This window comes from Ixodes scapularis, unplaced genomic scaffold (genome assembly GCF_016920785.2).
Source record: "Ixodes scapularis isolate PalLabHiFi unplaced genomic scaffold, ASM1692078v2 PGA_scaffold7__128_contigs__length_106722199, whole genome shotgun sequence".
Lineage (NCBI taxonomy): Eukaryota > Metazoa > Arthropoda > Arachnida > Ixodida > Ixodidae > Ixodes > Ixodes scapularis.
In genome coordinates, this window is record NW_024609882.1 from 37,859,361 (window position 1) to 37,931,449 (window position 72,089).

Sequence of the window (72,089 nt, forward strand, 5' to 3'; positions counted from 1 at the left end):
TATCCCCCTTTTCTTCGCCATGTTAAATCGATCGGAGCGCCCCCTATATTCGCTGAAACTGCTCAATAATGAGATGCAGTCGACGGAGGAACTTTTGCTCCCCTGCTTAAGGGACGAAAGTTTCTCCCTTTCTGAAGGAACGTATGTATCAAGAGCGTTCCTCCCTTTAGGGAGGACTATACTGACCCTTTTTTCTAAGAGTGTGTCTGATTGGTATCACTAGATCGTAGCGCTGGCTGCGTCTGGACTTACGTGGTCCAAACCGAAGGGCTGCTCGTGTCGAAAATTAGCGTGAGCACACGCTCGGAAGAAAAGGACAGATATGGTCACCATTGAATGCCGTACGTTTTTCGAGATAACATAACAACACCCGAGAGTGGTACAATGTCAGCGTTATTTGTTCAAACACTAACTGGGCGATTAAGCATGCGGCATCAACGCCGTGACTCAGGGATTACGTCAGCTCACTGCCAACACAAATCAGTTTTGACATTTTTAAAGTGGGCTCCTCCTTTTATTGGACAATGTTCATCGAGCAATCACTCGGGAACACGACAAGCTTTGTCGTCCAGAATCACCGATAATAGGAAATTTTAGTATATCGTTTTTGCCGTCCCGCTACGATACCCGAAACTCTACAGTCAAGGCCATCGGCGCGCAGGCGCAGTAGCGACCTCTTCGTTTCGGAGGGCTCAGCGGAGGGGGAAAAGCGGTCTACGAAAACTCTTAAATGAAATAGGTGAACAGGCTCATAAGGCGGAATTTGTTCTTTACAAGCAAATCGTATGGGGTGTCTTAAATGTGCTCTCCTCTCAGGCATGACTCACAAATACGGGCGCGCGTCCGAAGATGTAATATGATTATCCGTTTCTCTATATTTAAATCTAGTTCTAAATTTTTTTGATTTGACTTAAAAACAAGCCAGGTTCCTATGTTCGCATATACACTCTGTAAGGTAGCGCAAAATAAGCGCTAACCAGTCCGGTGGGACCAGGGGGGCTATGTTGCACGTTTTGGACTCCTAGGAGACTAGGGAGAAGGAAGTGACGTCAACAACGCAGCAAATGCAGATTGAATGTTGATTTTGTTTTCTTCTGTCAACATCCAATATGCGTTTGCTCTAGTCGTTGACGTCACTTCCTTCTCCCAAGTCTCCTGGGAGTCCAAAAAGCGCAACAAAGGCCCCATGGTTTGATCAAGGGCAATGCGTTGCTTGCCCTTGCTTGCATTGCCTGCATAGCTTGCACGTGATGCCGTTCCGCAGTGCTACTGGCTATGCATTCTTATTAGGGAGTTTTAGAATAACGTACGCAATTTTAGCGCACGCTAGCGCTAAATTTAGCGCTTGTATTAGCGCACGCGACGCAAGAGAGTTTTAGAATAGCGTTTCTCCGTCGCGACGCAAAAGCCCAAGCATCTCGCGCTTGCGACGCCACCAAGATACAGTAACAATTTTTATTTCACACACGAAATGCTCTAACTTCAGAAAAACAAAGTTTCCTGGTCCAGAGTAGCATTTTAGATTTGTTTAAACATGAGAATGCGACGCGAGCGGTTGACCGATCGTGTCCGCTTGCGTCGCCTCGGCAAGAGAGGTCTCGTGTACTGACCTTCGCACCAACGTTGCTTCGCACATCGTACCTTCGCCGAGAAATGTTCGCGCGTCGCAAGCATCAAGTTGCCGGTGATCGTTGCCAAACCGAGTACAATGTCATCCCGTATTGAAAACCGCAGTCGCGAGGATGCCGCCGACCCTGCACTCACGACGCCGCCAAAGCAGCCGCCAGCATAATCCTGCAAGCCGCCATTTTTTTAACCCTGCTCGTCTTGGCTTTAGCCAACTTGTCATCACGAATCCTCCTTGGAGAAGCGCAAAGACTCTTTGCGTACGCACGCTATTTCCGAGAAATAGCGCACGCTAAAATTGCGCACGCAAAGCGCAAAACCTGGTTTGCGTTCGGAGCATGCGCAGTGTCGACGACGCTATTCTTTGCGTGCGCAAAGCTTTAGCGTGCGCTATTCTAAAACTCCCTATTGCTTTCTTCGAAGTATCACTTATACGATGCAAAAGTAGCACAGTTGCAGGAACATTCGAGGGAGTAAACCATCAACAATGGAGACGAAGTCACGTCAGGGTATGTTATCCTACAGAGTTTTCAACGGAGACTAACGAAAGCTGAACACGCTCTCAAGATTCGATAACGATAGGGGCCTGAAAGTATAGCTGCGGGGCGGCCCGCTCCTCAACCTGCGAGATCATAAAGTTGGGGGGAATGAGGAAGCTAAAAGAAATGCCGTAAGAATGAAGTAGAAAATGCCTACGTTTTGAGATGACTTCTGAGAGCTGGAGATCGAACGGTGGTTCCGGTCCTTCTTCTCTTTTGTTTCTTCTTCGTCAACGCGCATGCTGTTAGAGCGATACAAAGCTGCGCGCGCAGAATTGTGGCTCTGCATACGCTCTGCAGTGAATGCTCAGTTTCTAGCTCGAGCTTTCTGCAAATGATAACAGTGAGGATTCATCGCACGCGCAGCTAAAGCCCACCGTAAAGCAACGAGTGCTTGCTGTTAATGGAACGTCTACTGCACTACCCGTCTCTGACTTTGTAGGACATTTTCTATGATAAAAGGAGTGCGCGTGCACAGCTTTAATCGGTGTTCGTGCAAGCGTCCCCGTACCTTTGATTGCATAGCTCTTACAAGTATAGCTCTGCATAGATACGAGTATAGCTCTGACAATGGCTACGAATGCGCACCCTTCACTACTTCCAGAAAGCCACAGAAGAAATTGCGACCTCCACAGCCCAGCACATCTGTGTTCATGGCTTGAGGGATCGGTGGCCGAGTGGGATAGCGTAGTGACACTAAATAAGCTACGCTCATTTAGTGGCTATAGGCCAGAGCGCGCGCTTCTCTAGGATAGCGCACACTAAGCGCACACCAGCTCGGAGCACGTGGAATGATAGCTCGCGTTGCAGAATCAAGGGATTCTGGGTTCAGTCCCCATCGCTGCCCGCGTGCGGTCGTGTATCACTACTGCGTGGTGAACTTTAAAGAACCCAGTCTAGCAGTTGTACACCACTGGCTAAATTGCTCAGCTATAACTGAGACACCAGACACCCACTGAGGCAGACACTTTTACGTGTATAAACATACAAACACCTTTTTTTTTTTTTTTCACGCGAGCGGATAATTTGTGCCCGACCAGGGCGCACAAAGCGGCAAACAGATCATTTTTGATCGGTACGTTATATTTAGCAGCTGCACTCAGATTACGTTCGCTCAAGTTTTGCGTCGCGAAAAAAACTTGCGTAATATGTAAGAACCTTAAATCCCGTCGTAATAAAGACGAACACACCAGGCCCGCGCCATTCGTCACATTTTCTTCTTTAGGATTAGGCGGCCACAACCGCTAGGTGGCAGCGAACAATAAGAAGGTCTAGGGTGCCTACATGTCTGTCTGTCTCAGGGTGAAGACATCCACTGTTGCCCTGAATGTGCCAGCGCGTGACGCTCTCGCGCACTCAGTGCGTAACTTGGGTGGTAAAATGGCGTCTGTACATTAGCCAACATTACGCGCTCGAGCTGTGTGACACCGGATTGCCCGCACTTCAAAATGCATAAAAAAGCGATTGGGCAGAAAAATGGCTGAGATGTCACCACTCAAGCAAAAGCGCGCGTGTGTATGAAGGCACTCTAAGAAGGTCTATAGTCGGTTGCAAGCTAAGAAAAAACCGGAAATACCTCTCAGAGGAAAATGTAATCCTACGCCGAGAAACGCCAGCCAATCGTTTTCATGACGTCACGATTCCGTGGACCAATCGCGATCCTTTAGAAAAAAAAAAAAAGCTCAACATGGCTGCTGGCCTTAGCAACGCGACGCTAGTTTCTCGTGACAATTATTCAGCTTTTTTGCACCGTGTTTTACGTGCCCGAGGTTACGCCACGAAATCTTAATGGTATCGGCTTGCGTTTGCAGCAGTTTTTGCGCGACAACGTGAGAATCCAGCGACGCTATCGCCAACGAAAATTTCGAAGCGGGCGCGAGGCTTAGCACTGCTCAGAGGTATGTTAGACGGTATGTTAGACAGTATCTTGGACAGAAAATGAATTGGAAAGACGGTACATTGGACATGACTTTCTTTCTTTACTAAACAGTTATTTCGTTGACAAAAACGTATTCTAACTTATTTAAATGTCCTGAATGAATTAAATAATTATTGTAGTAGTTTAAGACACGTTTCCTGGAGGAAGAAAAAGCAACGTTGCTAGCGAACTACTTTCTCGACGGCGGAGGCACTTCAGATGGGCGCAATGCGCTTGTGGGTGGAGCTAAAAGATTGTTCTTAGGTTGCATCCGACTATAGAGTTCCTGCATAGGCTCCCTACGGGAGCCATAGTTGTGCGATCACGTGAGGAGCCGGATCAAGTGCCGTGCAAGAAAGTAGACGTTACACGTGCCCCGGTGTACGTTCCCCTGGTTTTGAGCGCGCCGCGCGCCTCGAACGCGCGGCTATTCGCCGAATTCAGTCACGTGACGAGCGGGATCAACATGCCGTGCAGGAAAGACGGCGCTACGGAGATCAACGCGCAAATCTGGCTCCTGTAGAGAGCCTATACAGGAACTCTAAGAAGGTCTAGAGTTCTTCGATATGCTCCCCCGAAGGGAGAGCAGAGTTGCGTATTTGTTTTCCCTGCGCCGCCACGCTGAGATCGATCACGCGAGGAGCAAAGCATCCAGCGCCGTGCAGGAAAGCCACCGGTACGGTCGCTCCGCCGACGTTGCACGCGCCCCGGCGTACGTGCGCCTGCTTTCGCCTTCTTTTCAGTTTTCCATGCGCGCAGGGGCGTGCGGCGTGGTTTTTGGGCCACGTTTCCGATACGAGCTACAGGTGACGAACGCGTTCGGCGTCCGCGAGCGTCTCCGCCTTTCTGCCTGCTTTCCTCCTAGTCACGCCATAACGCAGCGCGTGAGCACTTGCGACCAATCCTCGATGGAGGCGTCCGCCATTGAACTGCAAAAACTCCCCATGGTTTGAGTTAAACCTTCTTCACAATCTAGGCGCTCTACGAACAATAGGCGATAGCGTAACAATGCGCGCGTTGCATTATGGGACCTCTTTGGCCAATGGTTTCGATTTGAATTGTCCCGTTGACGAAGTAGTGCATCTCAGCATTGCATGAAGTCAGCGCTCGCTTGCATGCACCCGTTCATCTTCGTGAGAGCCCCCGTTTGAAACACAGACCGACAGTGGCCGTAAGGACATGTCTGGACCTAGTTGGGAGTAGAAGTATACGGCCGGCCGCGCTTCATACCTTTCTGGCGGCCAGGCTACAACTCAAAGAGTGCGGCATGACCCTCCCCGGTCACGGATCATTTAAGAAGCCTAGGACACTGAGACGGTGAAGCAGGCTAATTGGCCAAGCACATTTCTTTTAGAACGCAGATTTTAGACGCCCGTTTCCGTGTTTCGCGGCGTCGCCGTAATCGCGCTCAATTTAGCGGGAAAATTGACGTCACATGACCTCAGCACCTATTCAATTCCCCGCTGAATTTAGCGGAGAGACTGAATTTGCTCATAGGTGATGTGACACCAAGTCATGGGACTTCATTTTCCAATCTAAATTTAGCCGGGAAACTGACTTAGTGTTGAGGTCACGTGACGTCTATTCTCCCGCTAAATTTAACGGGGAAACTGTGGGAGAAGGGGAGAGTAGGGAGGACGACGATGGGAGGCTCCGCAGGAGGGAAGGTTACGGAAAAGAGGGAAGGGAGGGTACGCAGGAGGAAGGGAGAGGAGGAGGAAAGGAGGGGAGGAGGGGGAGGGGAGCAGGAGAGGGTACGCAGAATGTGCGCCTGCAACGAGAAGTAATAGCTAATTCGGGTGGTCAGTCACCGGCGAGAACGAGCCGGCGGAACCGGCAACCAGAAGCGCGCCGGCAGCACACCACGTGACCCTCACCACCCGACCACGAAACGCCAGACGGTGGCAGTTTGCCTCTTGCCCGCGCGACACCGCTAGCGAGAGCCTGTCGCGGCCGTCACTCATGTCCCAACGACTTGGATTTACTTTCGTAGCGGCTGCTAAAGTTACTTCAGATCAGTTTCGTTCTTTCGTTCATTTTTTTTCTCACTGACCTTCTCTCTCATTCCGGAAGTGACGACACCGGATACAGTCTGGCGCCTACTCGCCCGGCCGTTCGGAGCTCGGGCGGAGAAAGCGCCGGAAAGTTGCCGGTGCTTGCCGGAGAACCACCACCCGAACGGTGCGCGCCGGCCCGAAACTGACCACGCGAACACTATTGCCGGTTCCCGGCAAAATACGTTGTCTACGATTGACCACCCGAATTCGCCATAAGAAAACAAAAGGTTGCTCGCCTTTCACCCTGAAGGCAAGCTGTTTATTAGAACATAATCAAAGCATGTATATATGACTTGTTAGTGTAAAAAAAGCGCCGCATGTTGCAAATATCCAGCTAATCGAAATCGAACCTCGCGAGGCTGGGTTCACTATCGTCAAACGTGAAAACAGCGCAAAAAATTGAACAAAGGACAAGTGAAAGGAGTGCACGGACAAAGCGCTGACTGTCAACTAAAGTTTAATTTTCAGGCGAACCAGAAAAATAAAAGAACCAATAAAGACACAAAAAATTTTTACAACCCAACCGACAAGATTTCTACCAGGTCATCACCCTCACACATGCCTGCCATTCTCCCTGATAAAAAGGACCTCATCCTCCCCCAAGTGCACCGACGGTGCGCTCACACATTGCCCTTCCCCTTTAGATAAAATGAAAAATGCCTCGTCAATCTCCCTGGCGGTCTTACTTTTATTGCGCGCCAAGATCGTCAAGTCATGAAAAACAGGTACGCAGCCGCACCTACTGCAATGTACCGCTGAATGGCCAGCGGGGGAGGAACGGAGAGAAAGGGAATGTTCCCTCGCCCTCTCGTTCACGCACCTCCCCGTTTGTCCAATGTACACCCTACCACATGTGAAGGGGATCTGATACACAACCCCCACTGCGCATGGTACAAAAGGAGTGCGGTGGTTTACATCACATTGCAAATCACTGTTCCTCCCTCGGTTGACAGCAGTGCACAGGCGTGACAGCTTCTGGGGTGCCGAAAACACCACTGGCACGTTAAACTTACGCGCCACTCACTTGACCTGATGAGAGAGGGCGTGGAGAAAAGGCACCACCACCGGTCTTGTTGTCGGTTTTTGTCTAATCTTAGGACTGGGGCGGCCCCTGAACACCTTTATGAGGGACTCAGCCACGCCCAGAATCAACGTAAGAGGGTATGCGGCCGATCTCAGCCTAGATACCTGAAACAAAAGACTGTTCTCACACCTATGATGGCATGACTTCGGCAGAGAAGCCCTCATACACCCCGTAGTAACCGCCCTCTTCACAAGCTTAGAGTGCGCTGAACCGAATGGAAGAACACCCTTCTTTGAACGTGGCTCATAGGACCAACATATATGCGACGGCTGCTTAGTTAGCCTCAGGTCCAAAAACTGTAGTGCTCCTGCTGATGGTGTCTCGAACTTAAAGGATAAACCGGGGGAGCACTTCGTAAAGCAGGCCAAGAAATCCAAACACGCGCCTTGAGGGCTCAGGCTCTGGTTTTCATTGTACAGCACTAGGTAGTCGTCCACATACCGAAATACTCTCAAAACCCGACACCCCAAAGACATTGCAATAGACCTGTCACACCTCGCCAGATATATATCACTGAGGACCGGTGCCAAACTCGATCCGATACAGATCCCACTCTTTTGCAAGTAAATTCCACTTTCAAATGTGACATATGTGGAGCTCAAGTAAAAACTCAATAATTCCAAAAAGGAATCCACCGCAACACCCGTCGAGTTCATGAAGGCAACCGAACCACTTGCTGCTATGCAGTCTCCCACAGCTAGCATCAATTCATCATGAGGGATCGAATAAAACATGTCCTCAACATTGTAGGACACGAACTCACAGCCTCCCGGATTGTCTTTTTTTAGGAAATCCACAAGGGCATCAGAATTGCGAATGAGAAAAGGGTCGTCCAACTTAAGCGGAGACAGGTGACGCTGAAGAAACGACGATACATGGAGCTGCCAAGAATCTTTCTGGGTAACAATCGCCCTGAACGGATTGAGCTCCTTGTGGGTCTTTACTGTGAAGAAGACCTCGAGATTGAGGCCTTTAGCGCCCGACACAGACTTCTTAAGGTTGTCCAACCCAAGCTGGCCGCAAAGCCTCACGGCCCGCGCCTTAACCTTCTTCAGCTCCACCCCCGGCACACCTCTGAAATTCTTCAGCACTGCCTGTCTCGCTCTTTCTTGAAACAAGCCCTCAGGCACTACAACAAAACCTCCCTCTTTGTCCGACTGCAACAGTTTCAACTTCGACTCATTGAACAACTGGACCACGGGTCCAAGCTTCACCCTAGGTAAAGGCCTTCGGTCTTTCCTCTTTATCAACCCTTCCACACATTCATGAACACACCGGTCCCTGAGGGCTTGTTTCAAGAAAGAGCGAGACAGGCAGTGCTGAAGAATTTCAGAGGTGTGCCGGGGGTGGAGCTGAAGAAGGTTAAGGCGCGGGCCGTGAGGCTTTGCGGCCAGCTTGGGTTGGACAACCTTAAGAAGTCTGTGTCGGGCGCTAAAGGCCTCAATCTCGAGGTCTTCTTCACAGTAAAGACCCACAAGGAGCTCGATCCGTTCAGGGGGATTGTTACCCAGAAAGATTCTTGGCAGCTCCATGTATCGTCGTTTCTTCAGCGTCACCTGTCTCTGCTTAAGTTGGACGACCCTTTTCTCATTCGCAATTCTGATGCCCTTGTGGATTTCCTAAAAAAAGACAATCCGGGAGGCTGTGAGTTCGTGTCCTACAATGTTGAGGACATGTTTTATTCGATCCCTCATGATGAATTGATGCTAGCTGTGGGAGACAGCATAGAGGCAAGTGGTTCGGTTGCCTTCATGAACTCGACGGGTGTTGCGGTGGACTCCTTTTTGGAATTATTGAGTTTTTACTTGAGCTCCACATATGTCACATTTGAAAGTGGAATTTACTTGCAAAAGAGTGGGATCTGTATCGGATCGAGTTTGGCACCGGTCCTCAGTGATATATATCTGGCGAGGTGTGACAGGTCTATTGCAATATCTTTGGGGTGTCGGGTTTTGAGAGTATTTCGGTATGTGGACGACTACCTAGTGCTGTGCAATGACAACCAGAGCCTGAGCCCTCAAGGCGCGTGTTTGGATTTCTTGGCCTGCTTTACGAAGTGCTCCCCCGGTTTATCCTTTAAGTTCGAGACACCATCAGCAGGAGCAATACAGTTTTTGGACCTGAGGCTAACTAAGCAGCCGTCGCATATATGTTGGTCCTATGAGCCACGTTCAAAGAAGGGTGTTCTTCCATTCGGTTCAGCGCACTCTAAGCTTGTGAAGAGGGCGGTTACTACGGGGTGTATGAGGGCTTCTCTGCTGAAGTCATGCCATCATAGGTGTGAGAACAGTCTTTTGTTTCAGGTATCTAGGCTGAGATCGGCGGGATACCCTCTTACGTTGATTGTGGGCGTGGCTGAGTCCCTCATAAAGGTGTTCAGGGGCCGCCCCAGTCCTAAGATAAGACAAAAACCGACAACAAGACCGGTGGTGGTGCCTTATCTCCACGCCCTCTCTCATCAGGTCAAGCGAGTGGCGCGTAAGTTTAACGTGCCAGTAGTGTTTTCGGCACCCCAGAAGCTGTCACGCCTGTGCACTGCTGTCAACCGAGGGAGGAACAGTGATTTGCAATGTGATGTAAACCACCGCACTCCTTTTGTACCATGCGCAGTGGGGGTTGTGTATCAGATCCCCTTTACATGTGGTAGGGTGTACATTGGACAAACGGGGAGGTGCGTGAACGAGAGGGCGAGGGAACATTCCCTTCCTCTCCGTTCCTCCCCCGCTGGCCACTTAGCGGTACATTGCAGTAGGTGCGGCTGCGTACCTGTTTTTCATGACTTGACGATCTTGGAGCGCAATAAAAGTAAGACCGCCAGGGAGATTGACTAGGCATTTTTCATTTTATCTAAAGGGGAAGGGCAATGTGTGAGCGCACGTCGGTGCACTTGGGGGATGATGAGGTCCTTTTTATCAGGGAGAATGGCAGGCATGTGTGAGGGTGATGACGTGGTAGAAATCTTGTCGGTTGGGTTGTAAATTTTTTGTGTCTTTATTGGTTCTTTCCTATGCTCTGTGTTTATTTTTCTGGTTCGCCTGAAAATTAAACTTTAGTTGACAGTCAGCGCTTTGTCCGTGCACTCCTTTAACTTGTCCTTTGTTCAATTTTTTGCGCTGTTTTCACGTTTGACGATGTTAAACCAACTAGCCCAACTTACCGCCTGGGTTCACTAGTGCCGTTCACGACGCCTTTTTATTGAAACTAAACAATTGAAATGATAGCGTCTACTATGTTACGGAGTTGGTCTCTGTTGATCGCTTCAAACCACCTTGCTGGCTCAAGTGGGTGAAAGGGCATTTGATGGTGCGATACGGTGTTATTAGGAGAGGGCCAGCATTTGCTTGCTGCTCAAAATGGTCCGCAGCAACTCATGGCTAAAATATAACCTCAGTATTAGGACCTATATATAAATAAATCGCAGCGTTTTTATTTTTAACATTCGGCCACTCTATTTCAATACAGCCAACAGACCGAGGATCACTGTTTGTCAATTTATAACTCGCGCGACACCATGGTGTCACGTGACGTTACAAAGTCACGCGACGTCACAGTTTCACGTAACGTCTAAAATCACGTGACATCCTGATGTTACGCGACACCATGGCATATGACATCTCTGTGGGCTTATTAATAATAAGCCATAGGGCCCATATGTGTTTAACGCTGGAACGTGTCTAACATACTAGCCTGTCGGTTTTCTCACGACCTTCACATATTTACACCTGATTGCTCACCTTCATTATTATGTAACGAATAAATGCACCGCTCGTGGTAATACAGTGATGAGCAATATGCCAGATAAACGATGAATGGACGTGCTGCAAACATATCACAACATAAAAAGTGCTAACTTGTGTTTAAGGGGATACAGCCAGCGCTAAAAATGCAGACACAATTCTTCTAGACAAAATAAAAGCTAAAAGTTTAGCATCGGCAATTCTGTCGTAGCGTCCAGTCGCTCTTCTGGCAATATTGCCGGTGTTTTGATGTCTTCGGGACGTGGAGCCCTGGTAAGTTCCCAACCGTCGAGACACCGCTGGATACGTTAGGCCCAGATGAGCGAGAACCGAACGTTTGCGCGAGTTGTCGAGGGTTGCATCATGCCCAAATCATTTTGTAGCCACGGCAGCCGCAGGATGTCTCTTCCGAAACAGCTGTGCGGAGAAGCATCGGTGGTCGTGCAGTTGATAGAGCTCACGATTTTGTTTATTAATTCGATTCCCACGAGCCACCACGATCCTCGTGTGTGCTCACACAACATGATACTTCCACTGCCGACGAGGCTGGGATTTGACTAACAGTTGCTTCTACCACACCAGCGAGTATTGCAACGCACGCGCTCGGTCTGCGTGCCTTTTGCGCTTGTGTATTTGGACAGGAAAATAAGGTTCCGCTTAATTGGTCTAGAATATATGTAGAATTGTCTGCACTGTCAGCTGCATAATATACAAACCATTAATCGCAAACCACATTAAACGCTATGACAGACATATAACACCAATTGTATTTCGCCCATTTAGTATACTTTCCGTTCACGCGCGCCGAAACAAAACAGGCGTATCTGTCGTACGTCCCCGCTGCACACAAAACAAGCGTGACGTGGAGTGGCGTGGCGTGACGTGACGTGGCGTGGTGTTGCGTGGCGAGAAGGTAGGGCTTGAAACTTACTCCAGGTGCTGAGTATGGGAAGCTTCGAAGCACAACCGCTGTCGCCGTCATCTTTCCAGTCTTGTTCGCACTTGATCGACAGCGAGGGCTTCCAGCAATACGCGAACAGACAATCAGCCTCGGAAGTACTAAAACATCTAGAATATATATATATATTAACTCGCATTGTACAAGTACCATGCACAAGAATCCTGAGGAAACGAACTAACCATACACGCTAATGCGAATCCCTGTATCCAGTATATCAAATTGTACTGCCAATTGGCACCATGTACCAAGACCCTGGGGTAACGATCTCACCAAACACGCTAATGCACAGCTTCTTTCTATTGTCTGCGAGAAACACAGTACGCCGAAAGTAACGCTAAGTAACATATAAAAAAAAAACAGTTGGAGCCGCTAGCGTAGCGCAATACTGAACAGGGTCGCAGCAGACGGCGTCTCTTTTAAATACGACTAAAAACAAATGGCGCAAGCTGCGAAAACTGACACTTTCGGCGCCTTTTGTTCTGAAGAAAAGGGGACCACAAAACTGGGCTTGATTTGCCCGAGTATTTTAAAGAACTTGCTTTGGTCTGTTGTAGTTAAAGAATAGCAATGCGAGCCCCTCGAAGAAAGCCCTCTGCTCGCCATGAATGGTGCAAATTTGACTGGAGGATTTTTCCTCTCCACTCGCCTCCTTTCCAGCGTTCGCTTTCCTAAAGTAGAAACGGTGGAGGGCTTTGTGTGAGGAGCTCATCCTAGTATTCTAAACCTGCAACAGACTATACGTTGCTAACGAAATATCTTTATCATGTCCGTCAGTAGGGTTGGCCGAGCGTTGTAGTACAGCTGGGCTGGACCGCAACGGTGAAAGGACATCAGTAAAGAGACACCGAGGACGCGTGGTAGACCCCCATCTTGTGGAGGGACTGGACGCTGTGGGTGGCGTTTACCGAACTTGTCTCGCCGTCCGGCGAGTCCTCCCCGTGGCTGTGCCTTTCAGAGTCGCCGGTCTTGAGACAGATGAGCGCGTTGAGGAAGAGGAGCACGGACACGGTCTTGAGTACCAGCACGACCGTGAAGAGGTTGCGCGACATCACCCCGTTGTCGTGCACCGCGCACGCGCCGATCTGGTCGCACACGCTGTTCCACAGCACGCAGCTGTTGTCGATGAAGAAGCCGACCACGGTGGCGGCGGGAATGGCGCCTAACGCCCCCCCAAAAAAGAAAACAAAAAAGGAAACGTCATTACTCGGCCGTAGTATGTGGAGAACAAGTCGTCTACTTCTTGCGCAGGATTTGCGGTGACGTCAGAAACATGCCGAGCTCTGACTGGCTTTGATTAAGAAGATAGTAGGTAGACCTAAATGCTAAATGCCTTGATCTCTACCCACCATTTTTCTTTTCAAGCAGCTAGTAAATAATTGGGGCTGTGTGGATATTTATACAGCGTGTAGTTGGTCAGCCATTTCAAAGTTGCGACGAGTCACTTGCTGTAGATGAGCAATTTAGCCAGTGCAATACAACCGCTAGCCTGGGGTCTTTAACGTGCACCACGCAGTAGTGATTCAGAGGCGCGCGCCGGTACGATGCTCATCGAGATCGAAAAGGGCAGGAGTGGGGATTGAACCCAGGACCCCTGGGTTCTGCAGCGCGAGCTTCCGCTCCACGTTCTCCGAGCTGATGTATGCTTGCTAGCCCACTCGGCCACCGATCCCCCAAGCAGCCAATTAAAGCTCTGCGTTCTGACATCGTCGCAACCCCTGTTCAAGAAGCAGGCTAAAGGCCGGTTCACTCATACAGCGGAGCGCCCAGTTAGCGCTTCATGAGCGCTGGAAATATGTGGCACCGACTTGCGCGTGACGTGGCCCTCGTTTAGCGCTTCAGAAGCGCTCCAGTAGGCGCTCAGTAAGCGCTTCAGAAGCGCTTCAGTAAGCGCTCGGTTAGCGCTTCAGCAGCGCAGTGTAAGCTCACGCTCTTTGTGCCGTGCTTGCTGCTGCGGAACAGCGCGTGCACGGCGATTCCGTCGTTCTTTTTCCTTTGGCATTGAAAGAAGAGGAAGTAAAAGAGCCGCCCTCCGAGCAAAGGGTCGGGCAGACGATCCAGAGTCATGAACTCTGAGCGACTAATTGATTGGGTACGACCTCATCGCTTTCTATTCGGAAGGCGTGAACCTGGTTTCAAGAACACGCAGTTAAGAAATGATCACCTTCGAAAGAGCTCTTTGCCTCGGTCCCTCAGCCTGGGAACAAGGTTCGCCGGATACCCGTCGGTATCTCGGTGACGAAAACTTTTGTGCGACGCCAGATGGCTCTTCTGGGCGTTAAGTCGTCCACACACATATGATTGCGTATATAAGAGCATTCGTCGCGTTTTTATTTCAGCGTCCCACATGTCCGCCATGGTACTGTTGATGCATGCCCAACCACAGGAACCGGAACCGCAGTGCACGCGCTAATCCGCAGCAATATCCGCCGTACAAGAAGCGCTAACAAGGCGCTACAAAGACGCTAATCGCGCGCTATATTAGAACTAAGTCACGCGCTAGGAAGTGCACATGAGCGTTCTTTCGAACACTAGCTTAGCGCTAACTTAGTGCTCTGCTGTATGTGTGAACAGGCCTTTACTTGCACTCTGTATAGAGCGACTCAACTTTCTGACGTCACGCCACCGGGGTGGCGCTGTCGGCACTGCGGATGCGCAGAAGCTTCACTTGGCGTGAATAGGTGTGGGCAAACGAGTACTTGTTTCTTTGTTGGTGTTTAGACAGCGGTACCTAGACTTCGTTTCACGCTAGTTGTTGCATACCACGGATAGTCCTACGCGCTGTTTACAAAAATAACACGCATAGACCTTCGCGCAGGAACGAGATCCGCGACAAGTGATACATCTCCGCATGGGCCGCGTCGACAGCAGCGCCACCGCATCTGCGTGACGTCGGAGCTGGGTGCGCGTCTGCTGAGCACGTGCTGACGGCGAGCTTCCATGGTTCCTTTGCAACGCGCATACCGCATCGTCAAGGTTGTTGGTCTTAGCAGTCCATTAAAGGGGCGATGCAACAATTTTTCTACTTTCAATCAATATAGATTAGAATTATCCGTGGTAATTTATGACCTATGAGACAGACGTAGCTTTTTCTTTTCTATACGCAGTGGAGGTTGCAGGAAAAAGTCGAGAAAAACGAACAGCATTTACCTACTCAACTAACAGCCAGAAAAAACGTCCACGTGATCTGAAGCCGAATATATGCCACCAATGTTCTTAACCTAGCCACGCGCTGCGGGTTTGGCAGAGAACAGGACGCATGCTGAGTTCCACACCTATTCCCGTCATCCCAGAGATTGGGCATGAGCCTTTACCCGAATGCACGTCGAGGCATTGATTGTAACGAGCCAAATTCGAATGCCTACGCAGACTTCGTTTCCACTGGAGGAGCAACGATTAAATATCCTCACGGCGGGGATCGCAAAGCTTGATGACGCACTCCTGGGGATCGCACTGTTGGCGTTGTCCCCGCAGCTCCCTCATCAAAATTTGTGAAGGAGAGACTGAACGAAAGATTTTACTTCTATCCTTGGGATTCCACCGCGACAAAGAGGCTTCGTCGTAAGTGGCGGCGCGTTAGAGTATTCTTGGGTCACACTAGTGCCAGTAAGCTGATGTAAAGTGAGAAACGTTCCTACCCACTCTTCAGTGTCGCCGGAGATGTATTCTCAATGAAGCAGGAAAACATAACTGATGCAAACTTCGAGAGACAGAGACTGCTTAAATGCAACGATTACTTAAAAGAAAACAATAAACCATGAAACCAAAACAGTCGTGTATTTGATCCTCGAAGCACCGAGAAAAGTAACTCGCTACGTTTGAGGTAAAGTAACTCATTCCTTTTGAATATCGGTAACGAGTAACGGTGTTTAGTTTCTTTGGGTAGCGTGTACATACATGTCTGCTTGCAGGTGACTGCCACCGTTGATAGAGCTTAAGATTCTGTTTATTAATTCGATTCCCAAGACCCGTCACGAACCTTGCTCACACAGTTGCACAGCCCCTTTATTGTGACCTCGTTCTGAGCATGCGCTTTAAACAGCGCCCTCATATATTGCGTCCTGCGAACACCCACTTTTGCTTGGGCTTTAGAAGAATAGCCTCACCGAGCCGTATAATGCTGTTGATCCCCTATTTCAGAAATTTTGGTTCCAGAGATTTTTACATATGAGAGAGCATGCTCGCGCTAAACGAATACACAAGCGACCATGACGGACTTTTAAATGAAACGCTCGACCCGCGGCGCGTGGGGTATAAACGGCTCCATCAATTGCCTTCTTCGTGCCATTTTTGTCTACTGAGCCGTGAAACGCGTTTTGAGCTTGCGATGTAGCCATCTTCTGCGGAAAATTAGACGCCACGGGTGCATCCACAGCTCACTGACTTGATAATTTCTGCCTGGGTGATAAGCGTCTGAAAGATGAATACCCGTACGTTCACCACCAAAGTCTAACGTGTGATTCCTGAAAGTGGTTGATTAAAGTGCAAAATGTCAACTAAAATACACGAACCGATGTTTTTTCTTCTTTTTTGCAGTATCAAAAGTGTTACGCATTGTCGACAATGTCGAATGTAGCTCTGGTGGTGTAAATAAGATGAAAAAGTGTTCTGATCCCAAGGTAAATTATTTACCTGACTAAAACTTGTGAGGTGATTAAAACAAAATCAATGAGTCACTTTTTGAATACGTGGAGACGAATAGTATGCTGCCAAGATGGATCCGCCATGTTGTATTCCTGAAATTTCTAAACATCGCTTCTATCTTTTGAACCATGCTGCGGCTGAGTTTGAAACTTGGAAATATTTTCATTCAACTCCTAACTTTACATTCTGGCGTAGTCCGAGTTTTTCGAAACCTGCGGTTTATTTTTGCGGCGTTAAACAGACGGTTCAACGCCATATCGCCTGACACCATGCATTTCAATCATCACCACCATCTATGGGCGTCCGGCTTTTAACCAGGCGGCGCCTCCATCTTTGCAATACAGTGACACCTCTCGCCACCTTTCCGCACACTTGGAATAAATGCAGTAACGCGGTGTGTCCCGAATTCTCAAAATCAATAATGTCAGGCATGGCGCTAAGTTTCGAATAGCACAAACGGTGATATGTTCCAAAAAGCATCATGTACGCACCTAACAGTGTCACTGCCATCCATTGTAATCCTAGAGATAGTGCTTTCAGATCTTCGTGAACACATCTGTAAGGGAATCATTGCGAGCCCAGTTCATTATACACCATTTATCTTGGACACATTAAAATATATAACAGAAAATCAAATTTTGTAAAGTATTTGCGCTTTACCACAGCATTGTTTTGATATAAAACTATGACGTACTTCTTCAAATGGGACGACTAAATGCTGGTCCATACATTTGTGCCTGTTTACAGTTGGAGAGGGTTAAACCGGGTTTAAGCCTCTCTGGTCGTAGGCAGTCGCAAGTATGTGAACCAGACTTAAATCAAATAAAACAAAGTCGTTATTATAATTATTTTTTTCCATAGTATTAAACAACCGTAATTGGGACGTTGCCTGTTTGTGCCATACCTCGACAAAACCCACCCTGAGCCCACTCACTCACCCTCACCGATCAGGCGTGAGGTGAGAGTGAGTGAGTTCATGAGCCGGGAAAACTCATGAGTTTGAGGTTGAGTGAAGGGCGTGAGTTCGGTAAATGCATGAGTTCAGTGAGTTTATGAGTTCGGTGAGCTGAGTTTGGTGAGTTTATGAGTTCAGTGAGTTCATGAGTTCGGTGAGTTCATGAGTTCGGTGAGAGGCATGAGTTTATGAGGTCGGTGAGCGCATGAGTTCGGTGAGGAACGTGAGTTTGTGAGTTCGGTGAGTTCAAGAGTTCGGTGAAGGGCGCGAGTTCATTAGGTCGGTAAGTTCGTGAGTTTGGCGAGGCGTAATGTTCATGAGGGGCAATGATTTTGATGAGGGTTTGCTGGGTGACGTCGAGGAAGGGCGGGTCATGCGGCTTTTACGTACATTTCTGGGGACGTTGAGTCGACGCACGCTTCGCAATGGCGCTGTTAGCTCGTACGGCTGGTTCTCTACGAGTGATGGGAAAGGAGGAAAGGTGCCTATTGATATATCTGCGCTCTTCGGTTCCGGCTCGCTTCGCGCCGGCTTAGCGTGGTCTCTTGCCACTGGTCGCTGCTTCGTGGCGGGGTGACGAGAGAAGGGACAGGGCTCTCTCCCTCTCGTGTAGCTTGCGAGGCACCGATAGACGCGCGGCGTTTTGTTATTTCGGGAAGGGGGCAAACAGACGCTACGCCGGTACGCCTGAAGGCAGACGTTGCTATTTTGAGTGTGCTCGTCTTATGCACGGTCGCTAATTCTGAAACCAATGTTCAAACGACAGACAGCTGGGGACTGTCGCGACTCGCCTGTTTGTTCAAGTTGTAAAAAAACAAACAAAAAAAAGCATAGACGTTTTTGTGTTTGAGTACGCCCAAAACGCCAGACTTGTTCGGAATTTGGTTTAAGGACTGCAACATCTATTTGGCAGGATATAAAAGTTGGTTCGATTGTGCGATTGTGGATTGTCATGAAAAATTGCAAACAAGTTTTTAGATTGCATTCAAAGAATAATGAAACGACCTTTTTTTTAATTTCACTTAATATTGGTGATAACAAATCGACGTTTTATCCTGCTATCTGGCACCATTAGTCACTCAAGAGGGGGCCATTGAGCATAGTCAGTTTCGGCATAGGCTGCGCCCGAAAACGTTTTCGCGTGCCGGAGAAAGGGTCTTCTTACTAGAACCAAAAGTATTTAGATATTAGTTATGATTCCTATAATATATTATTTATCAACCGGTACAGCTCACGCCGATACATTTCCCACTCGTTTACGAAGAACCCTATTTGTTTTTGTTTGCAAATATTTATACTTGTACGAGTAAATAACAGGTGGGACGGAGTAAGATCCAAACCCAAGTCATTAAATATATTTGATATGTGTGCAGGCGCGTGCGTGCATGGAGGCAACCTTCCCCGCGCGAAGAAATTAAGCGCACCAATTTTTTTGTATCTAGCAAAACAAATCTTGAAGAATTGTAGACCGTATAATTAAGTTGTATAACACGCCCTTCCCCTCCTCAAATATAGCTTGGATATCCTGATTAGGCCATTAGTTAGAGGTCAAGTCATCCATCCATCAAAAATTAATAAATGATTTTAGTAGAAAACACAACTTTGTTCATGTAGTTTAAATATTTGTATTCAACACATCGACAAGTCGGAACACAAACACACATTGTCTGAGCAACAAGAATACCGAATGCATCTATCTGACACCGATCACGATTTTATGTCAGGATCTATGAAGTAAACATTTTACGAGGCGCAAAATCTGTAGGTAGGAACGTTTCAACTTTAATTGGCACGTGCGGTGCAACAGAACTCGAGAGACGCAATATCAAATAATATACAATATTATGGTACGCATAAAGTTCTTCAATCTTTCATTCTTTCAGGAAAAATATTCACCAGGCAGTTATTTTAGATGAAATAATTTGTGTGAAATACGATAAATATAAAGACAGACCGTTCCGAAATAGTTCTACTCGACAACGGATTTCCGATCAAACCGTCCTACCATTAAGAAGTTCCCAGTATTCTATTCAGAAACAAAACACCCACCCACGGTAGTGCGTGTTGGAATAATAACAATTCACGCCTGCATAAACAGCGATGCAGACGCTCAGTCTGTACTTGCGCGAAGTTGTGGCGAATGCTTGAAACAAACTGCACACCGTAAAGAATACTTGTTTACAAGACTCGCGATGATGCGCCCTTATATCCCAACAAAGAGTGCCTTCCTCAAGCGCTCGGCCGGCGCGCCGGAGTCGAAGCGAACCCAGCAAAAAGACAAAACATTTCTTCACTTGGCGACGTGACGGCTGGTGCTGGAGCGGCGGAAGGCGGCAGCGACCGTGGCGGAGTTGTAAAAGCAGCGCAACCCGCGCGCAACACGAGCCAGCGCCGCGATTATGGTGAGGGCGAGAACTTCTTCTGAGTGAGTGAGGTCGCTGAGTGAGTGAGTTCATGAATCCGATGAGGGGTTTGAGTTTGTGAGTTCAGTGAGGGGCGTAAGTTCATTGAGTTCATGAGTTCGGTGAGCTCATAAGTTCGGCGAGCTCATGAGTTCGGTGAGATGGGTTTAATGAGTCAGGAGTTAAGTAAGTTCATGAGTTCGGTGAGGGGCGTGAGTTCGGGGAGATCATGAATTCGGTGAGTTCGTGAGTTTGGTAAGTTCATGAGTTCAGTGAGCTCACGAGTTCGTGAGTGAGAACCTGAAGGTGAATGTGCCCGTGAGGGTGAGGGTGTGAGTTTTCAACTCTTTGTTTTGAGCTAGCTGCGAGTGAATGAGTTCAACCGAAGATGCCAACCTCTGGTTTGTACAGGAAAAGCACACTCAACCCAATGCGCAGAAAAAATACGAACCAAATATGATGATATGGTTAAAAAATGAGCGCTAAAAGGACACATACAATTTGAGGCCGGGCATGACAGCGGCACTGTGCCATGGCCGACCCTGGCCACTCGACCAGTTCACCAGGACAGAAAGGACAGCGTTGAGATATACACCAAATACATGTCTGTAGTCAGAACTGACCAGTGAACTGCTCCTCTCCCTGGGACTTGCTACGTTGCCCCTCTGTACAAGCGATGCACTTGACTACTCGTGACGGACAGCAGAACCTGTCATCCATGACAAGCAGTGTGCGACGGCGTATACTAGGCCCGTAAGAATAGTTGAACGGTGACAGTCACCGCTACCATATGACCGAAAATCAATCGTAACCTTGGGATTTGAAAGAGTATAATTTCGTCTTATCTTCGGGTTCACTGAACAGAACTAGAAAAACGAGGACAAATATTTCCATTGCAATCAATGTATGGATGGTGATGTGGGGCCGTAATCCGGACACTTGGCGAAAAAGTCGGCGAGAAATCTGGCGGCGTTGATTGGCCGGCCCCAAGGTCAAGCGCGGCACCGGCCAATCACGGCAACGCTTTTCCCGTTTCGTAATTAGTCCGATTTCCTTATCGGCAACTGCTGCAGTCTCTGTGGCTGCAGAGTGATTATGAGATGCTCGACTCGCGCCACACCCCGCGTTTGTTAAACTGTCAGCGACTATGATAATTTCGGTATGATTAGTAATCCTCCATACACGCGCGCAGTTGATAACTCTGCGAGAGAAGACACTAGGCAAATAAGAGGAATGAAGAGACCGGCGGGAAAGCAGCCCATCTTATCTGGTTGAAAGATTCGAAGTAAAGGATCAAAATTAGGCGTTGTCAAACGCACGTGCAAAAGAACCATTTTTTTCGGTTTTTTATTTTTTTAGAACATTTACTTTGGCAAACGCCAGCATGTGCAGAGTGTGAGAGTATATACACTCGCGGATTTTTTTTTTGGTGCTGGGATAATAAATCGATCTCAGCCCGTTTCTTCACGCCACCACTGCCGCCACGAATCAAGGGAACGGTAGTCGTTCTCCACGAGCGATAACCCCGCTCAGTGTCTGCGCGAGTACAGCAAGCGAGGCGGCACAAGCTGGCTCGTAAACTGACGCCTGCCGTAGAATTATGGCGACGTCACTCGTGCTTGGAACTTTTAGCGAGATCGCTCTACTGGATCCTGAAAAAGTATCGCTAAGCTCCCCGTAGGGTCGCTATTTTGTTCCATGGGATGAGCATTTTCTCTTTGACCTCGTCGGTCCTCGTGAACCCATCAAAATTTGCGGTGACAGGTTGCTTTATAAATACATTTCTGGCATGCGGAGATGTTTGCACACACCGGCGAAACAAGTGCTCATTTTCGCATGGCCACCACTTGTGGCGCCTGTGCTTGGCAGGATTGAAAAATAGAATTTCTGTCTTGAATTACGCAAGAAAAAATGAAACACGTTCACGATTCTCTGCAATGCCGGGTTAGGGCGCAGCTCTTGAGGAGGAGGAGGGGAGGGTCACGTGTGACGTTACGAGGGTGAAGTTTTCCCGCTAAATTTGGCGGGAAAGTTTTTCGCTAAATTTAGTGGAAAAATTTTCCCGGGTCGAGTGGCGTCACGTGTGACGTCACGTGACGTGACACGTGACGTCATTACGGGAACTTCCCATAATGCAACGCGCGGTTACGGCGACGGCGATGCCGCTCAAGCCGGGAACGGGCGCCTAAGAGCTGCGCTCTAAAACAATATAGTTTTATTAGATATTTGGATATAAGCATGATGGATAAGTTAATCCACACGCTTCCTCGGATGTGGCGCGTCACTTACTGGCAGACATTGGAACCCGATTGTGACTGGGTTCGACGGTTTCTTAGGTGGAAAACAAGGTCGACATTAGGCTTGACCTCTGCACGTCGCTAGGTTTGTTTTTCGGTACGTCGTTTGTTTGTCTAGCTTTTGTGGCTCCGCTACTCTTCCGTGACAACTGAAGATTGCGGAGGAGATTCCGCTTTTGCCCGACGTTTGGGTTCAGAAGCCACTGCACTTCGCGGGCCTATCGTAAGACAATGCGTGGCAATACGGACTGGCTGTGACAGGTCCATCCAGGATGGGCTTTTAAGGAAGAGGGCTACGTCCGCAACGTTGGATGGAACACCTCAGATGGCTCTGGGATACACCTCGTCCGGGGCGCCCGCCTTCCGTCAATGAAGAAGGCGCCGCATACAGTATCGGCGCGGTTCTCGAGAGACACTGAGAGCCTCATGGGCGGCACAGGTAAGCTGTGACTCCCTAACTATCGGTGGGCGCGCCATCTTTCCATCGCTGGTAGCGAACGCGATTGTTGTGGTTGCGTGTCAGTGAACACAGTCGGCATAAGGTCTGGGTGATATTGGTACAGCGATGGTTTTCTCTGTGTTATAAAGCGGCAATGTAACAACCACTCAACTTTCTAGCGTGCTTTTCCGAAGTACGATTAAAGTGAGTGACCTGTGTCGAAGTAAGCTCCGAATAATGTAAACGACTATATATTTGCTGGCTCGATATTTTGCAAATTTCAGGACTATTTTGCGGGCAGAAGATTTCACGTTTAGGAGTGGTTTGCCATGTATTCTTTACTATATTGTAATATATTCGCGAGATCTATTTTTCGCGGTGACCGAAATTCGCGAAATTAAGATTCTCATGAAAATTAAGTCGTTAGTCGGGTATGCATTTGCCTCCCAAGTCTTTGTGGGGCCTGACGGGTCAACCCCCGTTTACCGCGCGAACCCACGCCACTCTTACATCAAAATAAATTCCCCACCCCCTTCCCCTTCAAAAACAAACAAAACAAACAAAGAAACTCCTTTCTTTTCTTGGTTGGTGCCGTTTGCGACACCCGACCGCAACACAGCGCTTTGGCATGTTCCAAGTACACCGGAAATCAGACAGTGCCACTCGCGTCAAGCAAAACGGTAGCCCTGTTTTCCCCCAGCCTAATCCTGCCTGGCAACACATGCACTTTATACTCTCGAACCGGAAAAGGAGGAAAAGGGTGGATTGCATGCACAGCTCCAAAGACGCTTATACTGTCGAGGAACGCTTTCAGCATGATGGCGCTCAAGCCATGGCCATCTTAGAGCAACTGGTTCAGAACTACCCTTTCAAGGCTTTAAATATCTGGAGCGACAGAAATGGCGATCGCTAAAGCAATTGAGACCGATCAGACGATTCCCTTGCGAAATTTAGTTCGCCTGTGCTTTAGTGTCTCTTTGTGTCCTGCTGGCAGGCAAGAAAGACAATGGCGCTGCCTTCCCAATATACCGTGTCTTTAGGATAACCTAGCAAAAGGTCTAGTGCTTCCAATGTGTTCCCATTAAAGACTGAAGCGCACGTGGCGTGTTGTCCATACCTTATGGTAGCCGACACGCCAGGCGTGTAGAGCAGAAAAGTGAAGAACATGTAGAGGGAGATGCCGGTCAAGTAAAGCCCCAGGGCGTTGCACTCCAGGGCGCACTTTTTCCGGTCCGCCTGAGCCGTCACCGGGGCGCCCATCCCCACCTCGAAGGGCTCGCCCTCGTGCATGATGCACGAACAATCCGTGTACGCCTGAGAATTAAATTTAAAAAAAAATCTGAATTTTATAATCCACATAGATAACTCTATATTCGCGCTCACATAAGAAAAAAACGCAGTAAAAAAAAATATATATATATATCTTGGAGGTTGTTTAAAAGGGCGGTGCAACAATTTTCAGACTTTGGCCAATTAATTGCGGAAATTGATCTGTCACCCATGGAACGAAGAAGAGAAAACCGCATTTTCACGCGAACTCTTATTTTTATGTAAAAAAATGAAACAAATCGAAGGTCAAAGTGCCTCTTAACTCTCCACTTCGCCTTTTGAGTGACGTACTCCGGGGGATCACGTAGTTTTCTCTGGAGCCTAAATTTTTTTTTTTAATTTCTTTTAAAGCGAGTGAATTATTTTCAAGAAGTCAAATCATTTGAGGCATGAGGCGGCCTTTAATTCACATTACATGTCATGACGAAAACAATCCCTGGAGAAGGGGAACAAGAGGGACAAAGGACAGACACAAATCTCCAAATAGATTGAAGATTTGTGTTTGTCTTTTGTCCCTCTTGGTCCCCTTCTCGAGGGATTATTTTCATTATTCTTGTTTAGCTCACTTGCGCCTTTGCATTTATTTGCATTATAATACATGTAATGTTTTTTTAATTACTTTCATTCCACACGTGACGTGTGGGTTGTTTGATATTCTCGCGCTAAGTCATGTGGCTGTGACGTCATGACCTAGACCAATCAGGATTTTCCCGTCACGTCGGTGACGCAGGCCTTTCTTTGACACGAGCTCCTTAACGCTGCGTGCTGAAAAGGTCCGGCTCCTCGCAGAACGTTAACAATTTCTCTCTTCCTGTGATAAGTTAATGTATATATCATCTTAGATTAGCTTTATGTTATTTTGTCAAAACGTACACGTTTGAAAATTTGAAAAAAAAAAAGAAAACAGCCTGAATTTAGCGAAGAAACGTGGAGAGAAAACAGGAGAGACGAGACGAGACGGCTGAGTATCAACAAGTTTTAGGAAAAATGATGTAACATTTTACCATCGAGTTTTAATGAAAATTATGTAACATTGTTTAGTGAAAGGGATGTAACACTTTCCTGCGGAAAGTGTTACATCCCTTACATCCGATGTAACACTTTCCTTCGGAAAGTGTTACATCGGGCAAACTGGCCGACGCATAAACGTTTGAGCTCGAAAACATGCAGCATCTTTGAGGAGAACGGGAGCAGGTAACTTGGCTTTCCAGAGCAGAAATTGGCAGTGCAGTGCAGCTTTCGAGGACATCACCACCCTAGATAGACACCGGAACCCTCAGTCCCGCGAGGTGCTCGTGGCGCTTGCCATCGAGGACCACGCCGAAGATTGTGTCAGCGCACCGTCTATTTGTTTATATTATTCAAAAACTTCGGTGTGCCCCACCCAACGTATGGACAGCATGAGCTGGAGTGGGGCAGTGTACTTTCTGAAAAAAATTCTTTGTAGATTATTTGTTAAAAATGCCTCTGCTGAAGGACGCCACAGCATGAGGAAGAAGTTTTCACTGAAACCCGTTGGTAGTCAGCAGTCTCGTCTCATCTCTCCTGTTTTCTTTGTACGTTTCTTCCCTAAGTTCAGGCTGTTTTTCCAAGTGTTTTATAACACACTGAACTCATCACCGTTACTTTTGAAAAGCCAAAATGATTGCTTCAGCTAAATCTTGTGAGAACTACTTTGCGCAGCGCAATAATGATGCGCAAGACGTCCTTCTTTTCTTGACATGACAACGAGTGGAGTATGTTGTGACATAAGACGGTGAAGAAAAGCTCCTTCTGCAAATCCCTCCGCTCGCCATGACTGGTGGTTTTGCCCCCCCCAGTACTTACTCTGCAGAAGTAGAAAGAATCGAGGTGGGAGGAACTTGTGCTTCTATTCGTAGCCCGCAACACACTATAGTCGACTAAAAGTTAGACACGTTCACAATGTAGCGTTGAACTAGGTTTGACTGGGTTGCCGGGCTTACGTCAACACACGTCAATGATTGAACCTGACAACTAAGCGTTCCGCTGTTAGTTGCCGTGGCAACCCGGAATTGTATATGGACGTAATTCACCGCATCGTCAAACGTAATCAAACACTACTGTGTGAATTGAGATATGGAGTCTAGCGGAACACGGGTGTGCGGTCAAGCCCAGATTCTCATAAAACAAATTAAAACTGCGTGTGATAATAAACAAACAAAAAGGAACAAAGGAACAGCCCTGAATAATTTGAGTGTAGGATTCGTTCCATAACGTTTGCGACGGAACGTTTTCGAGGAAAATCCTTCTCGATGAGCAGGAGCAAGGCTTTCTGAACTAGCGCTCAAGCGTCCACTATTAACATTTCCCAAACTTGGGAATTCTGAAAATGATAGCTTAAAGGGGCCCTGCAAGCACTTTTTTTTACTAATTTTCAATTTCCACCAAACCTGAGCGCACTGAACGTAGTAACTTAGTGTAACTTTTATTTTCTTGAAATTCACTTTATTTTAAAAGTTATAGGCAAATCAAAATTACAAAAACAAGCAAAAAATAACCTCCCTCATGACGTTCTTGGTTGCTTGAGCGACCGTGAACTAGAGGAGGGGTAAGTGAGCTCATCGGCGAGCGCTCACGGCTGCCGAATTCCGTGTCGACGGCGCGAGATGGCGCCACTAAAGCATGCTCTGGACAGGCTGTATGCAGCGGGTAGCCAGAGCGGCTCTCATTGCATTTGCTGCGTGATTAAACACTAATTCGGCATGACACTTCATTGGCCGCAAACGACAGCAAACACGGGGTAAAGATCAGTTCAGAGTGGGAGCCACTTCGCGCTGCCATACCGCGAAACGGCAAAACCGCAGGACAAAGCATCTCGCCAAAGGCCTTCGGAAGGCTCGGAGCCGGTCGGATCCTCCTGCCCATACGACTGCAGCACTGCCGCGTACATCCGGGAACTTTCCGTGTCGGCGCCTGATCCCACTACTTCTTTCTAGTATGCGCCGCCTTTTCCACCGCTTGGTGGCGGGTATGTTGACGGGTCAATTCTTGTTTCCGTACTTTATAAACTGCATTTGTTTCTATTCTCATCTAAAATAGTGAACAAAAACTACTTTTATACGTAATTGAAACGGTTCGCGACACTTATATTTTGTATTTCGACTAAAAAGAAGCTTTTAGCGGCTCTGACCAGTAGCAAGCCCAGGACCAAGGACGTCACATTTTGCGCGCTTTCGGTACCGCGGGTCGCCCTCGTCGGTGGAGGAGGTTTCCGCGTCGTCCGGTTAAAATATGACGCACTGATATTTAGTTACTCTCTCCGTGACCGATGGCTTGCCCGAACATCAAGAGACCTGGAAACCGCAAAAAAAGGTAGACGCTTAAATATGATTGCAGGGCCCCTTTAACCACCCGATTTGACCGCACAAGCGCCGATGCCTAGATTAACCCAGCTTTGAGTGAAAATGCGGTGGACTCTGATTATAACCTTCCTGTGATCACTTTTAGAAAAGAGAACCTACTGTGGACGCCTGATGGTGATCGGGTGTTCCCCGGTATTTTACGGTACGCTATTTTGGTGCGTAGTCCCGTGGAGATCAGAGAAACATGAGCACTCAGCGGTAAGAGTCCCTTCCGCACCGCTGTATGCTGACTCGGTCGCTATCATCGAGCGAACGCCTGTTCAAAAACAGACGTGGAAAGTGGCGCCTCTGTCACTTTGTACGTAACGCGGTCACAGCAAGCGCCTTGATGGATTGTCACTGCCCGCAATGCCATCCCTATTTTACTTCACCGTACAATCTGGCGCAAGTTCCAGTGTAACAAAGTACATGGGCAGTGCAAATGAATCGTGCTGCCAGATATAGGGTCATGACAATACGGTTATAAAGCTTTCTTGTTGTACAGATGTGGCCGGATGCAACACATAAACCTGAAGGGCATCGGGGGCGGAGGAGAAGCTCTAATATCGGTTTTTGTATGAAACTTACATTGCACGGCAAAGTTAGAGTAAATACGAGACCGGCGATTTTAGTGTGTTTTTTTTTCTATATAAGTGGTGACGAACACCAAATGTCTGCAACCTCTGCCAATGAGATTCCAATACTACTGAGTTTTTCAGAATAAATGGGAAAAAAGTTAAAATAAAATTGATAGGCTTGCTCGGTCTTACTATGTGACGATGCATACGTCATGGTAGCAGACTCCTTCAATGCTCAAATAAAGCCTTTTTTTGTAATTCGGAAGTTGCACTGGACAGAATCAATCGGATGCTCTTCATAAATATTCTCAACGCTTCTTGTTTCGCCTTGTCCCAACATAAGAACTACACTGTAAGAGTAGGCATGGGACTTTTCGGTTTTGGTTAGCAAATCATGTCGTTTACCACCTGACTAGTGGAGGGAAAAACTAACGAACAAACTTTTAGTTGGAGGAACAGATACAGAAGGGGACGTCTCAAACTTAGCAGACTGGTTTTCAGTCTTTTTACTCATTGGTTAGCAACATAGATACTGAAGGTTCCCTGACTGTCTCACCTGCGGCACTATGAATGATACACGGTGGGACCAAGCGGGACCAAGGGACCGGGAGAACGTCGTCTGCTGCGATTGATTGCAGCGCCAGGCAGCGGACGACGTTCCCCGGTCCATTGGTCCCGCTTGGTCCCGCCTTGTAGCATAGGGCCTCTGGAACAAGACATCTAGGAAACTTGCAGTTGACCAGGGGAACACCCGGTCACCATCAGGCGTCCACATTAGGTTTCCTTTCTCAAGGTGATCACAGAAAGGTTATGATTAGAGTATCTTCGAGTATAGTCATTGACAAGGCGAGAACGGTGGGTGAAGCTTTAGTTACTCCTCCTCCAGCGCGTACTTCCTACTTTTGACAACTCTTCGGCGTCTCACGCAAGTCGAGCGCGCGGGCGCTGCCAAAGCACTGCGGAAGGACTGGAGCGCGTTCCGGAGGCCGAGTGTTCGAAAGGCACGTCCTGGCGTTCTCATTCTGCCAGTGACTATAAACGTTTAAGACTATTGTTGAAATTCCTTGGCATGCCGCGCTATAGACCCGTTGCTCTGGGGCAGGGGGCGCGAGCGCATCCGCAAGACGCGACCATGTTAGGATGGCTGAACCATCCAGGTGGCTCTGTAACGTTCGATTTTGCAAGTGCCACGTTCGAATGCAAGCATCTGAAGATGCGCGATAACAAAGCCTCTAAAGAAATAAAAATTAAAAAAAATAATTATGGACGCAGCGTCCCTTTAAACATTCCTTTCATCTTTGCCTTCTTTCATAGCTTCCGCGAGCACTTAAGTTTCTCTTCACGTGATAGCGAAGCCGAAGCTACTCGCAAAAGCACGTCCTCCTGAAAGATGCTCGCACTGCACGAGCGCGCGTGCTTGACAGGGACGCTGAAAGCTTGCAGCTTGCTCTTGTAGCCTCTGCTACGCTGGAACTTAGAATGGAACGAAGTAGAAAAAAACTCTAGTGGGGAATGCTCGAAACCCGAGCCAAATATTTTATTTTGCTCGCCTGGAGCGCTGCTCAAAACTTGAGAGCTACGGGTCTATATACATATAGAGAGACCTCACCTTCAAGGAATCGTAAACGTAATCCCGCTTGCAACCCGCAAAGCAGGGCGAATAGTAGGTGGCGTTGTCCTTGCCGCACACCGGGTTGTAGAATTCGACGGGGCAAAAGCAGTAGGCGTTGCAATCCTGCTCAAATTGGTTCGTCACGGTGGAGACAAAGAACCTGCACGACACGTCCACATTGCACACTATAAGCAACATTTGACTCGTACAGGTTCAGCGGCTAAAACGTTCCTCGGAAGTGGTGAAAGTGTCCGTTATAACGCGCAATTCGAATTCTGTGAGAAAACCGTCATCATTAACCGCCACAGAGAACTGTGACATCACGTTTCATCGTGACGTCACGCGACGCCATGGCGTTGCGTGATGTCACGAAGTTTCGTTACTTTATGACGTCACGTGATGTCATAGCACGTAACACCATGACGTCACTCGATGCCATGACGTCGTGTGAAGTCACAAAGTCACGCGACATCGTGACCTCACGTGACTTGACACACACACAGATAGAATGCGCCCTGCTTATTCACAACACACTCTGGGCTCCTCATTCTTTGTCAGCATGATTAAGCTATACTTACTTCCTGGGCTGTGCAACAATATTGGGTAGGAACGTTTCTCACTTTACACCAGCTAACTGGCACGAGTAGGACCCAAGAATACTCTAAGACAACGCCACTGACCAAGGAGCTTCTTCGTAGCGGGGAATTCCAAGGCTAAATGAGCACCTTTTCTTTCAGCCTTTCCTTCGCAAAACTCGATGACAGAGCTGTGGGGACAACAAAAACAATGCGATCCCCATGGAGTGCGTCATCAAGTTTTGCGATCCCCGCCATGACGATATTTAAATGTTGCTCATACAGAGGACACGAAGGCTTCGTAATCTTCTATTTTGGCTCGTGACAATCACTGCCTCGACATGCATTCGGGTAATGGCTCATGCGTAATTGCTGGGTTGTTGGGAATATCCGAACCTTAACAATGCATGTAACTCAGCGCGTGCCCCGTACTCTGCCAACACCAACGCGTGACTATGATAAAAAAAAAAAAAAAAAAAAAAAACATTGCCGGCAAATAATGGCCTTCAGATTACGTAGCCACTTTTTCTGGCTGCGAGTTGAGGGGGTAAACAGTGTTCGTTTTTCTCGAACCTTTTCTACTACTGTATTACGTAGAGAAGAAAACCAGCGTGTGTTTCATAGGCCATAAATGTCAATGATTAATTCTAAGCTGTATGTATTTAAATAGAAACAAACGTTGCATTGACCCTTTAAGTCCAGACGCTGCCGATGCTACAAGGTAATGGGACCGATCAAGCAGCATTAAAAGCGCACGTCACTAGGACTTTTCGGTTTGATTGGTTCAGCGATGATAGAACACATACAGAAACATGATAAACACCATGACCGTTAGTGGATTCGGCACAGCGCACAAGAAACGAAGACAGAGTAGAAGGGTGTACACAGGACAAGCTCTTGTTCTGTCCACAACCTCCTACTTCGTCTTCGTTTCTTGTGCGCTGTGTCGAATCCACTAAGCATGAACCAACTAGCCCGCATCGCCACCATGATGATGCGATTTCGAGACTGTCGGACTACTCTCATCAGCTCGTAGCATCGACTGCGTCTAGACTCAAGGTGAAACGAAACATAGTGCATTTTGTTTTCACTATTTGCACCCGCAAACGTGATGAGGCAAGGATATTGCCTACAACAAACTCTTCCCCAAGTATAAAATATGTTTACTAAGAGATTGTGGTTGAACATTTTTTCATGCCCCGATAAACTTTACTTAGTCCCAGAATCTTTAGCTTTACTTACGTCTGGTCGCTGACTGGGTAAGAACGTTACGGAGGTTATTCAGTTTTAGCGATGTAGCGATGTCTACCGATCGGCAGAGATAACACTACCGATCGGCAGAGATAACACTACCAGATAAGTGCTCCATGGAGCACTTATCTGGGCCGCGATAAGTGTCCACTCTTTACGTTTACTATATTACTCTCTGCTGTGGGACTCTAAACCCACTGCATCCTAGGATTCAGTGATATCATTTGACGCCAGACGGGACACGCTGCGCTCGTGCTCACCTGCTGGAAGTGTGGTTGAGACCGAAGAATTTCGGGTTGGGGCAGCTGTAGAGGAGGATGAAGCTGGTGAACCAGGGCACGATCGAGCACAGGAGACACATGCGCAGGATGCCATCGATGCCCAGGTTCAGCTTGTACACGCAGTAACCTCCCAGAAGAATCCCGCCGCATGCGCTAGGCATCGCCACACATCCTGCGAGAGCCAATCAGTGAAGTCCCAAACTGTATATATGGGCAAATCAAATCTCTGCGTCCCCGCCATTGATCAGATTGTTCCGTTTATCTTTCTTTTATAAGTTACGTTATGTCTGTTTTGATGGAAAAGATGTGGTTTCTAAAAAGTAATAGAATTCAGCAAACGCTTCTTCGAACTTACAAATCACACCAAGTGAAATTTTATGCATGGCTAGCCTGCTTGCCTGTGACGGCATCGCATGGTGCTGGTGGTCATTTGTACTAGTTTTTGCCGTCGAAAACAAATTCGGTTGCTTGAAACGTATGCTGCAGATGCTGCGTGCTCAAAGGCAAGGCCATCACAATGACCGCTGATATAAAGCCAGTGCAAGTCATGCATAACCTCAGAATAAGGAAGATTGCTATTTTGTTCTAAAATATTTAATTACAACTTTCTGAAAATATTGAAGGCTCACTTAAGAAACAATACGTTAACAGATATGAATCATAAAAAAAAGAAAAATAGAACCCTTATTTTTATGTATTAAGCTGAAAAAGAAAAAACGCGACTCGACTTGAAAATGTTTTTGTAAAAACCCAATGTACCTCGAGAGCTGGACATATATTGTTGGCGTCTGGAGGGTTAGGACATAGCACAAAATATACACCAAGTATTTCTCCTTACAGTTGTAAATGGTATAATATGTTGTTGAATGTGGGAAAGGTCTGGAAAACAGCACTTGCGTGTTTTGATTTCAGAACTTTACTGCCATCAAACTTTCGTTTAACTCTGGGGTGAAATCTTCAACAGCAACGAGGTGATCCTCTCGGGAAACAACACTCCTCTTTCGGCAAACACGACATACTGTAACTCTACGAAAACAAGAGAGAAATAAAAACTCAGAAAACGTACCCAAAATGTGAGCTATATTGGGAGAGCTCATGCCCAGTTGTGCCTCAAAAAATTTCGTCATGAAGGTGGCCATTCCGGTCATGATCATAGCTGCAGAAAGAAACAAATAAGAATGTCGGTCCTTTGGGTGGGCTGAGTTGTTTTAAGGTGATGTTGACTAAACACTTTCTTAGGCTCGCATCAGACGGCGCGAATTTCCCAGCAATTTCGGCTTTGTTGGTGAGTTGTTTCATATGGCCCCAGGGCAGCGAACAGGTGGCGCCTCGGTCGGCTGCCAGTCGGCGCGACTGGCGGCCAATAGGGGCAACTTTGGGAGGGCCACGACACCGAAGAATTGTACAGGAACGCTGTGTCAGAGTTCGGCAACGGTCCGTCTCAAGGAGGGAAGAATGCCGCATAAAATGGCGCTACCTGTGGAACCAAATTTCATTGCCCCTATGGTATAGATCCAGGGGTCTCCAAACGTTTTGGCTAGAGAGCCGGATGGAGGACTTGTTGCAGTCTCGAGAGCCGGAAATTAGATAAGGCAATAGAAATGAGGAGATACTAAATAAATATTCACTTAAATACAAATATTTAAACTAAAAAATGTTTTTTAAACGAAATCTAACACATATACTTTAATGTTATGTGCAATGTTTTACTATTTATTACATTACAAAATATTTGTGACCCCGAGAACCAACCAGACATAAATCAAAGCGCATAGGAAGTTTGTCATATTCACACAGGGCAGAAGACTAATGCAAATGATAGATCAAATAAGGTTACTATGCACGATACACACGAGAACGCAAATATATGAAGCCAAACGATATGAAGCAGGGAACTACAAATAGTAATTCTGGTGATGACAGTGTACAATAAATAACATGCTGAGAGAACAGGCTCTTCGATACAGTTGTCTAGCCATCTGCGAATAGTGAAATTGGAGTTTTAAGTGAAATCGAAGCGAATAGTTGTTTTGGCCGAATATTTTCGAATCGAATATTCAATAGTATATAGCAGAGCTGGCCAAATTACTCATATTTTGTAATTAAATTACATGACTAATTACTTTGCTGAAAATTGCTGAAATGTAATTAAATTACATTACAAATTACCACAGCCAGAAAGTAATTAATTACCATTACAAATTACTTTTAAAAGTAATGACATTACTTTCGCATTACTTTTGTATACTTTTAAATATGAAGGAGCTATTAATAACTTCCTTTTACAGATAACTTTATTTACATTATTTACACAGTTCATGGCAGACAGCTAGAACTCTCTGTTGCATGTTTACCGATGGACAGAGGAACGCACGCGACTGATCCGTTTCCCACCCCAACGCGGACAACTATTTTTGGAAATGACTGAGGACCCCACGCGGATTATCTCTGGGAGGGGGGAGAACAATTGTCATTGTTCGCAAAATCGCGTCGAGGGCCGTTCCACCAGGGGCCTCAGTTCGACCTACTTCCCCTCCTTCGTTTCCCGAGAATGTCGAGCAGAAAAGCTCGAATGGAAGGCACTTACCAGCCCTATTTCTCACAGTGGAAGATAACACAGAGAGGGTACGCAGTATGCATCAGAAAAAGTAAGCGGAAACTTTCAAGACGGGCCAGAAAACGTCGAATGCAAACCCGCAAAACATAGGTAGAGAATCGCGCTAAGCGGGTTTTCACAGTTCAAGAGAGTGGCAGAAAATGTCTGGCTGATAGCGGGCGAGAGAGTTGCACCAGTCGTATTAGCATCAGCAACATAGCGGCGGCCGAAGAGCGTTTTTTGGAAAGGTGTAGAGGAAAAAGAAAAAGTAAAATAAAAAGAAAAGCGCTCTTGTGTATTGTGGACACAAAAAATATGCCTGGTGCGAAAAAGTAATTAGGTAATTTAATTACAATTACCGTCGCTGGAGTAATTAATTACATTACCAAATTACCTGCTACACAAAGTAATGAATTACATTACTAATTACTGGAACAAGTAATTAAATTACTGTAATTTCATTACTGTAATTACATTACTGCCAGCTCTGGTATATAGCCTAGGTTTTCATTATTGCACCATGCCTAAACGAAAAGCCACCTGAACTCGTAAAAGTGATTCCCAAGGTTCCACTTGTTCATATCTAAGCTAATTTTAAATTTATGGAGTGTGACCTCAGAAGTTCCATTGCCTAAATGTGATTGGCAAGTGAACGATGCATCTGACATAAAATTAAACATCTATAGAGATGCCCAGCTATACCTAATCGAGGGTATTTATAAATACCTCGTTTTGCTACGCAAATATTTTTTTATTAAATCTAGCATTTAAGAAAAAAATACAAAAAAAAACACGATCATAAATGATGAACGTAGGTTGTCAGGACATGTCCTCCCCTCCATCCTACGAGGGAGGCGAGGCAGTGGGTTCGCGCCGCCACCACCGGGGGAGAAGAACCGTGGGCGCAAAGATTCGTTCGGATAAGACACGGTAATCTAGAATCGCGTCCAAACAGAGTTTTTTTTTTTAAACGCCGTAAAATGCTGCTTTTGCCTTATATCTTACTAAGAAGAATCGATTTAGTGGCTTTCGATGTTGCTTAGCAAGTTTCTCAGTGGAACCATACCTTTATTTTCACTAATTAAAATATGATTAGTAAATATTCGTTAATTATCGTTAATTAGTGTGCTTTTGCAATGCTTTAACACCGCCAAGGTCGGTATAGACGTTTTCCGTTTCCTTTCGTTCTCAGTCACGTGTGTTTCGTTTCTGGTACGGGAGACAAAAAAAAATAATAATAAGACATTGTAAACTGGAATATGCGAAGAAATATAGGTGAGGTAAAACAAGGATGTGTGACAATCGCACATTTTTTATGAACAGCTTATAGCGGCGTAGGGAAATTAGAATTATGTTTTAACGCATACCAAAAGTGACGACATCCAAGATGGCTGCGCCCTTGTGGGAAAGGTGTATAGTCTGTTCCCGCATAGTTTTTTGTTGTTTTTTTAAAATCTGAAACAACGTACTTCAGAAGAGATTTTTCAAAGCTTTCGCAGAAACACCTTGTATATCGTTGCGTGTGAACGCGGGAGGCTTGTGCTGCTGGAGCTGCGAAGGCAAGACGCTATAAGAAAAAATTGCCGTCTGAAGAAGGGCTCACCAGCACCAAGAAAACAACGCGTAGTGCGGAATTGTCGATATCACCTCAAGAACGCAACTTGTGCTGTGCCAGCGTTTGGCTGGGCCCAGACATGTACACGTTACCCCGAAAAAAGTAACTAAATACGTTACTCGTCACCGATTTTCAGAAAGGAACACATTATACTTTACCTCAAAACGTTGTTACACAACTGCTTTTGTTCCATGGCGTATTGCTTTCTTTTCAGTAGTCATTGCACTTCAGCAGTAGCTGCCTCTCCAAGTTTTCATCAGTTATGTTCCTCCGCTTCCTTGAGAATACAACTCCGGCGACGCTGAAGAGTCGTTCAACAGACGCGCTCGAATGAACGGCAGTGTTGTGCTTCAGGAAGTGCTGGTAAATCTGGGATTCCCCTCTCTCTCATTTGTTCTCTGTGCTTCTAAAGTTTGAATTTGACAAATGGTTCTGTACCTCCACGTGTTGACAACCATTGGGTTTGCATTCGGTCTGTATGCGATTCTAGAAGGTTCGATCAACGAACTTTGTTGTGTTTTCTGGGTGAAGACGGTGCCAGCTGTAGAGTTCGGCTGGCGCGCTGAGCGACAAGGGTTACTATGCTGTCATACTGTTCAGTTGTTTTTCGGGTGGCCCATCCGCCTTTTTTCTCAATAGACGCATACTCAGGTTATAATTAGAGCAAGGCAGTTTAAATTGTCCTGTACACGCTACTCCTCGTATGTAACGAAACACAGTTACTCATTAACCGGCCTTAAAAGTAACTATGTACGTTACTCGTTCTTTTTCTAAGCAACTCAACGCGTTAGTCGTTACCGAAAAAAGTAACTATGTAAAAGTAACTCGTTACCTGCAACGCGTTACGTACATGTCTGGCTGGGTCCCGTGTTATCGCTGATTGACCACGAGCTTTAGCCGAACACTGTTGCTGCACTCGCAGCGTATGCGTGCCCCGCGTTGGCCTTCTTTAGATGACGTCATAAATGCAGCACTGCGCTTTTTGTTATCCAGAAAAGGTGGGCCTTACGAAACATTCTTTTTTGTGGAATACCTACTTTCGGATGTACCGGCGAGGCAGAGGAAGACGAACGTATTGTTGTGGAGCAAGGTCGACAGGTTCGATGGGAAATTCCTTAAACCCATGGCGGGGGCATTCTTGGCCTTGGTCTTCCTGGAGGCTGCTTTGCTTTTCTTCTCAAGCTTCGCCCACATCTGGCCTGTGGTTCGTAAGGTTCGTGCAACATAGATTTAACATTTTAGAAAGAAAATAAAGCACGAGAATATTGCAGGCTATAAGTTACATATATTTGGTCATGCATAAGTCCCTTTAAAGTTACCAATACTGCTAGTTTTGTGTCTTTTTGCAGTAAAAGAGGGCAGATGGAATATACACACACCAACGGATCTACGAAATTACTTTTAAAGCTTATACGGATGTTAAAAAGTTTTTTTGGTTGTTGTTACTGTCTTCTGCTTTCACTTTTTTTGTCAACGCAAAGGTTGGCACACAATCACCTGTCTCTTTGATTCCAGGAGAGTACGACTGAAAAGCACGGACTAAATGAAGCTAGTTAATTTTATTTTGAGAGTGATTATGGTATATGCAGGAGCTGTGGTTATACTGTTAGGGCGTTTGAGCGGTTCACATTCATATATGTCACGACTTCACAACACTAGCCCTTCCCGGCGAATCACACCGCTGCATTACTTGCGCCTTTGATTCCATCATCCGTTGTTCTCTATCATTTCATCGGCTGTTGTTCTGCATTAGGGATTTCAAACTCATTTGAGTGTGGGGACCAGATAGTCCACCACGGGTAGGTCGAGGCTCAACATAAAATGGAAGGGGGGAGGGAGGTTTAAAAAAATTTGAAGGAGAAGAGACCTCGTCCTTTATGCTTTTGGTAAACTCACAGTTTTGCCAGTTATATCAATTTAAGTTGTTTATATGACTACTTTCGACCCTCACCTGATGTGGTAACAAGAATCAAAATGACACCGTTTCGCAAACGTGCTCGCATTTTTTATAAAAGAGGAGAGTAATTACAATGTCGTTTCCGTTGCTCAATTCACTCAGGAGCACATGCCAAAACAGCACAGCGTCAAAACAGCACAGCGACAAAGCAGCACAGCGTCAAAAGGGAACAGCGACAGAAGAGAACGGCGTCAAACCAGCACCGCGACAAAACAGCACAGCCTCAAAACAGGACATTGGCAATATAGTATAACCTAGCAACAAAAATTGAAAGGGTCAAGGAGGTTTGAAATTATTCGCGCAGAGAGAGTTGAAGAGCGTGCTCGAAGTTGCTACATGTGTGCTATTTTGTCGTTGTGCTGTTTTGACGCCGTGCTGTTTTGGCACGTGCTCTTCTACCCTGTGCCGTCTTGACGCTGTGCTGTTTTGTCGCGTGCTATTTTGACGCGTGCTGTTTTGTCGCCGCGCTGTTTTGACGCGTGCTGTTTTGACCGTGCTGTTTTGTCGTGTGCTCTTCTGTCACGTTCCCCCGAGATGCATCCTTCAGCGAAGAGCTCGCACTTGCAGCCTAGTAGCGGAATAGCTGTACATGTGTTTAACGTAACAAAAGCTGAAAACCATAAACTAAAGCGAAACAAAAAGCAAATGAACACCGATAAGTATAAACTATGTCAATACGTTACAACAGAAGAGCTACTTTTCGAGCAGAAAAAGAATTGGCGAGAAGTGATTACTACCGCGCACGCCGTTTCTAGCGCTCGAGACATAGGAACCGAGACTCGTAGCCGGTTGCCTGCCGGCCGTGTCCCAGCGAGTCGTGGCCCGCATGCGGCCCGCGGGCCGCGTGTTTGAGACCCCTGTTCTGTATTCCGATATCGACCTTTTAGAATAATTTGACTGACCAAATTTTTGCTTTTTTATTGAATCGTGTAATCACCTTAACGTATCAATGGGGCCTTTTAATTTGTTTCGTTTAGAAGCCTTGGGACTTCTCCCTGAATATCCCTGAATATATACTCTCTATTATGGTGTAAATTATTGCCCCCCCCCCCCCCAAAAAAAAAGGAAAGAACTTTAAGTTTAACATTAACTTTAACTAAGTCGTATTTTTTCAGACTTTACCGCTCTTTTTCTAATTTACTAACAGCTACTTATGCGAGAGGTTTAAGATATCTTTCGTATATGTTTCTCATCTACCTTTGTGACAGACTGTCGGTGACATGTTGCTTAAGAAGCATAGGACGGCGTGCATTTCAAGCATATTTTTATTGCCCCTGATGCAATAAGAGTGCGACCGTAGCTGATAAAAACGCTGAAGCACGAATCAGGAAGCAAAGAGCGTGAGACCAGTTAGCCACACTCTGCTTTTCTTGAGCTGTCAGGGACAGCATAAGGCTTGCACAATATTACACATGTGAAATAAATACACGCACTGAAAAGTTTGAGACTTTTGAGTGTGTGTGTGTGTGTGTCGTTACCTGCAGTCTCGGGAATTTTTTAATCAGGTTACATATGTTATTGATAAACAAAACGAACATATTGGACAACTAGTAGACTGACGCCCCGACCTTACACAAACCTGACTCGGCCCAGCATGACCTAACCGAACTCAACCAATTCCTAATCAACCCGACCCGACCGAACCCTACCCGACCTTATCAAACCCTACCGAACCGCACCCAACCCGACTGAACCTAACCCGACCCAACCCGACCCGACTCGGCTCGACCCGTCCCGGTCCGGCCCCATTAAACAGAACCCTATCTCACATAGTAAGAAAAAAAAAAAAAAGGGCAGAGCGATGATGGAGAACAAAGCAAAGAGTAGGAGTTGCTTTTTTATCTTATTACATGGGAGCTCCTTGGGAAGGAGGCTGGTAGGAAAGGCCACGACCAGGGAGAAAATGGAGCCGACCAGATAGCCCAACCACCAGGCGCCAATCCAGACGTTGCTATCGGAAGTCAGTCCCAGCCTGGTAAGATGGCGACACAGCAATTGTAGGGAGAACGAACGGATTTTATAGATCAGGTACTTCGATGTACTGCCATCGAAACAGATACGTCTGTCACGGTTCATAAAATAATGAATCATCACTGAAAGTACCATAAACGTTACTCTCAAGCCCGTACAGTGACGAGAGTGGGTTACAGTTTCAGAATTCGCTAGACGTTCCGCCTCCAACACTCGCTCGTTGCCTTCCACCATATATATATATATAGCCTCCTCTATACTCACAAAGCCTGGCAGTTCGACGACGGAGCCATAGAGTGCCCGGTCGCAGATTTGGAGTGCGAGGATCTCGTAGCACAGAGCATAAAAAGGCCATTTTTCGGGGAACCTGGACGTCAGTGCACAATTTTTGCAGCGGCGAGGACCCGATACATACTTGTTCGCTTGGAAGAAGTGTGTTTCGGCGTCTCGCCGCAGCGGGGCGCCAGTCACGTGACTCTCCTTTCATCCGTTGTCTGCACCTCCACCTTTTCCATTTCGGCGGCGGCCGCTTCTCGTGGCGATCTGCCAGGCTTTGCCAGTATTTAGGAGGCTATGCTTCCACCGTGTTTTGGCTGCACGTGCCACGGAGTGCTATCAAAAGACAGAAAGCTCGCGCTTGGGGCAGAGCATCTACTGTTTTCTTTTTTAGCCTGCCACCGGCTATGGTCAATGTCAATGATTACCTCGATGCTTCCACCGTCAGCTCGGTGTAGATGTTTAGCAGATATCCAGAAAGCACGAAGCCGCTGGCTGTTCCGAAGAGCGACGTGGCTTGGTAAGTGGCTGGGGAAAATTATAGATAATATGAGCCTACAAAATGATTTAACGGTTCGAGACCTTCGTTCAATTGACTACACAATTCTAGTTAATTCATTACTTTGTATTTGATTTTGTAAAGAATGAAATTCTGCTGATGATAAATGAATTTTGATCACGATCACGATAATGCAAGACAATAGGCGCCAGGGCAATTCCTTGTGCATTGAGACGATATCTGTTGGCTCTGAAGCGAGTATTGTTGTTGACTGCGCAAAACCCGTTGACCTGCATAGTGAATGATAACGTTTGTTCGGTGCGGGCAGGCTGAAAGACAATACGCACTTCTTTCTTTTTGTTTTGTGGCAATGCGATTGTTTCTACCAAGAATGTCACTGTTATGAACGTTTCGCAATTAGCTTAGAGCTTGTGCTGATGCCAAAGGTTTGATTCTTCTCGCTTGACGCTCTGTCGCACTGTCTGCTTATGAGGTGTAAGACTAATGGCGTCGCCCGTCGGTTGCGTTAAAAGGGGCGGTGCAACGATATGCGATTGGAATGTTTCCCACTTTATGCGAGCAGTAGCACTATCCTGGGATTCAAGGATACTCGCACGCAACGCCACTGGCCAAGAAACTCCTTTGTTGTGATGTATTTTCAAGGACAAAAGCGAGCGTTTTCTTTCAATCTCTCCTTCGCAAAACTTGATGACGTATCTGTGCTGTTGCAGTACTCCACAGTGACAATATTTGAATGCGGCTCATAGAATGGACCCGAGCATTGCGTGGGCACTGGATTTGGGCTCGTGATAATCGATAGCTTGAGAAGCATCAGGGTAGTGGCCCGTGTCCAATCGCTGCAATGACGGGAATAGCCGAACCATACCCATGTCTGGTACTCAGCGGGTGTCCTGTGCCTTGCCAACCCCAGCGCACGGCTATGATCAACATTGAAGGCATAAATCGGCTCCAGATCACCTGGCCGCTTGTTCCGGCTGCCAGTTGAAGGGGTGACACTGCTCGTTTTTCTTTAATTTTTTTTGCTACTTCGATTGCGTGTGGTGAAAAACGAGCGGGTGTTTTACAGGCACTCAACGTCTGGGATCCATTCTAAGCGGTATTTGCGCAAAGTACAAAAGTCGTTGCGTTGCCCTTTTAACTCCAAAGCAGACGACAGGAAAAACATAACCATCGGGATACTCATATACGCCATGCCTTACGTAGCAACAAATACGACCGATAGCCGGGAGAACCAATATTCTTTCCCATTCATAGATGCTCGGTCGCAAGGTCACGCGACCGACCGATTAAAGCGACCATGAAATTAAGTAGGATCTGGGATAAATGGTTTTAGACTGGAATTTTACTAATCACATGTCGCTTGGTGGGTCAAAACAAAAATGGTAGAAAGTCATAAGCCTAAACATGACATACACGCCGAGACTGCAGACAAAAAACGACACCAACAGTAAAAGGTCCCAATAATGAAGTGAGTGTAAGGGCGCAAACGAACATTACATAAACCCCGAGACTGCAGGCTGCAAACATAAACCTCGAGGCATTTTAGTGTTTCTGCCGTTTTTTTTTTTTTTTCTGCAGTCTCGGGATTTTTCGTCACGTCCAATCTAAACCAGCTCGTTTGCGCCCTTACATTGTGGGGACCCTCTCCCTGGCTCCTCCGCTCTCCGTGACCTTGCCGCTCCCTGCCGCCGTACTGTCGGGCGCTCCTTCGTTCCCCGTGACCTTCCCGTTTCCTGTCGCCGTCCTGTCGCGGAACGTCCGAGCTCTCCGGGAGGAACGGGGCAAGCGCCCCCTCACCCAGCGCTGACGTCGGAGGGTCGGCTCGCAGCAAAGTTCCCGATTGGACGGTCGGCGGGACAAGGACTTGGGAAGGTCTTAAGAGGGGAACGGAGACAAAGGAAGAGAGCTTGGGCTGCCGACTAGACAAGGGACCGGTCATGGAGGCGAGCTCGGGCGGCGCTGGACGCTGGCGCAGGAAGTGCGGGCACTACGTCGAGTGGCGGACTCGACAAACGGACCGGACAGCGACCCTGGACGACGACGTCCCCATGACGCGGTGTGGACGACCACCGCTGGGACTCGGAGAAGCTGCTCGGGCAGCGGACTCTCCCCCGGCCTCGCTGATGACCGTCCCCCGATCCCGAAACCCCCCAAGGCAATGAGTGAGTGAATAAACCCTTTTGCCGAGAGCGAAGCATTGAAGTGTCATATTCATCCGGAGACAGGGTTTGTGGGAATCGGAGGTAGAAGATGCCCGCAACATTCAGTTCAAAAGCCGACTTTTCGTTAAGCCGTACCCAGCTTACGCATTAGACACGAGCCCTGCGTCCCTCGAACTTATGCGCTCGTCAACAATCAATCCGTCGACGAATATTTGGATTTATTTGGTTTCGCGTTCGCGGCAATGAGTGTCTTGACGGTACTTATCACCCCTTCCGAATAACAATTAGTTTCATGGTGTGCCTAAAAGACACGGTAGATGCTTGGAATCATCGCATCCGTTGCCCAGGCACGTCATTATCACGTGACTTCTCATTTCGCTTTTGAATAATTGAAATAGCAAGAATAAAAAAAGAAGCCGGAGGTTGCTACAGAAGACGATATGCTGGACCTCATAATGTCAAACCAACAAACTCAGATCCAAGCATTGCTAGTCTGTGAACATCACACTTGTTTTTTATACTTTCTGTTTAAAGTATTCAGTATTACAACACGCTCGGTTTAACCAATCGCCTTTGAGTTGAGGTTTGAAGTTGAAGAGAAAGAAGTTGAAAAATAATTTTATGGTTCCTTTAACATGAGCCGGTTGTCATGCATAATACAATGCGCGGTTATCCATTTGTCCCTGTCATCGTTGTCGTTTCACTTGGTGTGAACGCCGCCAACACAAAGGTATAGACGCTTTCAGACAGCTGTGTATGGGCACCACCATAACCGACTTTCAGTTTTTGTTTCCTCTCATTCCGTTCGCTTCACTTCATCATTACCCCAGTGGGATAGGTTATTGCCACTTTAGGTGCTACTGTGTCCCTGTCCCATGCATAGGCCTTTGTGAAGGCTCGTCAACGCCCACTTCAGTGGCACGGCATCTCGGTAAGAAAAGAGGAGGTCGGCAATGGCGTCTCAATCGGGCCCGTGTTGAAAGTCTCTATAAACATCCTTTAGAAGCGAAGTCGAAGCTATATAACACAAGCGTGCTGCCTTAAAAGGGCACTGACACATCAAAATCATATTTTTTTTTATTATCCGAAACGATTGAAAACGATGCCGGGACATTACCCTCAAAATTTGAAATTTGGGAATTCAGTATTTGTGAAGTAAAAAAACAATTTCCAAATGCCGAATTCGAAGTTCCCGCGCGATCGGCGCCGGTGCCTTGACGTCAAAAATCGCGGAGACCTGAGAGTCGACTATCTTTCACCACTCCCTGCTGTTGCCATGGCGACCCAAAGCGAGGAGGAAAGGAGTGAGCGGCGGCGTTTCGGCGGACCGGTTTTGAGCGGTGTCGCCTGTTTTCCGTTGGAGGATACAAATCCAGGAGACGGCACCACAACGAACTCCCGATTTTTGGTATTTCAAAAAGAAGGGCCGTAGTGCGTTCGCAATTGCGTTAAAAAACATGTTTTACGATTGCCGTTATTAAATGTTATAGAGATGTCGCCTACAAAGCTTCTGAATTTCCTGATTTTTGACGTCACCGATCAAAAGAAGCGAGGAGGCGAGAGGCGGGAAAATCAAACGCCAAAAATAAAAAGGCGCGCGCGCGCGCGGGAAAATTTTTTTTCGCGATGCGGTTTTTTTTGCGTGTCTATGACTGCAACTTGCATCGTTTTAGACAATAAAAATAAATACGACCTTTGGGGTGTCAGTGCCCCTTTAAACAACGGTTGCATTGTACGAGCGCACGTGCACGTCAGGCTAACTCAGAGCTTGGGGCTCGCATTTGTTGCTTTGGCTACAAGATTCCTGTACGCGTTGGTTCTATAGCGCTAAACTTGGTGAACACAGCGACCAATAGCCGATATCTTATTACCGTCATCAAAATTAATTATTCCTGCTTTGCCGTGAGCATTAAACACATATCGTATTTACTTGAATAACGTTCTCGCTGTCTACAAACCAGGCCCGCGCATCTATTTCATGCAGAAGTCACGCAAGGCAAAAACAAAAGGCACTATCAAAGAGCTTTAACATTATAATGCAAATAAATGCAAAGGTGCAAGCGAGCTGGACAAGAATGACGATAATAATCCTCTGGAAAAGGGGAATAAGAGGGACAAAGGACAAACACAAATCTCCAAACACAGCTAAGTGACTGGCGTGCGACCGAAAAACTCCGCCTGGTCCGGGTATCGAACCCGGGACCTCTCCACGCTTTATCACGTGAAAATTTTTGTATGCACTGTGACGCGGAACATGCCGTTTAATGCACCCAGAATTCAGTGCATGCCGCGTTTCTCGAAGGAAAAGAAGTATTTCTGCGTTTTGTTTTTTGATCGGTTTACTGTGAATATTGTAAAAATTGTGCGCATTTTCTTCAAAAAATGGACGCCCAGGCTTCCTCATAATCGGAGCACAATGATAAGAATCGAATATGCGGTACCATATACAAGCAAACAGATTAAGACGGCTATATACGTCTAATTGGTATTACCTGCCGCCATACTGCTGCCCTTCGCCGATGAGGTCGTGATGAGAGACAACTTTCACTGCAAGCTTTATTGTGTACGTTTCACGCTAAAACAATTTTAGTATTTTCTGAATGTAAGTTCGCCATGAGCGCGTACTCAAGAGCAGTAGACAGTGGTATAGCGACACATGAATGTAATGTTTACTGACCGATGTACTTGATAGACAGTGTGGTGGGCAAATTTTCGTCAAGGTACGTCAAGGCCAGCGTATACATGGGTGACGAGCCTGCCCCGACGATCAGATGACCGGCCCAGAAGACGAACCGGTAACTGCGCAAGTTGCCCGTGGGAGTGGAACAGACAGCCGGATCGTCTCCCTTGTGGGGGCAAAGGTCCACCTCGTAGGTACTCTGCCTGATGTAACGAAGAAATACCAACATTAGACTAAAGGACCGTTCACACTCTTGCAACCGAGTACGACCGAGAGAGACGAGACATGTTGAAACCTCCTAAAATTTCTTAGGACGAGAGAGCACACTGAAACCCTGGCACCATCTACGCGGTGACCTTGAAACTGCATTTCGCCAGAGCGAAAGTCTTGCGGGATTTCCGAGGTCAAATATTCCTATTTCCTATAAGAAAGGCTCGTTTATAACGTTGACAAAAGTTATGCGAGCCAAGAAAGAAAGGAGAAATAGAAAATATTCCGGACCGGTCAAGCTTACACTGCTACCCAATAGATAGCGCCAGTATGTCCTCTCGTCGTAAAAGATATTAAGAGGTTCCAAGGCACCAAGTTCTAAGAGGTCGCAAGTGTGTGAACGGGCCTCAAAAAGGAGTCCCCGTAGGGGTCAGGGGGGGGGGGGGGGGGGAGTTACGCTGTTTGCTATATGCGCCACTGTGAAAGAAGTCCCTTATACTTACAATGAACCATTCATTGAACCGTCGGAAGCACTGTGTGTCAACGCCAACCTGTTTAATAAAGCTGTTTTAAACTTGTAGAGTGGGTTAAATGTCTTCAGGACCTGTCGCCCAATATAGGCTTCTGCCCCCACTCTTCATTACTTTGCACGTAGCTTTTAACGATTTTAGTGACGTTCTTATCTGCATGACTAAGTCAAATAGTACAAAAAAAGGCTACTTAGCCTCCAGAACTTCAGAACGTAGCCTTTTGTGAAAAGACTTCGAGAGTTTTTGCCACCAGGTGTACTACCTACCTTGCTTCAAGTACGTGCTGTGAACGATGGGCTAGCGCTACATGGCTTCAAGAGATATCCTAATTTGAACCCGAATTGTCTCGCTTGGCGAAAGCTACATGCAAAGTGTCGTAAGAAGGCAAAAGAAAAATGTTTACCTGTATTGCGGCACCAGAAAATGCGGTAGCGTAAGGATCAAGGTTCCGATGGCTATGACCACAGCAGCCAGGGAGAGATACAGAGGCTTGCTGCGCTTGGCTGCCACCAAGGTCATGACTGGTGCAGAGATGCACGACGCCAAGTGGTACATGGACACAATAGTTCCGGTTTCGAGACTCCTGAACTGGAAACGGCGTTCGATGGTCGGCAGCACCATGTATACCAGGCCGTTGGCTACCAGACCTTGCAGGAACACCATGCAGCACAGCACGAACAGGACGTAGCTGCACAAGTGACGTACCATAGAATCATCGGTATTGCCGTGTGGCTGGCGTGTAGTCGGCTAATCGCCGTAACCTTTCGTAAAAATAGAAACCCAAGAGTTGACCAGAAATATCAGCTTAGGCCCGGCCCACGTTGTAAGATAGTATACTCTTCAGATGAGGACAGCACGCTCCTAGCGACGTGCCGATAAAGTTCTCTTTTCACTCTCCCTCTCTTTCTCTCTCTCACTGTGGTTTCAAGCGGCGCCGGCAGATGACTCGTCGACCCGTGGGCACGGTGTAAAGGGCCGCCCACACTAGCGAGAAAACGCGCGTGGCACGCCGATCGCGGCAAGTAACAAAATGTCGCCGAAGCACAGTCAGCGCCACGAGCGCGTGCAGAGACACGCCCTTTATCTTCCCGCTTAACCGATTTATCGGCGCGCCGGGCGCGTTTTCTCGCTAGTGTGGGCGGCCCTTAAGAGTTAGGAGGCAGGCAGCAGCGCACAAGACGGCTCGTGCTGCCTCATGCTCCACACGCGCAGAGCTCCAGCGAGGTTGTCGCAGGTGCAGAAAGACCACGGTGTACCGGGGTGTCATGGCAACGAGATAATTTTTTCGCTCTCACACAGTTTCGCCGTTTGGCCGCCGGCGACACTGTCAGCCGCGGGCACGGTGGCCGCGGAATGATGCAGTCTTTCGGATGCCCGTCGAACGAACGCTATCTGATTCCTCGTGCCGCGCATTCAGCCCCGCTGTGTCCTCACCTAAAGAGTGTATCGTACACGTGGCCCGGCCTCACCGTCTTGTTGTGGTTTAGGCTCTGGGAACATTCACGAGTTAGAAATAAAAACTGCGCGCTTGTAATGTTTAAGGAGCCAGCTTTTAATGTGCGCTCTGATAGGGGGCGGGAGAGGAATCGACTGGCTGACGTTAAAGTGAGTCGTGCCAGAACTTTTGTAAGGTAGACATGACCCTTGCAGCTTTTCCCCTTTTATCGCTTTTGTAGTCACGTTTTGCTTCAAATGTTGACTGGAGGCTTTTAGAAAGCCACTTTAAAAACTATCGGTTGCCGCTGGTGAGATATTCACCACTGTGCGCGTGCCGTGTTCTTCAAGAAGACATTTGCAAAGTGCGTAGTGATAGCTTCTGACAGACCGTAGTTGTATTTCTGGTCCGTAAATTTACCCACTAAAAAGTCTGGAATGCTCAAGTTCTGACTGATTTCTTACTCTGCGAAAAAAAACATTGACCCACCCGGGATGTCTGAAGTTGATCAGGAAGTTTGGTCTGAAACCACACCATCCGCAGAGCAGATCTTGCTCGCTCTGGGGTCTCGAAATGTATGGAAGCTGGGTGAGCGAGATCTTGCGTCGAGGCTCGGGCAAGGGCGCCACGTCGGCCGGAGGCTCGCACACCTCCTGGTAGTGGCCGCAGCTTGACAGGCTGCTCGAAGACTGACCAGACTCCACACGCAGATCGCTTAAGTTCCAAATGGATGCCATCGCCTATACGGGACGGCTACGGAAGGAAAAAAAAAAAATCCCGTCAACTTTCGGTCATTGAGGTTGCTTGACCATTTTGGACTTTCATCTGGTCAGCTGTCCTTTCCCGTTGCTCAACATTTTTGAAAAAGTCCTGTGTGCGATGCCTCACAAGCATCATCCCGACCCCTTGTTACTCACCAAGTGAGAGTGCAGTCAACGGTATACGACCCGGTCGAGAAAATCGTGCAGCGCCAAAAGTGCATCGTCCCTGCGCTCGTCGTGTTTGTGCACATCCCATTACCGTTTAAACCAATAACGCGCATAGAAAAGCGCATGATCACGCCGCATTCACTGTGTTTGATTGGTCTAGCTGGTGCAAGCTGGACACAAGCCGACGCAGTCAGTCACACGCTGCGTGACTGGCTCTGTTGAATTGTAGCGTTAGCTACGGTTGTACTTACTAGGGAGTTTTCGTAGATCGTTTCCGCCGTCCCGCAACGCCCTCCGCAACCCGCTACGCAACGTTACTAAAACACTCAGTTGGGAAACTCGCCGTCGAAACCTGGGCCGCTGGCGTCCACCGAGACCGAACTAAATGCGACAACAGCGCCACTCTTGGTCATTTGTCTGTACTGTGGTCACCTTGAGCTTTTTGCAAGCCTGTTTTTGCGTAAAAACAAACAGAAAAGACTCTTTTTGTATGAAATTTATTGGAGTTAAGTACAAAAAGAGGGGCGCGTTATGTTTTTAAAGTCTTTAGTTTGCAGGGTTTTGCGGCACAATTATTATTGTTTCTAAACAACCACGCCTCAGCGGGGCTTTCAGGTAGCGCGTCCCGACCTAGGTGGATTTTAACTTCGGTAGTACGACGCGGCGCGCCCGCCGGGGAGTAGGGGGGTGGCACCCCCGTAACCTCTTCCGGAACTGCACGTGACTTCCAAAATAGAAGTCACGTGCAGTTCCTCGAGTGGCCGGTGCGGGAGAAATGGTGGCGTTGTGTTCGTCATTAGCTCGGTGCTCGGAGACAGATTGGGCGCCACTTCTCCAAAGCTGTCTCTATGGGAGTTTCCCAACTGAGTGTTTTAGTAACGTTGCCGCTACGATACCTGGAACTCTACAGTCAAGGCTATCGGCGCGCAGGTGCAGTAGCGGCTTCTTCCTTGCGGAGGGCTTAGCGGAGGAAGAAACGCGGTCCACGAAAACTCCCTAATAGAGAGTTAGAGGGAACCGTTTTTTGCACATCCAATACGGTGGACCCTCCGGCACGAACTGCGCATGCGCTACCGCAGAAGACTCGCGCATGTGCAGTTCGTACCGGATGGCCCATCGTACCGTACCGGATGTGCAAAGACGGTTCCCTAAAACTATCTAATAGGGAGTTTTAGGGCACCGCTTTTGCACATTTTATACGCTACCGTGGGCCCTCCGGTACAAACTGCGCATTTGCTACCTCAGAAGGCTTGCGCATGCGCATTTCAACCGGAGGGCCCATTGTGCCGTACCGGATGTGCAAAAACGGTTCCCTAAAACTCTCTAATGTGAAACTAAGTATATCCCAAAACAAGGGGGGGGGGGGGGGGGGGAGTGATTGCGCATGCACAGAACTCTTCTCGGAGACAACTCCATTGGCCACGAAGGTGACTTCTTTAAGTATTTACCGATGGATTGATTGATACCGAGAGGCTGACTGGTGAAGCAGTGCTCGTATAATAATTCGTGAGTTGTGTTCGGCTGACGTAGGTTGAGCACCGCGGGTGCTTCTGTGAAAAAAAGACAGATTTTCTTTCGGAGAAAAAAAAAAGGTAGTGCGCTCTTATTTTTCAAAATTCACACAGAAAATTATCACAATTATGTCTATCTACTCTGGTCTGCTAGTTAACTTTAGGTAAAATAACGTATTTGGGATTTGAAAGATTTGACAGCAAAATAGTTTTACGGTCCCTTTAAAAAATAGCTTAAAAGGATCTTAAAAAAAAAGAAAAAAAAAAAAACGAGTTAGAGGTGAAGTTTACAGTATTTTTATCTCGTGAATCTGACTATCACGTCCGTTTTTCCCGAAGATGCAATAAACGCGAGAAAGCACGAAGAACCTCCGACCAGTCGTTACGTCATATCCAGATCATTCGGCTGCCAAGCACGTGTCGCTCCTGTGGGCAGCGCGTGCAGTTGCAAGCTTGCCAGGTATATTCTTTCGCACTGACGCCAGTCATGACGTCTTTTTCTGACCTTCCTGAAAATAGCAAGACTGCGCCTGCAATGCATAGTTTTGATAAGCGCTGAAGATGCGCGGGCGCGGAGATTTCGAAAATTCAAATTCAGATTCAAAATTTTTATTTTTATTCACAAATTAAGAGGGGAGGGAGAGAAGAAAAAAGTTGCTTGGCAAAGCCTCCTCCTCCCCCAACAGAAAAGGCTACAGCAGATCGAAAAAATAAGGACACACAGTTAAACAGAATCTCAGATATAGAAATATAAGAAAACAAATAAAATAGAATAATGAACATATCTTCAGTTTACATTCCAGTATTTTCAGCACTGACAGAGAAATAGCGTGCGCATAATTACGGACGTAAAATATAAGAAAACAATTTAATAATTAATAATAGTAACGTGCATTCAGTTTGCATTCGAATATTTAAACACTGACGGATACCTAAGTAAATATCGTGCGCATATTTTTTCTAATTGAACAACAAATGTCTATGTTCAGTTTGTCTAAACGATTTAAAAGATAGAGGAGAGTATACCTTGGCATTTGGATTCCGAAGTTTTTTTCTGGAGTGCGGCACTATCTATTTTTCTACACAGCAGGTGTCCTGAATCACTTTTCTTCGCTCAAGTTTGGCCATTGTTGAATAACTATGTTAATTGTTTTGAAAATAGTTTTCGTAATAAAGAGCAAGTTTGCAGTCGCAAGGACTCACAATTTGTACTATATTTAATTTATTAAAGAGTAGCTTCGAGTGACTGTCCTTCGAATGAAGGAGCGTGGCATATAATACAAATTACCTTTTTTGTAGATTTTTAATTTGTCTAAGATTTGCGTACGTCGTGTTTTTCCAAACTAAGAAAAAAAAGACAATAGTTATACTGGGAATAAAAAAGAGAATTATAGATGAGCAACGAAACCAAAATGGGGAGTATGTCACGATATTTATAAACTATACCAACAACCCTGGATTGCTTTTTACATATCTGCTGCACTGTTTCGTCCCATATCATATACTACACCAAAAGCTTTTACACTTTCTACTATATATTTTTTTCCACCAAGAAAAATATTGATTGTATGAAAGCTATTTGTGTTATGTGCTTTAAATGAAACTGCCTTCGTTTTGCTGGCATCAATGAATGAGCTTTCGTCCAAGCATTCAGCTTATCACGAAATCTATTTGCAGTTTATACAATTTGATTGGTGCGATCCTTGAAAAAAAGACACTCGTATCGTCCGCGTAGATAATAAAACTTACATCATAATCCATGTTTACAATGTCGTTTACGTACAAATTGAAAAGAAGAGGTCTCAGTATATTGCCTTAAGGTACATCTGCTTTTGGTGGCCTAAAGTCAGATAGTTTCTTAGCAATTTCCACGCATTGTTTGTGGTCACGAAGATAGTTTTCGAACAATTTCAAGGCAATACCCCGAATACCACAGAAGTGTAACTTTTGGAGGGCCGTTTTGTGATTTAGGCGGTCAAAAGCCTCCGGGAAATCAGTTAATACACCGAATGTTACCAGTTTCTTTTCTATATTATATTACTTCTGTTTTGTCAATGCACTTTCAGTCGAACGGCCCTTCCAAAAACCCTACTGACAGGGAGTAAGTATTGAAAATTTTTCACAAAAAACTATTTAACCTTCGATGCGCGACTTTTTACAGCCCTTTAGAAAACATCTATGTAAGGTGGAAACGGGTCTATAATTACCCAAGTAATTTTTTTCTGCAGCTTTGTAGAGAACTTATACCTTCGTTATCTTCATATTTTTAGGCAAAGTTTCACTGTTTGGTACTAGTTTAAAAATGTGCTTCAAGTATGGAACAATCAACCGTAGTGCATACTTAATTGACTTAATTTGAAGGTCATACATGTTGGAGCTTTTACTATTGTTTACACTTTGAAACACTAAAAGTATTTTATTTTCATTAGTAGAAAAAAAAAAAAGAAACTCTCGTTAGAACTCAGTACATATCTTGAAGCATCTTTTTGAATGTTTGTTTGGTACAAGCTTAACAAAATATTCATTGAATGTTTCAGCTAGAGCCACGCCACTTACTTCTATGACATCAATTGTAATTTGTCTTACCCTCTATTCCTGCGACCTATGTTTGAATAAGGAAATATTTTTTTTCCAAACAACATCCATTCTATTCATCTTCAATTTCTATAATTCTATAATCTTAACCATTCTATAATCTTCAGATTCAGGTTAGTAAATGTTTTTGTTTTTATAAATAAAGACAATATTTGAGTGTCTTTAATGGGCACAAATTGATGGTAAAGGGCATTTTTTTATTGACAATTTTTTTTTATTCCATGCGTAACTCAGTGTTTGCGAGGTTTGCTGGGAACATTCTGAACTCGGTAAGAAAAACAACGATCGTACAAATTAATAAACTTATCAAGAAAGTAATCAAATGCCTCAGTAAATGTGCTAGATAGCACCAGACTCTAGTAATCACAACTTAGGTATTGTTCAAAAAGTTCCAAGGTTATTTGTGCTTATATTTTACAGCGAAGCAGTATATGACTAGGGTTCCATGCATTTTTGGTATCCGTGTGCAAAAACAAGTAAGAAATTGTATGTAAAATTCGCTTCATCGTATGGGAACGCACATACGCCTCGTCACCTCGATATGCACTTTGATAAGGTAAGACTTCAAAACCTGTAATAATGGAGATACACCTGAGAACAATGGGCCTTCTCCCGCTCGACTCGGGTGACGTCACTGCTTTACATATATAAAAGCAGCTGCTGCCGAGCAGGGCATTCCATTGTGTTCTGCAGCTGCTATGGGAGGTCCACGTATAGTTAGGACTCCCGAAGAGCAACGTGCCTGTGACGAGCACCATCTATCATGTATAAAGTTAGCTTTAGCAAAGAATCTCACAAAAGTTGTAATGGGACCCATTAGTGTAAATTATAGTGATCACAAAGCATTCATAACTGCCGTTTCAAAATGATGTATATATACTGTAAATAAACAATTGGTGAAATGCTTTTGTGTGCCTCTTGGTGAATGGTTTGTGCTGGTGCTCTCCAGCTTCGCTGGCCATCCACATTCGCAGAGTGGAATGGCTCCAAAATTTTCTAAAATGTCTTTCAATTGCATAGGTTACGTTTCGTTTTAAACCTACATTATTATTTGAAGATAATCACTGATGGTTTCACCGATCACTCTAGACATAACATCAATTCACTTACATTCGTTAAAAACAAGTCAAGCAATACCACGTGTTGGGGTATAATACGAGTAGGTTTAGAAATAACGTTAAAAAACCCGTATGATGGAAATAATTACACGCATTTTAGTTAATATGGCGAGGATTTAAGCATATCTATTTTGAAGTCACGGCCCAAAAAGAAAGTGAATACACTTTCCCCGATATACACAAAAAACGAGTTTATAGAGATTCGAGAAAAGGAAATGTTCCCTCCCGGCGGGCAATAAACCACATAAAAAATATTTTCTCGTGCTGTAGAGTCAGTATCTCGTAGTCGTTCGTGGTAACTGGCGTTACGCTCCGGGAAGGAGGGACTTCAGCGGTACTTTGAAAATGATTTTCTGCAGCCGACGTGCACAAATTGAAAAATAATTTCGATATTCATTATCCTGGAGGTCAAGTAAAGACGATTTAAGTTTTATTTTATTGAATACCAAACCACTTCGGTTAGTTTTTAAATAAGACACTCTTTCGAACAAGCCTGCGCAGACACCGGGCAAGCATCAGATACATCCAGCGATCGGGCGTTCGAACAATCTTTTGTATAATCTATCGTGAGGGCGACCATGATGGGCTAGGCGATGTTTACTCACCGAATAGAAAGGCGGCGTCTTGGAACGCAGTTCAAAGACGCAATTATTAAAATAGCGGAGTCGTCCAGTATCCCGATGCTGTCCAGTCTCAACCGGAGAAGGGTGTCACGTTCTTAGAACGCGACACTGCTGCGAACGCGATCGTTGTGTCCTCTTCTTTCCTTGGAAGGTACCGGCTGATATCTCGCGCCACTCAAGGCAATTCCAGACTTTGTCATATTATTACACTTATAATTGTCAGGACGAGATCAGTGGTGAGAGGTATTAGAACATAACGTATTCCTCCAGAAATTGCAATCAAGTGTTTCCACTTGTGCTCGTGTTCGTCAAAATGCTTTTAAAAATTCCACACAGAAAAAAGGTAGGTCTGTATCAACGTTACTGGAGCAAGCTCAGTTTCACAGCTCTTCCTGCGACGTGGGCTCAGTGGCGGTCACGAGAACTAGCAGCGCTGCAGTTGAGTCTTGCTTCCGGATTGTCTAGCCCGCCAAGTTTGAATAGCAATGGTTGAGCTTGGGCAAGTTGGTGATTCACACTCACACTTCATAGCGCAAGGAAATAGACGCACACAAAAGTAAATTTCTAACACTCAAAGAAAAAAACTCTCACACTGCACTGACTCTCAGCTCTGTTCAGTTCAGTTCAGAAAGCGTTTATTGGCCTTTGGGGGAGGGAGAATGGAGCTGAGATCGGTGGCTTACAAGCCTGGATCTATGGCCAAGGGAAGGGGTTGAGGGGGGTTAAAGATAGGCGGTGAGCCCCGCATCGTGAATGAAATCCACGAGCGTGGTCATAACCGCCCGACGTTTGTCGGGAGGGTCCTGAGGATGGACCCATTCCTCCATGCTGGATACGTCTGGTGGTATGTGTTTTCGACGAATCTCTTCCAGCTCCGGACAGTCCCAGAGTAAGTGGCTTTGGTCGGCAAGAAGGCTGGGGTCTTGACAGAAGCTGCAATGGGGTGATGTGGGTGGCTTGGTCCAATGCGTCCTGCGTGCCGGTGTGCATGTGGTGTTTGTGATTATCCTCCGGAGCAGCACCGTTGATCCCCTGCCCATTCCGCTCGGGAGCGGATTTACGCAGGGGGTCAGGGCTGCCCTCAGGGTCTGTCTTGAGGATTCTTTAACGAGCTGTTTTGCCTCCTCAGGGTCGTAGTCTGGGTCTTCGCCATCGTCGCCAAGCTCAGGCGGAAGCGAGTACCCGTGTTCTTGTAGGTGATTTGGCACACTACTCGGCTCGCGGGGGGAATCCAGATGCGCGCGGGCCATGCAGTGAGCTTGTACGTTGCCCTGAATGTCTGCGTGGGCAGGTATCCAGGACAGGTTGATGGTTGTACCGGCTGCAATTAGGTCGGAGGCCATGCTTCGGATTGCCTTAACTCGCTTGTTCGGGGAGTGGCGAGAGCGAAATTCTATTAATGCAGCCGCAGAGTCAGTGAAAATCTGTAGGTGTGTCGGTCGGATTTCCTTCTCGATGACGGTACGCAGTGCCAGTTGGATAGCTCCAAGTTCTCCGCCCTTGACCGATGTGCCGCCGGGCAATGTTTCGGCCATGGTGATTCCTTGGCGGGGAATCACAACCGCAGCGGAGCAAATCGGTTTAGGGAAGGAGACGAAAGCCGCATCAGTGTATACTGCGAGCTTTTCATTAGTGTCCGTCCACTCTTGGACGAGTTTGCAGCGCTGTCGCACTTGGCAAGCTTGCTTGCCAGGGCGACTGGGCCCGGCTCCCCTTGGTACCGGTCGGTCGTCCACGAGGCACACATCGTCGCTTTATGGGGGGTCAACCTCCGGGAGAGGGGGAAGGGCTCTGATATCTGAGCCGATCATCTCTAGGATTTGTCGTCCGGAGGCTGAGTGTTGGAGTCGCGCTAGATGAGCTCGTGCTCTCTCCTCTACGGTTTCTCGAGCCGTGTTGAGCTTCGCGTGTGCCTTGAGCTTGTCTAGCGGTGTATATCGGGGGAGGCCAGTGACAATTCGAGCTGCGTTGTTGGTAAGGATTTCCAGTTTCTTCCATTGTGTGTTGGTAAGTCGGTAGTGGGGGGCACCGTAGCAGATACGGGAGACGATGAGGGTTTTCACCATGCGGCGGGCAACTTCCTCGTCTGCGCCTCCTCTGGTGCCGCTGATCCTTCTAATGACGTTTAGTGCTGCCTGGCACTGTTGGGTGACCATTGTTAGCCAAGCCTTTGCGGTGCCATCCTCGTGGAACTGGAATCCTAGGATGCGTACCTCAGGTGCTGATCTGATCGTTTAGCCCGCGAGAGTCAAGTGAAGAGTTGAGCTTATGTTCGCGTCCCTTTCCCGTCTGGGGGCTATGACTACGTAGGTTGTCTTATCCGGCGAGGCGGTTAAGCCTACGCTTTGGAGGTGACTTGTCACGACGTCGATCCCCCGTTGGAGGACGCGCTGTTGTTGCGGAACGTTGCCGCGCACTGTCCAGAGGGAAACGTCGTCCGCATAGATGGTGAAGTGGAGGTTGGATACCTGTTCCAGTCGACCGGGGAGACGCGCCATGGCCAAATTGAAGAGAAGTGGGGACAGAACTGACCCTTGTGGAACTCCTACTTTGTTCGGTTTTGGCGCTGCCAGGTGTTTGCCGATCCGGACCGCGAAGGTGCGAGTCTCGAGGAAAGACTTGATGAAATTTAGGGCGCGGCCTTCAATGCCGAGGGCGCGCGCTTCTTGGACAATTGCCCAGTGTGGGACGCTGTCGAAGGCTTTTTTGACATCAATCGCGACGACTGTTCTGATTTTAAATTTCTGTGGAATGGGCTTTGGAATAAGATCTTTGGAGAGTAGGATTAGGCTTTCCTGCGTGCCAAGGCCAGTTCTGAACCCTGTCTGCGTCGGATGAAAGGCTTTCGTCCGCTCCAGATACCAGGAGAGGCGGCCAAGTAGCATTCTCTCCACCAGCTTGCAGACGCAGGAGGTGAGAGAGATTGGACGGAAGTTGGCTAGGGTGGTCGGCTTCTTGCCGGGCTTAGGAATTGGAATAACAGTGGAGAGTTTCCACTGGTCTGGAATGTTGCTAGTGCGCCACACTTCGTTAATGTCTTCAAGAAGCCGAGTTTTTGTGGCTTCGGGAAGGTTTCGGAGCATGGCGGTGGTTATTCCGTCCGGACCTGGAGCGCCGTTTGGTTTTCCGTGGTGCAGAGCGTCCTCCATTTCTCCTCTGGTGAAAGGTTGGTTCATGGGGTCCTTCTCGTTGATCTTGACCCTTTCGTATGGGTCCCCCACAGCTGGTGGGATGCTGGTCGCCGCTGGCTGGGGGAAGAGCGTGTCTCCAGCCTCTTGCGCCAGCGTTTCAACCGTCTTGTTTGTCGTGAGTGCGAGCGTGAGGGTCGCTGCGCGATCCCTTGTTTTCCTCAGCATGGCTCTGCTGACTGCCCATAGTTTTTGAGCAGATGTTTTTTCCGAGAGCGAAGCACTGAACTCCAGCCATTTTTGCCGATCGAGCTGAACCGCATATTTGCGGGCAGCTACCGTGGCTCTTGTCACCTCCCTCAGGGCTCTCGCGTTTTTCGGGCCTCTTCTGTAGCGTTGTAGAGCCCTCAGCCGCCGAGCCCAGAGATTCAACAGGTGAAGGTCCTGGATGGGAGTGTCGAGCTTTATTTGTTTCTTCGTGGTCGCGGCCAGGAGGGCCTCCTTGATGGACTCGAAGACCGTTGGTGCTGTGCTGCTTTGGAGTTTGCTCCGGTACAGGTCCCAGTTCACGAAATGTACGAGCCGTTTCCCGGGCTTGGAGGCCGCCGATCCGTTGAGGGCCAGGACTATCCTGATGTGCAGGTGATCGCTCCCGCGAGTGTCGGCCTCCGGCTTCCAAGTGTGGTTGGCCGTGTGTGGGCTGTTTGTCCAGGTGGTATCTGGGGTGGTGTGTTTCTGCCGAGCGTTGCAGCTCAGCCGTGTCTTCATCCCTGCGGTGTTCATCAGGGTGTAGCGGTGGTGGGTCATTTCATCCAAAAGATTATGGCCTGCCGAGGTGTCCTGGGCGTAGCCCCACGCCGTGTGTTGGAGGTTGAAGTCTCCCCCGACTGTCTTCTGCTCTTTTCTGTAAAGGCCGTCGAGGTGAGCAATCCATCCGTGGTCCCTGGGTTTCGGAAGCCCCTGGTCGGTAATACACGGACACCAGAATGACAGGAATGTCTTGCTGGGTGGTTCGGACGGCTACCACTTCCTGATGTTTCGTGCACCATTGCTGAAGGTCGATCTTGTGCTGCGGCCAGTGTTTTTTGAGGTAGACCATGGCTTGTCCTTCCCGGCCTCCGAACTGGCCCGCCCTAACGGACGGTATCGAGGGATTTGCGTAGGACTTATAGCCGGTCAGCTTGACGGTGGTACAGTAGACTTCTTGCGGTAGGTAGGCGTCTGGGCGTTCCTGTGGTTTGTTATGATGCGTGGCTTTGAGTTCTGCGGCACGTAACCGCAAACCTCGGCAGTTCCACTGGGTAACGTTTACTGCCATGCTGGGGGGTTAGGGTTGCTCTGTACGGCGGTGCCGATCTGGGAAGAAAAGGACGCAGACGACGCGCGAGACAGGGGAGTAAGACCTAAAGCCCCTTTATGTTTCAAAAGTAGCGCAAGGTGCGTCGATGCACGAGGCACGTGCAACGTGCACCCCTTGGGAAGATCATGGCGCCACAGCGCAGCACTGAGCTAGATTTCAGACGCTATGAATTTCCCAGAAGTGGCGCGCGGCACGTGCCTCGAGCATTTCTACAACAATGAACGGCGCCACTTTTCCCAGGATAGAGGGGCTTTAGTAAGATCTACTCGCCTCCGCAGGCGAGAATAGGGAGCTGCGAAAGTGAGCGTACTCCAGTAACGTTGGTCTGTATATTCTTGCTTCTATTCGCCATTTTTCCTTTTTTGTTTGGCAACAAACTCAGTGGCGCCATCTATTCAGTAGCCCTGGCTGGCACACTTCCGGTCAGGGTATATGTTCTAAATTTGTACGCATCATTATTTTACCATAAGAGAGAATTATGTGAAAGAGTAGCATAAGCGACCATTTTCCAATAGCGTGTAGATTTAGTCTCGGAAATACTGCGAAATCCCCTGTCTAGTTCAGAACCGGGAGTAGTTAAGGGCTATTTGCACACCGCCGCTACCACGTTTAAACTCGCGCGAGAAAGAAAGAATTGCTGCTGCCTTACTATTAGCGCCGTGCGCGACCGAAAGCGTCGCTGTGGTCGGCCTTCCACGATTGGCCGAACGCTGACTACGACGTCGGAAAGGGGATTTATCATCGACGGAAATAAGATGAATGAAAGAACTTTAATTTTGACGGTGTTGGCAGTGTTGCTTTAAGAGCTCAATGATTTCAAGCTTCCACCATGCAATTTACAAACACCATCGAACTTGTTGTTTGCAAGGTAATGACGTCACAAGGGGGAACCGTAGGAGGGCGCCACCAAAACATCTCGCCGCTATTGCTGTTTCATACTTAAGTGTACAACGTTGTAAATCTGAGGTTTGATCTCGCAGATCATTTGCACGCGTTCTCGCGCAAACGAAACCATAGATGAACCCACTCGCTCGCACGAGTAGCTTTGACAGCCTTGTACTCCAGCAAAAACGGACCGCACCTAGCGGAAAAAAACACCAAACTGGTCGGAACAGGCCCTTTCGTGATTTCTTCTCGTCTATTGTGACTTCTGTGATTACACATTGTCGGTAGTTGGCGCGATATGACAGTTTTTCCGGTGACTCTGTCGTAACTGTAGTACCAGCTTTTTCCCAGGTTGCTCTGCACGCAACCTATACGCAACCGTGTGAACCAAACATTCCGCGTTTGTCAACGTTCAGCAGCACTTTGGAAGGAGAATAGGCAGTCCTTTCATCGCTTCCTCAAAGGAAGTCAAGCCTTTGGAAGCTCGCCTATGCCGTCACATCACCGCAGGATCGAAACGGGGAGGATATAAAGCGGGGCAAACTATTTTGACTCCGATGCTTGTTTGCTGATTCCCTAGCGCTGGCACACGGCACGGCTATGGTGGGCTAGAAGAATGATGTGTGACGATCGCGCTCCTGAAAGTGACTCGGTGATTAAGCATGGGTTATTGCGGGGCGGAGAACCATCGATAACTGCATAGCAGCGTCAGCCTGCACTGCGGGAAATAGAAGGTGAAAGAAGTACATCGAGGGGCTTCACAAGCCCACCATAGCTTCACTGCAGCCTGTCTTCATTGCATCGAGCTCAATGTGCCGTGCCCAATTTTGTTATGGCAATCAAGGAAATATTCATTGTGCGGCCCCTCACGATTGTGATCATCGGTGAAGGTATTTTCTTCTTCTTTAGTGTTCACAGTGCGGCGGAGTGCCGTTGTTGTGCTGCTGCGCCACAACGGCACTCCGCCGCACTGTGACGCAACGTTAGCATATCGATGCCAACGCTTCGTGCTGAACATCCTTGATATTTTATCTCACTGGACGAGGCGAGCGATTGTCACACCTCCCCTTCTGGCCCACCATAGCACGGCACGACCCAACGTTACTGGAGCAAACTCGAGTAACGTTGGCCGCGGCCACTTCCGCTGCTGTTCCACCGCCATGTCCACGGAAAGCTACAGCTAGAGCCACTAAATGAGGTACGCTTAGAGTACCGGCACTCTGTTCCCCGGTGTTGTTGTGGGCGCCGCCATCTTTGTGCTTGTGCAAAGCAGAGACAACTGCCGATCCTCATGCTTTAAAAGTGAGACTCTCTTAGCTTTAGATTCGGTGTTAGGAAGCTAATGTTACATTGCTTTTCTCTGTCGCGAACTGTTTAAAGATTTGTGGAGGACAGAAAAGCGTTTCCTGTGATTTCAGATAAAGCTTCAGATAACTAGCAACCAGGATTTTAAGCCAAGAAATGGGTAAGTGTCGTTACTCTGAAGCGTAGTTTATTTAGTGGTACTAGCTACAGCATAACACTTCCGTGGCGTCACTATACTCTGTTTCACCTTGTGTTGTACCGCAGGAAAGGCTACAAGCGCGAGTTCCTTGCTCTATAGGCACATCTCAGCGGCTCAACCTCTCGTGCACCAAGGGCAGCTGCCAACACTATGAGCTCGCGCTTTTAGCCTTTGCTGTGGTACAACATAACTTACATAAGGTGAAACAGAGTATAGACGGAAACTCAGGCAGCACAAACGAGGACGCAGTAAACACGCCAGTCGTAGTGCTGTTAGCAAAGCTTGCATCGTTGCAATTAACGTTATCGTATATTGTTTCTTTGAAACAAGTGGTGTGGGTACCATAGGTATACCGCCGAAGGTCTTCTAAAGCTGCAAGATTGTCGTTTCGTTCCAAAAGCTGTTGGCACTTATCTAAAGCGCGAGAGCTTTGCGTTGCAGCGGGAGCTCGGGCCGTCACTTAGAGCGCAAACTAAGCACGCGGCCTCAGGGCCCACAATATGCAGTGTGCGCTCTACGAAAAGTCCATAAAGGCCCGTTCACACTCTTGCGACCTCTTAGAACTGGGTGCCTTGAAACCTCTTACAACGAGACGACACACTGGCGCCTTCTATTGAGTAGCAGTATAAACTTGGCGGTTCGGCATATTTTCTATTTTTCTCGCGCATTACCCTTTCGTTCTTGGTTCGAAAAACTTTTGCCAAAGTTATAAACAAGCCTTTCTTATAGGCATTACGCACATTTGACCACGGTCACCGCATAGATGGCGCCAGCGTGCCAGTGTGTTCTCTCATAGTAATAATATACGCAATGTAGGTAAGACAGCGCAGAACGACAAAGACTAGAAGGTGGGAACAAACAGAACGGGTCAGACAACTAGCACAGCTTCCAAATTTGGCCCGTCCTAAGAAATTTTAAGAGGTTTCAACAGGTCTCGTCTCTCTCGGTCGTACTCGGTTGCAAGAGTGTGAACGGGCCTTAATTTGCAACTCCAACAGACTCCAACGCCCTATATGGCGGGGCGGTAGTGCAAAGATGGCGGAAGAGACGGGGATCCCGTGCGCATGCTCGCTGACGCTGGTCTGCGCGCTAAAATCAATTTATTTGGCTACAAATTCGAAGCGGTCAGGACAGGATCATATCACAGGTGACGAAGATGTTGAAGTGCGTTATTAAGAAAATTAAAATGTTGATTTTTAAAAGTTGCGAAGCGGAACATGACAATTGATATTTTGACGCAATTTCTTTCTTAACGCATTAGCGTTTAGGAGCTCGTGTCGTAGAAAATTTGGCGTCAGCGTCGGCATCCGTGTCGGTGAGGCAGGAAACACCTGATTGGTTGATGGGGTCATGACGTCACAGCCAGATGACCTCGCGCGGGAATCGCAAACAACGCTTACGTGAAACGTGACGTCACGCGCGGAAGGAAAGTGGTTAAAACATGACATGTAATGCGAATTAAAAGCCGCCGCATCTCTAAAATGATTTTACTTTATAAAGTAACTGATTTTTTTAAAGAGCATATTTGAAGAATGTTAGGCGGAGGCGAGGTTTCAACTTCTACGTTCATATTTATCTTCCCGCAGACAGTCTGTTTATATAAACGGCCACTCATCTGAAATAAAACCAATAATTGAATCAGGGGTTCTCCAGGGAAGCATTCTCGGGCCATTCTTATACAATGTATATATAACTGATATCGTAAATATTAGTCGCTCAACTCATTTTTTTTTATTTATGCAGATGATGAAAGCTTATTGTTTGATGGTGATGATGCGTCGGAGCTTATTGAGTACGCGAACGAAACCCTAGAAAAGCTTAGTAGATGGTGTAGACAAAATGCATTAAAAATAAACGCTGTTAAGACACAAGCAGTTATATTCCGACCTAAGAATAAACATATTAATATTACCAAGGATATTTTTATAAATTCTTCTCGAATAGAAACTGTTCCCGCGTTTAAAACTTTGGGCGTTATTTTTCAAGAAAACTTGTCCCCCATGGGACGACCATATTAATCATATCGTATCAAATTATCTCGCATCGTCGGTATTTTCTATCGTCATAAACACACTCTACCACTTAGAACAAAGTTAATATTATATAATTCATTATTTTATTCACATTTAAATTATGGTCAACTCATATGGGGCACTACTACCTATACCAACCTCCACAAAATTTTTATGTTACAAAAAAAGATATTAAGAAGTATCTCTAAAGTGCCACTGGAACATCCAACCGATGATCTCTTTAGTAAAATAGGTGTGATGAAAATTTTTGATTTATATAAATATCGTTTATGTCCAAGGTATAAAATAGAAACAAATTGATTCCAATATCACATTAAAAACTTAGCGAAGCTAACAGATAAAATTTATAGATACCCAACACGAATTAAGGCACCTTGGAAAGTACCCTTTTTTAGAACAAACTACGGCCACCAAAGTTTAAAATATACTTTGCCGACTACCCTTAACCAGCTTAGTAGGCAGGGCATTGAGCTTAGCAATATATCGGTGAGCATCTTACGGGAAGTGCTTATTTCAAATGTTCATTTCGAGCCACATTGTCCGCAATAAGCGCTAAAAAACTCTTGAATCGATGTTTTCTTTTGCGTTTATTTCAGTGATGTCCTAACGTTCTGTGTATGTTTTCACTATTGTGTAAATTGTATCAATATGCTACTTCTCTTGTATAGCGTCAGCTTTTTTTTTGCGAAGTTTGTCAAACACGTAGTACACATGTCATGTTTTAATTTTGTATAAATCTTTGGCGCCTGCATCGCGACTGCTGGTATAGGTGGCTCGGGGCTTGTCAAGCTGTTCAGCTTTTTTCCCGTGTCACCTTTTTAACATTGTATTTTGTTGGAAAAAATAAAGGTACTATTATTATTATTATAACTCACGACTCCTCGGTTACGAGCCAGACAGGCTACCGACTTGGCCAGGCTGACACACTTGCAAGGCTTGGGAACGAGGGGGTTATACGTTTAGCTATCGCGTTCCACTCTTAAAGTCGAAGCTTAAGCGTCCTCCTGTAATTTTTCACTAAAACTGCATGACGCACGAGCACGCCGACCGGAAGTGTGCGGAAACAGCAGCACCATGGCCGATAGTCCCTGCCACCGGCAGAAGGCGAGAGGCGTGCTGGAGTTGCGAATAGGGGCACGATATCTAATAGAAATTCGGTGGGCTAGGTTTGCACAGGAAGAAACTTTCCACCTCCAAATTTCATAAGGTATAATCCACCATCAATATTTGCCTTCGATGACGACTCGAGATTGCGACATGCAAGCATAAATTACTTCATTTTTTTAACCGTGTTTGCGGATTTATGGTGCCCAGTAGTTCACTATCACCAACGTTGCCGTCCGATTTCTTCTGAGCGGGGTATTTAGATAATTTTAGTAGATTGTTTTTACACCGCGCGGTAACAATACCCGATACTCCGTCGACGCTTCTGCAAATGCATGTCGTATCGCTATCACTAATTTCATTGGAGAAGAAAAACAATCTACTAGAAGTCCCTACTGCGTTCAAGCTTCAGGGAGCATTAACAATAAAATATGATAGCGGTCAGTTGCTGTGTTCCTGGACACACAGGCAACAAAGAACACGCACAAATTAAGTGTAGGATTGTATTTGTTTTTTTATTTTTATCAGCACAAAAAAAAAAACACGTCACTGGGTTTGATATGCACCACGTCAATTCGTTGACGTATATACCACAACACGCCGTAGAACCACATATGAATGTCCATGATATGTGATACCGAAACACCTGGATGCCAAAGGCAATAAGAATAAAAGGGCAGAACTTGCGCACGCAGCCTGCGCAGGTGGTGAAATTTTCTCATTTCGGGTCCTGGTAACGCGTGGACCCATTCACACTAATGGCGACGTGCGCGACCACAATCATCGCTGTGGTCGCCCTTCCAGGATTGGCCAAAAGCTAATACGTCTTGACTATGATGAATTCTACTTTCAGTATAAACCAGTTTCTGCTGTTTCATGGGCGCCGCCATGTTTGTTTATGCTGACGCCATGACACAGCAGGAGGGCTGCGCTTTTTGCGTGACTCCGTTTTTTTTTAGAAACCTTCGCACATATCGTAGTGAACGAACGTCAGAAATGCATAATTACGAAGCTCAAAAACAACACAGATGACCAAGAGTTCTGTAAAAAGGAAACATCTTGTTCCATGCGCAGCCCCTCTCTTTACAGGAGCCTGCATTTGATATTACCATTTCCAACTTTTATCGCTGGGGGCTAGCATTTCGGACACTGGTCCATTGGAAGTAAGAACAGTCAGAGTTGAACTTTGACGGTGTTGGTTTAAGACGCGATGACCACAAGCTTCCATCGTGCGTTTGCAGAGACCATCCAATATATCGCTGGCAGTTGATAACCCTGGTCGTGACGCCACAGATAGGAACCACAAGAGTGAGGTCACTGAAACATAACGTATCCAATAGTCACCCTACCCCTGGTATTATACGCAGATTTCGATTCTCAGTCAACACACGGGCAGTCACCGAGAGAACAAGTTTCGCTATATAGTTAACCGACAAGATGAAAACTGCAGGGCGTGTATTTTGGGCTCCAGGCCTCAAGCACGCACTCGTTGCGCTCCAGCACGACGGAGCCATAGAGTGTCCGGTCGCAGATTTGGAGCGCGAGGATATGGTAGCACAGAGCATCAAAGAGCCATTTCTCGGGGAACCTGGACGTCAACGCACAGCTTTTGCAACGGCGAGGGCCCGAAACGCACTTGTTTGCTCGGGAGAAGTGTGTTTCGGCATCTCGCCGCAGCGGGGCGCCAGTCACGTGGCTCTCCTCTCATCCGTTGTCTGCCGCTCCACCTTTTCCACTTCGGCGGCCGCTTCTCGTGGCGATCTGCCAGGCTTTCTCAGTATATAGGAGGCTATGCTTCCGCCGTGGTTTGGCTGCGCGTGCACACTCGAGGCTCACTCGACGCCGAAGAATTATTAAAGGTACGAAGCTCGCGCTAGGGGGCGGGACTGCTGAATAACCTCCCTGTCGTTCTCACTTTGTCAGAGACTGTAGTAGTTTTCGTTGTGCCCTCGTGTTATGCAAACCGAAATAAGAAAGGTTTCACTGCCCCTGCTACATTCGACCTCGAAAGCATCGACTCGACGGCTTACATATGAATGTTATATATTACAAACATCGCATTTAGGCAGTAATACTATCCCTACCCCACACCCAATATAACTTTTCGCTATCTGGTTTATGGAACTGGAAAACGCACTGGATTCTATCTGCATTGCAGGATTTCCGAAATTATTGTTGTCTGCAATCTGCATTCCAGGTCTCCAGAACAATTCAAGTTAGATTTAAAGTTTCATAATCCAGATGGCAAAAAGTTATATTGGGTTTTGCGATAGGGTATCCTTGATGCGAGTGAAGTAGAAAATCCTAAGAAATAAGTTGTTGCACAAACCATATGCAGCCCTAATCACACATCACTGGAGGTTAGGAGTAACTTTTAATAAAGGCACCAATACTAGAGCGTAACAATGGTCGGATAATATTTGTGAAAATATGCCGAGACATTCAAAAACAAAATACCAATAACCCAGCACTTGAGCATGTAGAAAAACTAAAATATGCAAAGAGTAGGCTTAGCATTTGCTCCAGTTAAGTACGATTACGACTGCATTCACCAGGCATCGTCCAAGTAGAGCGACAAGCGGCAAAAAAAATCTCGGATATTTCGAACACACCTTGTTAGCTACCTTTTCTTTTCTGATTGAGGTTCATCAACTTGGTCACAAAGGTATCACAATCAGTGTGACCAGAAACAGCCGATCCGGCCTTTTTCTACGTCTGCAGCACGGTGTAAGATATATAGGTGAGGACATACAATACGGGGAACGCCGCACGCGATCGAACAGATGAAGTCCCATTGGCGTGCGCCCGAGCAGCTTCAGTCGACAGCGTCCCGGCTGTGCAAACAATGCAATTAAAAAAAAAAAGCTCAGTCCTTTTTTTTGCTTGTTTCGATCTGGATGAGCATCGCACCGGCGTGCGGTCGTGTATCACTACGGCTTATGCACGTTAAAGACCCCAGGCAAGCGGTTGTACTGCACTAGCTAAATTGCTCATCTACAGCTGGAAGCAAGTCGCCCGTTAAGGCAGACTATGTTTTAGGCCGTATAAACATACATACACACCAATAAGTAAAAAAAAGTGACTTGTGCCCATTAGAGTTCCTGTTAGAGTTCCCAAGTTGCGTGTTCATCCCCGTAGCACCGTCTTTTCTGCATATCATGTTGATCCAGCTCGTCAAGAGACTGAATTCGGCGAATAGCAACGCCGCGCGTTCGAGGCGCGCGGTGCGCTCAAAAGCAGGGGAACGTTCGGCGGGGCGCGCGCAACGTCTGCTGTCCTGCACGGCACTTGATCCGGCTCATCACGTGATCAGATCTCGGCGAATAGCGGCACGGCGGCACGTGGAAAACACACGCGCACCTCTGACTCCCGTAGGGAGCCTATAGGCAACCTGTAATGCTGTTTGGTTTGGCGCCATCTAGCGACTGAAGCAAGAAATATTGGGTACCCCTGGGAGTTGCGGCTGCATTGTTCAAACGTGAGCTTTTACTCTGGTGGCGCCGCTGACCCTAGTGTCTGAAGCAAGAAATACTGGGTATCCCAGGAAGCCGTGATCGCGTAACGTGCCAGTAGAGCGGAAGCTACGTCCATTTGTACCGTCAGTTTGTTCTTGACCTTCGCGCTATTTATTTCGAAAATGCATATCCAACTAGCCCACCCTAATATTTTAGTACGGAAGCTACGGCCCTGGCGGGCCAATGGGAACGTTACTGCGTATCACCGGAGAGCGCCTCAACTCCGAAGAAGTATCAGTCCTTTTCGCTGCGTCATGTTCCAATATGTGTGCGTCGCGCTCGTATACGTCGCGCATTTCGAAGCCTTCGGCACGCAATGTGGGGCTTATCGTTCACCCTTTCCCAAGTAACAGCGAGACAGGGTATAATCGTGCGCTTTCACCCTGCTGGCGCCGCCTGGCCGTTGCCGGCTGGCTATAGGAAGTATTCACTGGCGGCCATAGCTGTGTGCACGACTGCTGAGCGCGTGCTGATGGCGAGCTTCCACAGTTGCTTTGCAACGTGCATCTCGCACCTCAAGATTGCCGGTGTTAGCAGCCTATTAATGTGGGCTCGTTCAGAGCATGCGCTCAAGACATCACCCACAAATATGGCGCCCAGTGAACACTCCTTTATGCAGGAACTCTAGTGCCCATGGCACCTCGGCGCGCGCTCTTTCCGTTCAAAACGTCTGCTCTTATCTTCAAGGACTCTGGCTTGAACAGCGCGCCAGAGATCTCCACGCTTCAACACGTCCAGGATACTTATTGCCGCTTGCCGCGGTTTAGGAACGAAATTACAGGGTCAGTGACGAAGCAGTGTCTAAGCAACACGCGTAGAGCATGTACGAAGTTTAGATGACGCAGGGCACCCAGCAAACAATGTCGAAAACAAGCATGTCTCCTAGATAAGCATCGGAAACCGGGCTAGCGACAGGTTGCCATTAGCCACGTACACCGAAGGGTCATCTGGTGGCGCCGCTTGCAACCAAGGCGAAGAGAGGACCTTTTTCTGGTAGCTGCTATGCGCGCCGTGTCCACACCGATATATACCAAGTGTTTTTTTTTTTTTTTTTTTTTTTTTTTTTTTAAGATTAACATATTTGTTTTAAAAATGCCGGGAAAGTTACACTTATGCCGCTTGTGGAGGTGAGTTATACGGCCAGGGGGACATATTATAGGGGGCTAATAGTAACGATCAGTCGTCTAATTAAGTAAAATTCGTTAATTATCTTTTTACCTAATGAAAATAGACGTATGGTTCCAATTAGAAACTTGCACAGCGTCATCGAAAACCACTAAATCAGTCACTTTCAGAAAGACTTTCGGCGCGTGAGAAGCGTAGCAGTGTACTAATGTTACCACTCGTGGAGCAGGTACAAGGCTGGGCTAAATAATAGACGGAAAATTCGCGCGGGCGCCTTATCGCAACCGCTAGCTTTGTACTTGCTCCACGAGTGGTAACTTTAGTGCACTACTACGCTTCCCACGCGCCGAAAGTCTTTCTGAAACTGACTGATTTAGTGGTTTTCGATGACGCTGAGCAAGTTTCTAGTTGGAACCATATGTCTATTTTCATTAATTAAAAAGTTAATTAACAAATTTTAGTTAATTATTCGACTGATCGTTACGATTAGCCCCCTGTAATATGTCCGCCTGGCCGTATAACTCACCTCCACAAGCGGCATAAGTGTAACTTTCACGGCTTTTATAAAACAAATCTGTTAAGCTTTAAAAAAAAAAAAACACCCAGTATATATATATTACACCGTGTTCTGCAATCTCCATAAGCTCTAGTATCATTCAATTTGTCAGAGTCCCAAGTATGGGACCTCGCATTCGTATTCTATTCCAAGGTGGAACCACTGCGTTCTAAAAAAAAAAAAAAAAAAAAAAAAAAAAGAAGAAAAGCTGGCAGGGACGTAAAAGAAGCACGAAGGCCTGTTACAGCTGATATTGAACGCAATAGCAGAGTGCTCATAAGCTTACACGAAACTTGTGAATTCTGTCTTATTTCATACGACCGGGGGAAGCCGAAAAACTGCTTCAATACACAGCGCTCGATGAAACAATCCGAGCAATGGAGGCCTCTCATTCAATCCAAGATAGCTGGTGCCATTATTCGAAGGATGTCGTTACTTTTCCGTATAAAGGGGCTTTACGGCTGCCGCCCGGATAGCGATATAATAGTGCTCCTACCAGATACGGAATAGTTCGAATATTCCGTATAAGTCTGGTAAGCACTGTACATATCTGTACTTTCGTAAAGCCCGAGTAGAAGGTTTCTTGGGTCGCTAACAGTTGCAACAAAATGGTGAGTTGGGCCAGTTGGTTCATAATGGAAAAAAACAAGCGCCGAAAGACCAGGACAAAGTAAGAAGACGACAACACAAGGCGCACTCGCAACTGAAGATTTATTTATGGAAAAACAGTCTTATATACACTTTTAAAAAAAAAAAAAAGGGTGCAGATAAGTGCATAAGCGAGCCTTCAGTGACTCTGTCAGAAAAAGAGTGTCTATTCTTGGATAAAGAGTGGGCACGTGGAAAGTGACGTGGGTGTTTTTTAAAAGTGTATATAAGACTGTTTTTCCATAAATAAATCTTCAGTTGCGAGTGCGCCTTGTGTTGTCGTCTTCTTACTTTGTCCTGGTCTTTCGGCGCTTGTTTTTTTCCGCTAACAGTTGTTTTATAACAGAAAAAAGCGAGGTCTGCTCCTCTAGTGAAGCCAGGCCACAAGAAAGTTCTTTGCCGTCAAATCTTAATGGGACTGAATGCAAATGCAACAAAAGCTTCGTTTTAAATATTCTAGATTGTATTCGAGCGCAGTGAATGTTTTTCTAAAAAAAGGATTGTTGCAATATTACTTGAAAGTTCGAAGCTTAGCATAAATAGTGACTAGTATAGTCGATATAAGACGCCTCTTGTAACGTAACATCAAAACGAAAAGTTCTGGGGATAAGGTGAAGTTACAAAAGTTTCGACAACCCTCAACCGTTTAGAAATTGTCAAATTACAAACTACAAATTACAGGTGGTATGTCTTTTAAAAATAATTGTTCTTATAATATTGAGCTTATGTACTTGTGGTACCGTAGTTTACGAAGTGGCGCGATCAGCCAATCGCTGAAAAAGTCACATGACAAACAGGATTGGAGTCATGTGAAGTCCGTAGTCATCACCAGTCGGAATTCGTTGACAAATATGAAGACGATTATGGTAGCGAAATGCACCAGACAAATATCGATGAAGCGTGTACCCTAGCTATCATTGCACATTGCACGATGACATTCAACTTGAACCGCCATCTACAACCGAAACGCCTCTTCCTAATATGCACCGATGTTCGTAATATTTCACAAACAAAACCTTACACCATGTATCGTCCTTCCCACGGTTCATCATATGTACCACCCCACGTTCCTCACCGAAAACATAAGCACCTCACCGGTATACACATAAAGACGTGCATCACTCGTCACCCATCTCGGTCTTCCAACTTCCATCCACTCAGGCTGCCTCAGATGTCAAGACCTGCAGTCACCAAATGTCACTAGCACAAACCAGTCCACTACTGAATATGTCGAAAGAGTGAATTGGCTGGTTCACACAGCACCATTGTCTTACGTTTTCTTATCTTACGTACACGTCACCGAAACATTGGTGTCATGAATGTCGCGTGCCAGATTTTCTCCTTGAACTGGTAGCCACGCTTAATATAAAGCAGATATGTCCCGGTGACTTGTACATAAGATAACGTAACGTAACTCAAGAAAACGGGGCTGTATGAACCAGCGTCGATATGGCCGAGTTGTCCAGCGTTTGTGTCGCAACCAGAAGCTCCTGCTGGAAGATTCACCGGCCGGCGTAGAGAGTTTATACGCTTCGATGATGTCCTAGAGCAACAGTCACATTGCCATACCGCGGGCCAGCGGTTGTAACGTTCCTACAAAGTAATGCACACAACACCATTGTCACTCTTGCAGTCTTGTCTAAAACCACGTGCTGCTCCCATCGTTTGCTGTTCCGTTAGCACAGATCGGTTTGGGTTGTGTCGTGTCCACTTGCGTTATGGGCTCGGGTTTGAGGGTAGCCACCGTGCCATTGGCTTCCGGCGCTGATGGCGACAGGTTGTCGTCTTCTTCGCCTCCGGCCGGTGCCTTGTACAACACCCAGGAGAGGAAGAAAAAGAGGCAGGAGAGGAACTTGACC

The 72,089-nt window shown here is 46.9% G+C and overlaps 2 protein-coding genes and 1 pseudogene across 2 annotated transcripts in view; all 3 read right to left on the minus strand.

Annotated features, from left to right (window-relative positions):
- Positions 1–7,115: 7,115 nt before the first annotated feature.
- On the minus strand, positions 7,116–11,052 carry LOC121833112 (annotated as a pseudogene).
- Positions 11,053–12,752: 1,700 nt separating this feature from the next.
- LOC8024173 (solute carrier organic anion transporter family member 4A1-like) lies at positions 12,753–36,956 on the minus strand. Its single transcript, XM_040214017.3, has 7 exons — positions 36,893–36,956; positions 32,711–32,800; positions 31,624–31,816; positions 29,535–29,697; positions 23,774–23,970; positions 17,055–17,119; positions 12,753–13,081 (listed from the first exon to the last, which is right to left on the minus strand). The coding sequence occupies exons 2-7, from the start codon at positions 32,796–32,798 to the stop codon at positions 12,753–12,755; spliced, it is 1,035 nt and encodes a 344-aa protein (XP_040069951.3). The 5' UTR covers positions 32,799–32,800; positions 36,893–36,956.
- A 33,666-nt stretch (positions 36,957–70,622) lies between these two features.
- The window catches only part of LOC8024175 (solute carrier organic anion transporter family member 4A1), a 19,165-nt gene continuing 17,698 nt past the window's right edge, over positions 70,623–72,089 (minus strand). The window contains exon 10 of the mRNA XM_029966761.4: positions 70,623–72,089. This exon is cut by the window's right edge and continues 142 nt beyond it. Within this exon, the coding sequence (XP_029822621.3) occupies positions 71,870–72,089 (220 nt within the window). The 3' untranslated portion in view covers positions 70,623–71,869.

Excerpts from the sequence above, each read along its gene's own strand:
- LOC8024173 (XM_040214017.3), bottom strand. The coding sequence starts at position 32,798 with ATGATCATGACCGGAATGGCCACCTTCATGACGAAATTTTTTGAGGCA. Across the intron at positions 31,817-32,710 it reads CAATATAGCTCACATTTTGG|GATGTGTGGCGATGCCTAGC; the intron begins GTACGTTTTCTG and ends TGGCTCTCGCAG. Across the intron at positions 23,971-29,534 it reads ACGTTTACGATTCCTTGAAG|GCGTACACGGATTGTTCGTG; the intron begins GTGAGGTCTCTC and ends TTTAATTCTCAG.